Source organism: Dipodomys spectabilis, unplaced genomic scaffold (assembly GCF_019054845.1).
Source record: "Dipodomys spectabilis isolate Male_0828 unplaced genomic scaffold, ASM1905484v1 ptg000480l, whole genome shotgun sequence".
In the NCBI taxonomy this organism is placed as follows: Eukaryota; Metazoa; Chordata; class Mammalia; order Rodentia; family Heteromyidae; genus Dipodomys; species Dipodomys spectabilis.
Genome location: NW_024871157.1, coordinates 3,271,872 through 3,332,819, shown reverse-complemented (window position 1 = coordinate 3,332,819; position 60,948 = coordinate 3,271,872). Strand labels below are relative to the sequence as shown.

Sequence of the window (60,948 nt, the reverse complement as noted above, 5' to 3'; positions counted from 1 at the left end):
ACCGAGGCCACGCCCTCTCAATAGAGACCACGCCCACTCTCGACGGAGGCCACGCCCGACCGACAAATGGCCACGCCCTCCCACCGCAAGCCACGCCCCCGGTCCTGGCCACGCCCTCCCCGCTGCCGGGCTGGGCCGCTCTCCCGGGTCTCCGCCACCGTGCGCTCCGGCGCGCGTGGCTGGGGTGCCGGCAGAGGGCGCGCGAGGGGCTCGGAGGGCGGGCGGGGACCCTGCGGGAGGCGGGATCGGGGACGGCACTGAGCCTCCCCCTCCCGCCCCCTGCCCGCCCAGTCGGTCCTCCCGGAGCTCCCGCGCCGCGGCGAGGGCTGGTGGTGCCCCCGCGCGCTCCGCCCGTCCGCCCGCCCGCGCGCGCGCCCGCCGGCCTGGGGCGCAGCTCCTACCTGTGGAGCCCGGCGGGCGCCCCCCTTTCCTCCCAGGGGCTCGATTGCCTCTCCTCCATCCGGACCCCCGGATCCGGCCCCTCGCGCCCCGCACAGGGGTCGCCGGGACCCCGGGGCGGGGCGCCAGGCTCGCAGCTGGTGGCATGTAGGCGCCCTCGGGTCCGGCCTCGGAACCCAGGCGCCCTCCTGCGCGCAAAGTTTGGGGCCGAGCGCCATGGCCAGGAGCAGCTCCTTGAGTATCCGCGTGGTGGAGGGCCGGGCGCTGCCCGCCAAGGACGTGTGAGTGCCGGGGCGCGGGCGCGGGCGGGGGGCGGCGTCGGGCAGGCCGGGCCGGCCCCGTGCCAGGGAGGGCCGCCCGCCCCGGCGCCCGGGCCGCGGGCGTCTTTGTTCCGGGATGTGCCCCAGGGGCTCTGGCCGAGCTGGGGAGGGGGCTGCAGGCAGGTGCTGGGGGTGGATATCGGGGAACCCCCCCTCCCAGGAGTCCATCCAGATGGTCCCGGTGCAAACAACGTTCAGTGTCACCAGGTGGCCTCCTGGGGTCCTTTTGACGCAGGGATCTGAGACCCCCCCCTCCCCAGGTCTGGTGGCCGCCAGACCCGGGGTGACATTTCCCTAGGTGTCCAGCTGCCTGAAGAGGCCGTCACCCTCCCCTCCTCCCCCAGGGCCCGTCCCTGCCACACGCGACAGACCCGGCTGGGGTGGCTTGGGTGCCTCTGTTCCTGGCTCCCCCCCAGCTGAATCAGCAATTGCTGACTCAGCAGAAAAGGGGAGTTTCCCCCCCCCTTCCCCCCCCCCACTGGCCTGGAGCCCAGAGAGAGGCTCTGAGGATGTCAGCACCTGAGGCAGGTGTGGAATCCTTGGGAGGATGCTGGCTGCCTGACCTTGAACTCAAACTCTTTCCGAACCTTGGTTTCCCCTCTGGGCACTGGGGGCTGGGGGCGGAGCCACCATCCTGATCCTAGGGACCTTTGGGGGCTCACCTGTGCTAAGGTGAGCTGGGAGGCGGAGTCTTGGTCCTGATTGAGGGTGAGCTTTAGCTCTGCTGGGAGGGGGAGTGCTCTCTCCGTTTCTGTCTCTCTCTGTCTCTGTCCATCTGTCTCTGTCTCTGTCTGTCTCTCTCTCTTTCTGGCCTTTGATGTCAGGAACCTTCTTACCACAGTACCCTGCCACTGTGGCTTTAGGGAGTTTAGCACCCCCTTTCTCAGCAGTCACCCCAAACAAATATACCTGAAAGAACAACAGAGGAACTAGACCAGTTCCCAGGCCACCCTTTCTAAGAATGAGATTAAGGACCTCCATCATCTCCACAATCCAGGGCTGAGGGCTGTCTGTCTGTCTGAGCCCTGTCTTCCATCGGTCCTGGTGGGTGGCAGCTGGGGTCCTGGGCCAGGACCTGCCTTTCAACCCCCACACCTCCTGCAAAGGGATTTGAGTCACGTCTCATTCTAGCACCTCTGGGTCACACTCACCCCCTGCCTTTCCCCAGCCCAGGAAAGAGCCGCACCCCAGAGCAAGGGTGGTGCGAGGGGTCCCCGACTGGGTGACCATCCACCCTGCCTCAGTTTCCCTAGCTGGTGGCTCCCTTCTTCCAGACCATGCTGAGGTATCAGAGCGGGGGTGGGGGCCTCTGGGAGGGGCTGCATTCTCTGCCCACCCCTCAGGCGGAGGGCCCAGACTCCAAAGCCAGGTTCACAGCAATGGCCAACCTCACCCAGAGGAGGCCACAGCGGATTTCAGAGTCCCGCCTGTGATTGGCCGTAGCTGCTGGCAGACATCCCAGGCTCCGCCCTCCATGCCTGGGAAACTGAGGACCCGAGAGACAGTTCCCTAGGATTTGAACGCCAACAGCTTCTCAGGACAAAACCAGACAGGGATCACCGAGGGGCCTCTTTCCCATGTTGCCCTGGGGCAGGGGCCGTGGGAGAGGCCAGGCAGGGGAGAGACCCATCCCTCCCGGCTCGCCACGCCACCTTGGCCTTACCTGATGGGATCCCGATAAGGGCTCGTGCGTCAGAGCCCGGAGCAGCTCGTGCTGAGCTCAGCTCCCATGAGAGGACCAGGGGCGGGGGGGGGGGGGGGGGCGGGGGGGGAGAGTAGGGGGGGGATGGGGGAGGGGCGGCAGCCCCCAGGAGGGCTGACCGCCCGCCCTGGGCCCCGGGGATGGAATCAGCACATGCTCCAAACATCTGTCCACTCAGAACTCACCCCCCCAGGCCAACTCCACGCCAAGTGGGAGATGGAGGAGAAAGAGGGGCGCAGACTGTTCCCCAAGAAGCTCACAGCTTGGTGGTTGAGGGAGGCAGATGGGAAATGCAGAAACATGGGGAGTGAGATGATTTTGGGGGCTCAGGGTTGTGTGTGTGTGTGAAGATTGTGTCTTGCCATGTTGCCCAGGCTGGCTTCGAACTCCTGTTTCGCGTGATCCTCCTGCCTCAGCTTCCCTGAGGGCTGGAAGCATGGGTGGAGTGCAAGGCTTGCAGGGTGAACTCGGGGCCTGAGTGCTGTCCCTGAGCTTCTTTTGCTCAAGGCTAGCTCTCTATCACTTGAGCCACAGCGCCACTTCCAGCTTTTTCTGTGTATGTGGTTCTGAGGAATGGAATCCAGGGCTTCATGCATGCTAGGCAAGCGCTCCACCACTGAGCTACCCTCCCAGCCCAAGGACTGGTATGTTGAAAGGGAGATGGGCCTGGCTTGGTTGCCCAAGAGGAAATAGCAGGCCTATTATCGCTTCAGTTTTGAAGTTTGGTTTGTCTGTAGGTCCATCCTTCTGAGGTTGGGGGATCCCCACTCCCGGGGGAGGGCAGCAGTGACCCCCAGGCACCATGGCAGGTGGGGGTTCCTGGGCTGTCCAGGGACCAGTCTATCATGCCCCCCCATTTTATCCCTCCAGCCCCTGCCAAAATAATGTCTGGGCCCATTTACAGGGCAGCGAAGTCGAGGCCAGGAGTTGGGAAGGGAGGTGCCAGCGGCCACCTTGGGGGCAGGGGCACGGCCAGGCACTGAAGACCACTGGACCTAACCACGCCTCGGGGCTCCCACCCTTCCCGGTCCTGTGTCCCTGTGTCCCTTTCTCCAGGGGTGGAGGGGGCGGCGGGAGGAAGGCCAGGTATCCATGCAGTGGCTCCCACCCGCGTTGTGGGGGGGTGACATCTTCGTTGCTGGACTGACCATATGACCCCGGCTAAGTCCCCTCTCCCCCTGGAGCCCAACCTCCTCTGCCTGATGGATGAGGCAGATTGACCGACGCCTCTCCCCAGGGCTGCGCTGTCGAGCCCCTCCCTCACCCCCTTGTCTTCGCAGGTCCGGAAGCAGTGACCCCTACTGCCTGGTCAAAGTGGACGATGAGGTGGTGGCCAGGTACGGAGTGGGGGGAGGGGCTCTTCCTAGACCTGCTGAATCCAGGAAGGGCAAATTCGCGTGCAGTGGCGCACACCTGTAGTCCCAGCATTTGGGAGGCCGAGGCAGGAGGATTGTGAGTTGGAGGCCAAACCGGGCTACCTATGAAGACCTCTGCCAACCATAACCAAAGATCTGGGGCGTGAGCCTCTCCCCGAGGAGGCCCGCCGTACCCCGCCGTGCCCCGTGTCCCACCATCCTCCCATGTTCTTCTCTGGTGACTCAGCCGCCACCAGCCTGTGCCTCTCTCCGCCACTGGCCTCTCCGGGGCTGGCATCTCACGCTTGGCTGGACTGGCTGGTTCCGGGCCTGCCGGGTGCTGCTGGTGCCGGGGAGTGTGTGTGAGGATGAGTGAGTGTGTGTGTGTGTGTGTGTGAGTGTGCACATGCACATGGGCCCTCTGCACTCCCACGTGAGCGCTCCAGCCTGCCTGCGCGGGTGTGAGTCCGGGCTGGGCGGTGTGGATGGACCTGTGGCGGGGGCGGGGCAGGCGGGAGGGAGGTGGGTGGGCAGCGGCGGGAGCCCCGGTTCCTATGGAGACAGCAGGACTCAGGATGCTCCTGGCGCCAGTTCTGGTCCAGATGGGCAGGGAGCTGGGAGCGGGGAGACCCCATGGGGAGAGGGGTAGGCCGGGGGCCCTGGGCTGACCTCCACTGTTCCCTCCCACCCTCGAGAGTGGGCTGTTCTCGGCCCCTTCTGCAGAGTGCTTTTCTGGAGGATCTCAGGCTGTCGCCCCCCATACACACACTGAGCTCCGAGGAGCTGCTGGATCAGGAGCTGGGAGAAGAGGGGACCTCAGGCGTGGGAAAAGGCTGAGCGCGGGGAAGGGAGTAAGAGGAATCGTCCAGGGTCTGTCTGAAGGTGGTGCCCCTGGGCTGGGTCAGAAGCACAGCGTGTGTGTGTGTGTGTGTGTGTGTGTGTGTGTGTGAGCACGTGGTCCCTGGCCATCCTGCGGTCTCTCTTGCTTTCCATGAATCTCAGAGTGCTCAGGTGTTCAGTGCTCCCTTGCCTCCGATGTCTTCTCGGTTCTTTGAACTAAAAAAGACCGACTCCTGCCTCAGGGCCTTTGCACATGCTGTCCCAGCCATCTGGAACACTTGTCCTCTTTGCCGCTCCCTTTTGCCCCCCTCTCCAGCAGTAAGTATTCCTCGGGCCTCACTTCAGCATCCCTGAGCTAACCTGGTCAATGGCCTCTCCCAAAGGCCTTGGAAGGATGGAGACAGTGACTGGAGCTGCGTGCACACCAGCAAGCCCGTGTGGGTGTGGGTGTGGCTCGGTACATGTCAGCATAGGTGCTGCGTGCTGTGTGTCTGGGTGACACACACAGGTACGTGGTTCTAGAAGTCTCTGAGGACACCCTGTGTGTCTGTGTGTGGGGGGTGCGCTGTGTCTCGGGCCTCCCTGGAGTATATGGTGTGCCTCTGTGTGTGTGGACTACACACACATGCTCATTCTCTATGACTCTGGCTCCTCGGATGTGCACCGTGTGTGGACATGTGCGTTAGACCTCTGCGTGTGTGCACAGGGCTCTGTAGGTGTGTGCACATGTGTGACCTCTGCGTGTGTGCACGGGGTCCGTGTGTGTGTGAGGCCTCTGCGTGTGTGCACAGGGTCTGTGTGTGTGAGGTCTCTGCGTGTGTGCACGGGGTCTGTGTGTGTGAGACCTCTGCGTGTGTGCACGGGGTCCGTGTGTGTGTGAGGTCTCTGCGTGTGTGCACGGGGTCCGTGTGTGTGTGAGGCCTCTGTGTGTGTGCACGGGGTCTGTGGGTGTGTGAGGCCTCTGCGTGTGTGCACGGGGTCTGTGTGTGTGTGAGGCCTCTGCGTGTGTGCACGGGGTCTGTGGGTGTGTGAGGCCTCTGCGTGTGTGCACGGAGTCTGTGTGTGTGAGACCTCTGCGTGTGTGCACGGGGTCCGTGTGTGTGTGAGGCCTCTGCGTGTGTGCACAGGGTCTGTGTGTGTGAGGCCTCTGTGTGTGTGCACGGGGTCCGTGTGTGTGTGACCTCTGCGTGTGTGCACAGGGTCTGTGTGTGTGAGGCCTCTGCGTGTGTGCACAGGGTCTGTGTGTGTGAGGTCTCTGCGTGTGTGCACGGGGTCCGTGTGTGTGTGACCTCTGCGTGTGTGCACAGGGTCTGTGTGTGTGAGGCCTCTGTGTGTGTGCACAGGACTGTGTGTGTGTGTGAGGCCTCTGCGTGTGTGCACGGGGTCCGTGTGTGTGTGAGGCCTCTGCGTGTGTGCACAGTGTCTGTGTGTGTGTGAGGTCTCTGCATGTGTGCACGGGGTCTGTGTGTGAGGTCTCTGCATGTGTGCACGGGGTCTGTGTGTGTGAGGCCTCTGTGTGTGTGCACGGGACTGTGTGTGTGTGAGAGGCCTCTGCGTGTGTGCACGGGGTCTGTGGGTGTGTGCATGGGGTCTGTGGGTGTGTGAGACCTCTGTGTGTGTGCACGGGGTCCGTGGGTGTGTGTGTGAGGCCTCTGCGTGTGTGCACGGGACTGGGTGTGTGAGGCCTCTGCGTGTGTGCACGGGGTCTGTGTGTGTGAGGCCTCTGAGTATGCACGGGGTCTGTGTGTGTGTGAGACCTCTGCGTGTGTGCACGGGGTCTGTGTGTGTGTGAGGCCTCTGCGTGTGTGCACAGGGCTTGTGTGTGTGAGGCCTCTGCGTGTGTGCACGGGGTCCGTGTGTGTGTGAGACCTCTGCATGTGTGCACGGGGTCCGTGTGTGTGAGAGGCCTCTGCGTGTGTGCACGGGGTCTGTGGGTATGTGCACGGGGCCTGTGTATGTGAGGCCTCTGCGTGTGTGCACGGGGTCTGTGTGTGTGTGAGGCCTCTGCGTGTGTGCACGGGGTCTGTGGGTGTGTGAGGTCTCTGCGTGTGTGCACGGGGTCTGTGGGTGTGAGGCCTCTGCGTGTGTGCACGGGGTCCGTGTGTGTGAGGTCTCTGTGTGTGTGCACGGAGTCTGTGGGTGTGTGAGGCCTCTGCGTGTGTGCACGGGGTCTGTGTGTGTGAGGCCTCTGCGTGTGTGCACGGGGTCTGTGGGTGTGTGAGGCCTCTGCGTGTGTGCACGGAGTCTGTGGGTGTGTGAGGCCTCTGCGTGTGTGCACGGAGTCTGTGGGTGTGTGAGGCCTCTGCGTGTGTGCACGGGGTCTGTGTGTGTGAGGCCTCTGCGTGTGTGCACGGGGTCTGTGGGTGTGTGAGGCCTCTGCGTGTGTGCACGGGGTCTGTGGGTGTGAGGCCTCTGCGTGTGTGCACGGGGTCTGTGCACACGTGGTGACCCCGTCAGTATTGTGAGGTGCCTGTCCTGGAGGGCATCCGTGGGGCTCCGGACTGTCTGGGCCGTCGGCGGGGACGGTCCCCGGCGGCGGTGGCTGTCTGTGGGGACCCGGCCCAGCCCACTCCCCTCTTGCAGGACTGCGACCGTGTGGCGGAGCCTGAGCCCCTTCTGGGGGGAGGAGTACACGGTGCACCTGCCGCAGGACTTCCACCATCTGGCCTTCTACGTGCTGGACCAGGACACCGTGGGGTGAGTGGGGCGGAGCTGTGGGCGGGGCATGCAGGGGGCGGGGCTTTGCTGGACAATGGGCGTGGCGTATGGTGGGTGGGGCTGTGGTGAGCACAGAGGGGCGGGATGTGGGTGGGGATAGGGGGCAAGGCAGTTGGGGGCGGGGCATGTGGTGGGCGGGGCTGTGGGCGGGGTGACTGGGAAGGGGTGTGGTATGCAGTGGGCGGGGTTTTGGCACACGCAGAGGGGCGGGGCGTGTGGGCCGGGCATCCGGTAGTGCGGGGCGGGCCTGGGGTGGGCAGGGTGCGCAGGAGCGGGGCTGGGGGAGGCGTGCTGCCCACAGCTGGGCGCAGCCCGGCCGGACGCCTGCCTGGCGGCACTCGCGGGTGGCGGGTCCCAGGCTCACACCCCCCCCCCTTGCAGGCACGATGACATCATCGGCAAGATCTCCCTGAGCAAGGAGGCCATCACCGCCGACCCCCGAGGTGGGCCGGGCCCCTCTGCGGACGGTGGTTTCTTTTGTCCGGTGCAGGCCCGGGGCCTGCGCTCGGCCTGGCGCTGCCCTTGGCACGGCCGGCGCTCTGCCGCTGGAGCTCGGCTCTCCCGCTGGCTTCTTGCGGGTCAGTTGGAGACGCCTGCCCAGGCTGGCTGCCGGCTGTGGTCCTCGGGTCTCAGCCTCCCGAGACGCCACATCGTAGCGGGAGCCCGGCACCTCGCCGAGGATGCTGCTGTTTCCTGTCCTGGGGACCGAGCCCGGGGAGGAGCGCCGTGCGCGGGCTGAGCGCATGCTCTGCCGTGCCTGCTGCTCATTTGCTTTAAGTTGTTGTTATTGCTGGCGCTTCTTGGGATGGCGTCTCTTCTGTCCTTAAATATTTGACTCTGGAAACAAGTGGTAACGTATGGAAAATACCTAATGTCTTTGCGGGTCTCGAGGGCGGACGCTGCTTGTGCTGTTGCTCATGGTGGCCTGTTTCCTTGTGTGTGTGGTGACCGCCGAGTGGGCCTGTAGATCCAGATACCTCGGTGGCCCAGCCAGAAATACAAGATCCTATCCCTAAAATGACTCAAACAACAAAGGGGGTAAGGGTGTGGCTCCGCTGCAGAGCACCGGCCTAGCGAGCGGAGGCCTGAGTTCAGACTCCAATACTGTCTCCCACTGAGGGAGAAAAGATAGACAATTTATAAACAAAGCTGACTCCCCATTACTATAGGAGCTGGAAGACACCAGGATCTTATCTTTGAAGCATTGGAGAGAACAGAGACAGACAGAATGCCCGAGATTCTGCAGAGCAGGGCTGAGGGATAGGGACTGTATTTCAAGGTGACAAGGGACACACAGCACACGGCTCAGAGCATTGGTCCGACCCCCATTGGCGGGGGCTGTACCCCCCTGGGCAGAGCCTCCCTGGCCCACCATGGTCTTGTGTTTTCCCATCAACATGATGCTGATTACAGGCCCTATGTCAGACAGAGGACGCATGCCAGGAAAAAGTCCCCACTGGGGAATTTTTAGGCCCGTGTCTAAGAAGCATCATTGTGTGTGTCCCGCAGGCATCGACAGCTGGATCAACCTGAGCCACGTGGACCCCGATGCAGAGGTGCAGGGTGAGGTCTGCCTGGCGGTGCAGGTCCTGGATGACGCAGGTGGCCGCTGTCTTCGGTGTCACATCCGGCAGGCCAGGTACAGTCAGTCACCACCAAGGTGGGGTGGCCGTGGTCTGAACGTGGGCCAGGCCCCCTGTGTTTCCAGCTCCGGGAGCCTTGGGACCTCTTCTGTCCTAGGGGACTTCAGCGCTTGCAGCCCCAGCTCACTATTTGCATGCTTTCTGGGCTAGGGAGGGGGGGGCAAATGACAAGTAAGATCTTGTTAGTCCCTTCCTTCCCTCCCTGTGATCGCCAACCACGGGCCAACCACTGGGGGTGGATGATTGGACAGGCCAGTTGGGAATGTAAGAATCAAGTTGTAACGGACAGAGATCCTCAGTTTATCCTGGTTTAAGCAGAACTGTCCATTGGTTGGTTCATAGAACGGAGAGATGGCTTCAGGCATGGCTGGATCCAGGGGTTCGATCAGGAATGTGAGAAACTGGCTCTATCTTTGGCTGTGCTGGCTTTGTTCTGGGCTGGTATCCCTCCTGGTGGGGGCAAGACAGCCCCTAGCCCCCATCTGGCAGCTTCCAGCTTTGTGGCCAACAACTGGCCATTCCAAGCAATGTCCTCGGGCGGGTTCTTACTGGTTCTGTCTGGGACATATGCCTATTTCTGAACCAATCACATGGACCTACTCTTTAGACCTGATTGGTCATTACTGGTCTGGGAGAAGGGATTGGCTTATCAAAGTCACATGGGCCAAGAGGGCAGGAAGGTGGGTCTTTTCTCCTGAAGAAAATCTCTAGGAAGAGAGATGTAGGGCCAGCAAGGCCCCAGCCCACCAGCAGCCATGTTCCTCTCCCCTTGTCTTGGAGATCCCCTCCCTCTCCTCAGCCTTGCGTCCATCTGCCCCTTCCTCCCGGTCTCTGTCATCCGTCATCCTTTTTGTCTTTCCTCTGCTCCAGTCCTCACTTCTGGGCCTCTGGGCCTCCAGGTAGGAGAGAATAGATTTCTAGCTTTGCTGTGTGACCATAAAGCCCTTCTTTACCCTCTCTGAGCCTTGCTTACCATCTATAGATTTCAGTCCTCCCTCATTCCTCCAGCCTTGGTACCCTGATGGAGAAGGACTGGATCAAGGAGGCCAGGGACCGGGTGGCAGATTCAGTGTGTGGCCCCGGGCTCCTCTGCCCATGGACCCCTCCCCACCAAGAGGCAAAGCAGGATCCTCGCCAGCAGGACAGGGGCTGACTGCTGTCGCTTAGCAACGATGTTGGCTCCTAGGAAACCAAAGTCTCTGGATGCCTGGGGAAGCAGGAAGCAGGCAGTCCCTCATGGTGTGTGGAGGGGGTTCCTGGGTTTGCGGGAGCCTGGTGAAGCAGGCTGGAGACAGTGCTGGGGAGGGTTTTTGTGTTGCCATAGAAACAAGGGTGTGGTCTGTCTCCTGCAGGCTCTTGGTTCCTGGGCAGGGTGTGGGTGCGAAGATTTGTGGAATGAATAACCGCGCTGAGCGCTCCCACCTGCCAGGGGCTCCGCCAAGCCCTGGGCACAATGAAGTCATCTTCTGTGACCCTTGACTCCGTGAAGCCCCTGTGATTTTCCCCATGAGGAAACTAAAGCTCAGAGAGGTCCAGTGATTTCCCCCCAGTGTGGCCCAGCCAAGCTGGCAGAGCCAGGGATGTGATCCTTTGTCCCAGTCTGCCATCCGGGGTCTCCAGGGAAATGGAGACTCTCTGTCCCCTCCCTGCTACCCCTTGTCCTGCTGGACTTCCTGATGCAGACTTGACCTTTCCGTTGAGGGGAAACACATGAGTGTTTGGATGGATGGACGTAGGGACGGGGCCAGCTGGGTCTCCCTTGAGGCCCGTTTTCTGGGGGTCTGGGTACTCAAGCGTCCTGTGTCTCTCCCCTCTCCCCTCCCCAGGGACCTGGCCCCCCGGGACATCTCCGGCACATCGGACCCGTTTGCTCGTGTGTTCTGGGGCAGCCAGAGCTCAGAGACGTCGGTGAGCATGGAGGGGGGAGCAGGCCAGTGCGGGCCCCGGTGGTGGGTGGGCCCCGTCCCCCCTCAGTTCCCCCCTCTGTCTCCCCTCTGCCCGCCCCCCACCTGTCACTCAAACACACTGTTTCTCACGCCAGATCATCAAGAAGACGCGGTTCCCGCACTGGGACGAGGTGCTGGAGCTGCGGGCCGCGCCGGGGGCGGTCGCCCCACTGCGCGTGGAACTCTGGGACTGGGACATGGTGGGCAAGAATGACTTCCTGGGCATGGTGAGCCCCGCCCTCTGGTGCCCTCCACGGTGCCGGTGCCTCTGGGACAGATGGGCAAAAAGGCCTCCTGGGCTGGGAAGGGCGGGTGTGCGGGCCCTGGTGCCCGGGCTGCCCCCAGGGCGGTGTCATTGTCCCCTGGGGGACGGAGTGCGCTGTCCAGCAGAGCTGTGCTGACTCGGCCTTCCTGGTGGCTCTGCCCAGCTGAGCTGCTGTTCGCCCTGGCTAGGGAAGGGGAAACGGAGGCTCAGGAGGGCAAATTGGCTTTCTCAGTGTGCCATGACTTAGACTTGGTTTAGGTCTTTGCAGCCCCCCTCCCAGAGCATGGGGGTCTCCGTCTCCCCACCTGTAAGGAGGGCGTGGCTGGGGTCCTACAGGGAGGCAGGGCTGGGACAGATGGAAGGACGGCTGGAGGTCGGCCCTGGGAAACAAACGGCAAATGGTGGAAGACATCTGCTCCCCTGTGTCGGGCCCCAGGGGGAGAGGGCGTGAGGCGTGAGGTGCGGGGTGCACCCCTCTGTCCCAAGAGGCAGGAGGATTGAGAGTTCCAGGCCTTCTTGGGGTTCAACCGTGTCTGAGAAAGCCAAATGGAAGGGAGGAAACGTCTGTGTGCACACGTGTGTGTGTGTGTCCCCGCAGGTGGAGTTCTCCCCCCAGACCCTGCTGCAGAGGCCCCCCAACGGCTGGTTCCACCTCCTCCCCTTCCCCACGGCAGCAGAGGATGCCGGGTACGGGGCCCCAAGGCCACGGGGGCCTGCGCTGGACCCGTGGGCACCCTCTCCAGCCCCCACGGTGTACTGTGGACCCCGAGCCCACCCCACCACCCACCTGCGGAGCACGCACACCACTCACATCTGCCACTGTCCATCTGTATGCGTGCACGCGTGTGCGCACACCCGCACACCAGTCCTGTCTCCACGCACCTTCCCTGCTCATACCTGCCACACCTGGCTGTATGGTTCGCACCTACAGGCTCACACCTGGATGTGCTGTTCGTACCCACTCACACCTGACTACCACTCACACTCACACCTATTACTCACACCCACTCACACCTGGCTGAACCATTCACACCTGCATGTGTCCCACTCACACCTACTTACCCCCACATACCATTCACACCCACTCACACCGGCTCACACCTGCCTGCCACTCATACGTGTGCACACTGCCTATTCCATGCACATGTGCAGAACTGGGCACATATGTCCCTATTTCTGCAGTCAGTGTCCCTTCACCTGCCCCCCGCCCCCCTCCCCAGGGCCCACACCCCTGGCCTCAGGTCCACACACCAGCCCCCCCCCCCCGCCCCGCTGTCTCTCCAGGGGCAGCCTGGGCGCCCTGCGGGTGAAGGTGCGCCTGACCGAGGACCGCGTGCTGCCCTCTGAGTATTACCGGCCTCTGGCCGAGCTGCTCGAGGGGTCGGTGTGGGGGCCTGTGGAGGTGGGTGTGCAGACCGGCCAGGGTCAGTGTGGGGGTGTGCAGGTGGGGTGTAGGGGGTGGGGGTGGGGGTGGGGAGGGTATGCAGGGGGTGGGGGTGGGGGTGTGAAGGTGGGTGTGCAGGTGGGGTGGGGGTGGGGGGTGGGGTGGGGGTGTGGAGGGTGGGTGAGCAGGTGGGGTGGGGGTGGAGGGGTGGAGGTAGGTGAGCAGGTGCATGGGAGCCCTCAGCCCTGCAGCTCCCGGGTGGCGTGGTGCCGGGGCAGCAGGTCACCTCTCCAGCGTGGGGTCACCTCTCTGGTGTGGGGTCACCTCTCCGGGCCGGGTCCCCACAGGAGGACATGGCCAGCCCGCTGGCGCTGCTGGAGGAGCTGAGCTCTGGGGACTGCGGCCGCGACCTGGCCACGCGGCTGGTGAAGCTCTTCCTGGGCCGCGGCCTGGCCGGCAACTTCCTGGACTACGTCACCCGCCGGGAGCTGGCCCGCACCGGTGAGCGGCTGGCAGCCCGCATGGGCGGCCGCGGGTGGGGAGGACGCCGGGCTGAGGAGGGGCTCCCCGCGGAGTGGCTCCCCAGGCCCGGTGCCCCAGTGGCTGAGCGCGGTCTCCGGGCCCCTTCAGCTCCCTCTGAGCTGTGTCTGCGGGTGGGGTGCTTGGCTCTGTCCTGCCGGTGGAGTTGGGGTCTCTCTGATCCCCGAGGCTGGAAGAACCCCCCACCCCAGGTGACCAGGCTGAGCTGGGTGCGGCGCCTCTCGCACCCCAACAAATACACTCCCTGTCCTCCCAGCCGACCCCAACGTCCTCTTCCGTTCCAACTCCCTGGCCTCCAAATCCATGGAGCAGTTCATGAAGGTGAGAGGAGGGCGGGCGCCGCCCCCCATGCCTGCCCCCCCAGCCTGGCCGGGGCCGTACCCCAGCCTCCCCTGTGCCCCTGCCCTCAGCCCCCCCCCATGACCCCACCCTCAGCTCGTGGGCATGCACTACCTGCACGAGGTGCTGCGCCCCATCATCAGCCGGGTCTTCGAGGAGAAGAAGTACATGGAGCTGGACCCCTGCAAGATGGACCTGAGCCGAGCCAGGTGAGCTGAGCCACCCAGGGGCCTCCTGGGGCCCGAGCCGGGCAGCACGGCACCCTGCAGGGACAGCCAGGCTTCTGAGAACCAGGGAGGCTCCGGGCCAGATACAAAGGACAGCAGAAAACCAAGGAAGGGAGGCAGATTGTCGACAAGCAGAAGAGAAGCTTCTTGACTATGATCAGTGCTGCGGAGTGGCCCAAGATGGGAGGGGGGGACCGGTGACAGGCAGGGCACCTTTGTGCAAAGACTGGAAGGTGGCAAGGGACAGAGCCTTGTTGAGATTTGGTGACAGAGAAACGGCAAGTGCAAAGGCCCTGAGGTTGGACCACGCGTGTCTCACGCATGCTCTGGAGGCAGGGAAGCAGGGCCTGTGGTGAGGACGGACAGGGAGGGCGGGCCACTCTGAAGAGATGACATTTAAGCTGACAGGTGTGGGCGTGGCCAAAGGCCGTGACATGGGTGTGCCCGGTGGCGTGGAGGGAGTGTGGCCTGAAGGGAGCCGGCAGGGGGGTCCCGGGGTGGCCGAGTGGGCCGGAGACCAGGCTGCGCTGCTCTGCGCAGGAGGATCTCCTTCAAGGGCGTGCCGTCGGAGGAGCAGGTGCGCGAGACCAGCCTGGGGCTGCTGACCGGCTACCTGGGGCCCATCGTGGACGCCATTGTGGGCTCGGTGGGGCGCTGCCCGCTGGCCCTGCGCCTGGCTTTCAAGCAGCTGCGGCGGCGCGTGGAGGAGCGCTTCCCGGGGGCGGGGCACGAGGTAGGCGTGGAGGGCGGAGCCTGGGGCGGGGCACGAGGTAGGCGTGGAGGGCGGGGCCCAGGGCAGGCAGGAGGTAGGTGTGGCGGGCGGGGCCCAGGGCAGGCAGGAGGTAGGTGTGGAGGGTGGAGCCTTGGGCGGGGCGGGGCACAGGTTGGCATGGGGGCGGGACCTGGGGCGGGGCATGAGATTGGCTGGAGGGCGGAGCCTGGGGCAGGCGGGGCATGGGTAGGTGTGGAGGGCGGGACCCGGGGGCGGGCCCGAGGTAGGCGTGGAGGGTGGAGCCCGGAGCAGGGCGGGGCACAGGTTGGTATGGAGGGCGGGGCCTGGGGCGGGGGCCTGGGAGGGGCTGGGGGCGTGGCGGGGGCGGGGCCCGGTAGGCGGGCCACACCCCCCAGGCTGGTGCAGGAGGAGGCCGCTGTCCAGGGTCCTGTTGGGCGTCAGGGTAGAGACGGCCCCTCCCTCGGTGCCTGGGAGGCCCCGGCTTCCTTCAGCCAGCTCTGCCCGCTCCCATGGGCTGCTGAGGTGCTAAGTGGGGTGGGGCAGGGGCTTGGGGGGGTGGAAGGAAAGGGGGTGCCGGTCCCCCCGCCCAGGAAGCCCGTTAGAGCCCCTGGAGGCCCGCTTTCCTAGCCCACCAGGGTGGGACTCGGGGCCCCCCGGGGCACCCCGTATTTGCTCCGACGTGTCCCCCATCCCCAAGAAGGGAGGTGCCATGGAGGCTGAGGCGGGCGGGGAGCGGGGCTGCGGGCCGTGGAGGTCAGGGGGAGGCGCTCTTCCCGCTGCGGGCCTGGCCCGGGGGGGCCCGGGCGAGGCCGAGCCCCCCCCCCAGCTCTGTACGCCCCCGGACAGGCACTGCCTCTGTGTGAACATCACCCCGGAACAGACACAGAGCCCACTGTCGGGTCAATGCAAAGGGCAGGTGGGGGGGCGGGCGCTGGGGGGAGGGGGGCCGGAAGTGCCCCCACCCCCACCGCGGAGGAGCGCAGCGCACACGGCCCGGCAGCCTCCACACCTGCCAACCCGGGCCTCAGTTTCTGCCTCCCAAAAAATGGGCGTCATGGAAGTTTCCCTGAGGTTCTTTTGAGGGTTCCACGCGATTGGAGATTGAATGTGTCACTCAAGGCTCCAGCGCGCTCCTGGAAGCAGTGCTTTGCTGCTGAATGGTTCTTTTGCCTGTAGCTGGGCAGCCTTGGTCCTCAGCGGCCCCCTCTGTAAAATGGGGGTGTTATCCCTCCCAGAGTGAGTACTGAGCAGGGGATGGGTGCAGAAAACCTGGCCCGTTCTCAGACCACAGGGTTGGGTTTGAGTCCTGCTTCCCGGACTCTGCTGTGTGAACAAATGTCTTGGCCTCTCTGAGCCTCGGCTTCCTTGTGTGGCACATTTCCGTGACCATGGTGCCTCTCTCCCAGGTCAAATCTGATTCTGTAGTCTTGATAGTTACCTCATTTTCCAGCTGGAGAAACTGAGACACAGGGAAGGAAGACCCTCCGGGGAGGATAGAATGGCCTCCTGACCCGTCTCCCACCCAGCCTTTCCCCTCCCTGCCCCGTGTGCCCAGCACCCTCCTCTTTGTGGCCTCTCACCTGCTGCTGCTTTTGCAGGACGTAAAGTACCTGGCCATAAGTGGCTTTCTCTTCCTGCGGTTCTTTGCCCCCGCCATCCTCACCCCGAAGTTGTTTGACCTCCGGGATCAGCACGCGGACCCTCAGACTAGCCGCTCCCTGCTGCTGCTTGCTAAGGTACTGGGGGGCCAGATGGGGATGGGCAGTCATCTACATCTTAGTATGAATTAGTCCATGCCTAGCAATATGAGGTCCTGGTGGGCCCTGGTGTGCATGACAGATCCGGGCAGTCCTGGGGTGGCAATGGGGGGATGCAGAGGAGAACAGAAGACAGGAACTGGGGTGCGGATCTCAGAAGGGGAGGAGAGGAACAGGCTGTGCCCAAGCCGTGGGCCAGTCTGGGTCTCCTCCCTAGGGACCCTGGGAGCCAGCCCGGTTCTGGGTGGGCAGAGGGTCCTGGTCTGCGCTGTGACCTTCCCCCCCCCCCCAGGCTGTGCAGAGCATTGGAAACCTGGGCCAGCAGCTGGGCCAGGGCAAGGAGCTGTGGATGGCCCCGCTCCACCCCTTCCTGTTGCAGAGCGTCGCGCGCGTGCGGGACTTCCTGGACCAGCTGGTGGACGTGGACGAGGGTGAGGGTGAGGTCCTGTGGCCAGGGGCCTGGCAGGATTCCCAGCTCCTCAGTGCTGAGAACGAGGTTGGGGGGGGTTGTCAGTTGGTACATCAACAAACATTTTCTGGGATCAGTGCTAGGTCTCAGATATGGATGGAGCCTGGGGCCAACCCCAGTGGATGCCGGCTGTGGACCGGTGTCTGTTGAGTGCCCAATGCATGGTACAAACAGGAAGCACCAGCAGGAAGTGGGGATCAGAAGAGAGGAGTTTGAGGGGGGGAACAGCACATGCAAAGGCCCTGCAGTCAGAGAAGACTGACTGAGGTAGGAACAAAGGAGAGGCGAAGCCAGGCAGGTAGGGTGAGGTGGGGCAGGATGTGGGTTTGACTTGAGAGCAGGAAGGACGTCCCCTCCCTCATCTCCCCACCTGACTCTCCCCTTCCCCAGAGACCGGAAGCCCCACCCGGGCGCTGGTCCCGCCCTCGGAGACGGTTCGGGAAGGCTACCTGCTCAAGCGGAGAGAGGAGCAAGGCGGCCTGACCCCGCGCTTCGCCTTCAAGAAGCGCTACTTCTGGCTCAGCGGGGACAGTCTGGCCTACGCCAAGAGTCCTGAGGGGCAGGTGGGGCTCGAGCACCAGCAGCTGGGTTCCCCAGGGGGGAAACTGAGGCCCTGGGTGAGGGGGAGCCATAGAGTCTAATCTCCCAGCCAGGTGCTGGTGGCTCACACCTGTAATCCTAGCTACTCAGGCTGAGATCTGAGAATGGAGGTTCAAAGCCAGCCAGGGCAGGGAAGTCCATGAGACTCCATTCCCCAATAAATACTCAGAAAAAGCCAGAAGTGGTGCTGTGGCTCGGAGTGGTAGAGTGCCAGCCTTGAGCACAAAGAGACTCAGGGACAGTGCCCAGGACCTGAGTTCAAGCCCCACAACTGATGAAAGAAAGGACGAGAGAGCGAGAGGAAAGAGAGAAGGGGGAAGAAAGAGAGGAAGGAAAGAAAGAAGGAAGGAAGGAAGGAAGGAAGGAAGGAAGGAAGGAAGGAAGGAAGGAAGGAAGAAAGAAAGGAAGGAAGGAAGCTCCCAGCACAGTGCACATGTTTAGGGGTGGCTTTTCTCCCGAAGGACGAAGAAGAGGAGGAGGAGGAAGAGGAGGAAAGGAGAAGGAGGAGGAGAGGAGGAGGAGGAAGAAGGGGAGGGGCAGGAAGGGGGAGGAGAGGAGGGGATGAAGGGGAAGCGGGAGGGAGGGAGGGAGGGGCGCGGCCGCGGGGTGACTGGGCCCGTCCCAGGCGCGGGTCTCCCTGGCGGTGCGGCGCATCCGGGCGGTGGAGCGCGTGGACGAGGGCGCCTTCCAGCTGCCGCACGTGATGCAGGTGGTGACGGGGGACGAGGCGGGGGCCCAGCGCACCACCTACCTGCAGTGCAAGGTGAGGCGGGCCGGCGGGGCGGCGCGGCGGGGCGGCGCGGGCCGCGCACCGGTCCTGACCGCCGCCTCGCCTGCAGAACGTGAACGACCTCAACCAGTGGCTGTCGGCCCTGCGCAAAGCCAGCGCCGCCAACCCCGAGCGGCTGGCCGCCTGCCACCCCGGGGCCTTCCGCGGCGGCCGCTGGACCTGCTGCCTGCGGGCCGAGCGCGCGGGGTGAGCGGCTGGCCGGGCGGGTGAGGGCCCCGGCGCGCGCCCCACGCACCCCTGGCCCGCGCCCCCGGCCCCCTGCTCCCGGCCCGTGCCCCACACACCCCCGGCCCCGGGCCCTGCCCCCGGCGCGCGCCCCACGCACCCCCGGCCCCGGGCCCTGCCCCCGGCGCGCGCCCCACGCACCCCCGGCCCCGGCCCGCGCCCCCGGCCCCCTGCTCCCGGCCCGTGCCCCACACACCCCCGGCCCCGGGCCCTGCCCCCGGCGCGCGCCCCACGCACCCCCGGCCCCCGGCCCCGGGCCCTGCCCCCGGCGCGCGCCCCACGCACCCCCGGCCCCCGGCCCTGCCCCCGGCGCGCGCCCCACGCACCCCCAGCCCCGGGCCCTGCCCCTGGCGCGCCCCCCACGCACCCCCAGCCCCCGGCCCTGCCCCCGGCGCGCCCCCCACGCACCCCCGGCCCCGGGCCCTGCCCCCGGCGCGCGCCCCACGCACCCCCGGCCCCCGGCCCTGCCCCCGGCGCGCGCCCCACGCACCCCCAGCCCCGGCCCTGCCCCCGGCGCGCCCCCCACGCACCCCCAGCCCCGGCCCGCGCCCCCAGCGCTCGTCCCCGCCCCGCGGGAGGCCCGGGCCACGGGACCCCGGCCCCAAGCCAGCCCGGGCAGGGACGTCCCGAGGCTCGTGGCTTCAGCGATCCCCTAGAAAGGCAGGACGGACTGGCGCTGCGGCTCAAGCGGTAGAGCGCCCGCCTTGAGCTGAAGAGCTCGGGGACGGCGCCCAGGCCCGGGGTTCGAGCCCGCGACCGACCACAACAAAACACACGAGGGAGGCAGTGCCTGCTTCACCATCGCAGCCCCAGCTCTCGAGGGGCTGCGGCTCTGGGGAGCCCCGATCGCCTGGGACGCCCGGGGTGGAGGGCTTCCGGAGGAGCGCTAGCAGCTCCCGGGGGCGCGGTGGGCCAGGCCCGCGGCGGGGCGGGGGATGGGGGTCTGAGGGCGGGGCGTGGCGGGGCGGGGGTCAGGCCAGGGCGAGGGGGCGGGCCGGGACTCTGAGGCCCGGGCGGGGCTGGGGGCGGGGTCTGAGGCCCGGGCGGGGCTGGGGGCGGGGTCTGAGGGTGGGGCGGGGCTGGGGGCGGGGTCTGAGGCAGGGGCGAGCTGGAGGGCGGGGTCTGAGGTAGGGGCGAGCTGGAGGGCGGGGTCTGAGGCAGGGGCGGGGCTGGGCGAGGTCGGAGGCAGGGGCGGGGCTGGGGGGCGGGGTCTGAAGGCGGAGGGACGTGTCTGAAGGCGGGGCGGCGGGGATGGGCCTGAGGCAGGGGCGGGGCGGGGGCGGGGTCTGAAGGCTGGGCGGGGTCTGAAGGCGGGGATAGGTCTGAGGGCGGGGCGGGGCGGGGCGTTCTGAGGCGGGGGGCGGAGGCGCGGGCCGGGCCGGGGTGCCTGGGGCGCGGGGCGCCTTCCAGTCAGCGTCTCCTGACGAGCCCCGCACGTCCCCTCAGCCGCCGGCTGCAGCCGCACGCACTCCGCGGTCACCCTGGGGGACTGGAGCGACCCGCTGGACCCCGACGCCGAGACCCAGGCCGTGTACAGGCAGCTGCTCCTGGGCCGGGACCAGCTCAGGTGGGTGACGCGCCTGCGCGCACGCGCACGCGCACGCGGGTCCGCCTCGGGTCCCGGAGGGGCGGCGCCAGCCCTCCGATCCGCATCGCGCCCCTGAGCGCCCCGCGCCCCGGTGCAGCCCTGTCCCTTCCGGGGCCCAGGACAGAGGCCGTCCCGACCCACCGTCCACTGGGGTCTGCAGCACCTGCCTGGACCCGGTGGGCACTGGTGCTCACACCTGTAATCTTAGCCACCCTGGAGGCTGAGATCTGAGAATCAAGGCTCTAAGCCAACCCAGGCAGACAAAACTGAGAGATTTTTGTTGTTGCTTTTGGTAGGTCATGAGGCTTGAACTCAGGGCTTGGGAGCTGTCCCTGAGCGCTTTTGCTCAAGACTAGGCTAGCACTCTACCACGTTAAACCAGTGCCACTTCCAAAAGGAGAAGACTCTTACTTCCAAAAGCAAAAAGCTGGAAGTGGAGCTGTGGCTCACGTGGTAGAGCGCTAGCCTTGAGCCAAAAAGCTCAGGGATACCACCCAGGCCCTGAGTTCAAACCGCAGGACCAGCACAAAAACATGGTACAGGCCTCTTAGTATGACCCTAAGGGTTATGGGAGCAAATCGAGGGACAGAGTTAGTTTTCAATACAGAGTAATAGGGATGATAAAGCTGTGTGACCTCAGGCAGGCTACTCTAACTCTGTGTCTCAGTGATAGTGTCTGAGAACAGTTGCTGACAGCACTCGGCTCATGCCAGTTGCTGAGACAGAGGAGTGGATGTCTGGGCAGGATGTAGGAAGAAGATGGTGGGACTCTGATTTCAGGTGAGGAGCAGCCAAGAATCTCCAGGCAGCTTTGGGAGGTGGGGTTGGAGACCAGACTTGTCTGTTCCCTCTTCTTGACAACCAGGATGAAATTCCTGGAGGATCTGAACCCAGATCTAGTTCCAGAGGCCGACACCGGGAAGGATCCGGGCACCACTGACAGTAAGGGACAGGGGCCCTGTCCTCCTCGCCCCCCAGCCCTGCTTCACCCCACCATGCATGCAGCCTCCAGTGCCCACCTGCCCACCTGCCCACCTCCTGATTCCAGGCTCATTTTGGGGTTCTCAGGGCAAGTCTGCAGCTTTAGGAAAGCAATTGGGCCTGGAGGGCTGGCGGCTTTGGGGGGCCAGCTGAGTCCCCCCTGTGGCCCTTGTCCTCCCCCAGGGCCCCCCCCTGAGGTCCTGGCCCGGCAGAGAGCAGCCGCCGCCCACCTGCTGCAGGTGCTGGAGGATCTGGACCGAGCCCATGAGGAGTTCCTGCTGCGGCTCTGAGGAAGGCCGAAGCCGCCCTGGCACAGGGAGTGGGAGCGTGTGCGGGGCTCTGGGTTCTGGGGCTGTCCTCCGTGCCCCAGTCCTGCCCAGGGCAGGGGCCGGATCTCCGATACCACAAGGCTTTGCTTTCTGGGTTGGATAAGGAACCTGACTGGTCGACCTGGAGTCTTTCCGTCACTGGACTCACCTCTTCTTTACTCAAGAAGCCAGCCTGGTCCTGAGCTGCTGGATACAGCTGTTCCTGAAATCCTAATGCCTAGATAGTCTTATTGTCCCAGACAGGCACTCAGTGGGCCCGGTTCTTCCTGTTCTCACATCTGTGACCCCCGTGCTTCACCAACCATCCAGTCCTACGTCCCTGGCTAGACCCCAACCCCCAAGCCTTTGGAATTGGGTGCCTTGAAGCAGAACTGCAGTTGGGTACCAAGTGTGCCAAACTCAGATCCATGGAGCTTGGGAAACGTTGGGCCTGGCTCCGCCCCCACTCCCCTCACCCCACCCTCTGTGCCTCAGTTTACCTTGTATAAAATGAGAAGGGAGTGAGCTTGGCCGTGTGGCTTTCAAACTGGTTTCTGGGTAGCTGGCCCTGAAGTCAAAGCTCTACCTTCCACCCACCTCTCTTAGGCTGTTTTCTAGAAGGTTCCTGGGTCCCACTTGACCATGGCAGCAGGGTTCTGGAGGAGCCGCCATTCTCCCACTTCCCAGCGTGTGTGGAGGAGCACAGGGCTGGGCGTGTTACTGTAAGAGGCCTGAGGGCCAGATGGGAGAGCATCCGACCTGTTGGGCAGCATCGGACCTGCCCGGCGGCAGGGCCTCATTTCTGCCTTTGTGACAGAGGGAAGCTGGTGGTGCTATTCCTTGCATGACCAGCAGGGGTCGCCTGGTGCCGCCGGAGCTGCCTGCGGGCCACCCGGCAGCCTCCGGAACATTTCCTGGCCTCCGATCCCAGCTCACCCCTAGCTGCTCCTCAGGCTCTCACCCCCAGGCTCCCAGCCTGAGGTCCCCTCATCCCTGCCTCAGGGAGCAACGTGGGTGCGCTGTGCCCTGGCCCTGTGCAAGGAGGTCTCTTCGGAGGGTGTCAGGCTCTGCCCCTTTCCTTCTTCCCTCTCCTTCCATGGCATCACCAGCTGCCCAAGTCCCTGGCCCTCAGCTTGCCAATCCCTTCCCAGCCATCGTTCCTGAAGGACTCCCTCCCCCATGCCCCCCACCAGCATCACAGGCACCCAGCCCCCTTCTTGGCAGGTAAAGACTGGGCGATGAGAAAGACCATTTATTTCTCCGCCCACAGTGGGACTGGTAGGTTTTCAAAAGAGCCATCAGCTGGCTTCCCTTTAAATCTTGGCTGACTTCCACCTGGGCAGCCAATCAACAGAGGCGGAGCTGGTGAGTTGCCTAGGCAACAGGCCTCTGGTTGGCTGGAGACGGTCAGCCGCCCACTCCCCGCCCCCCAGGAGAGGGGAGTTAACTCTCTGCTGTCAGCTCTCCTGTTCCCTAGTACAGGCCTGGAGGAGGCCTCTTCCTCTTGGTCCTGAAGCCTTCACAGAGTCGGGAGTGGTTTGGTGGACAAGATGGGGTGGGATGAAGAAAAGTGCCTTTATCTGGGATAGATGTAAGGCCGGCAGATCAGACGAGGGGGGGGGGGGAACGGGGTGGGGGCAGGGTCCCAGAAGGACAAAGACCGACACACGCACAAAACAAGAACCTCTCTGCTGGCTCCAGTCCACCTATGTAAAGCTAATCTGGGGGTTTTGCCCCACAGGCCCACAGTGTCCAGTTGCTGGGGAGCAGAGATGACACAGGAGGCGAGGGGTGACAGGGCTTCCTCCGTCCCTCAGGGGTCCATAGACCTGTCAGTGCCCACCTGAGTCGGGAGAGCAAATCAGTGTGGGCAGCTGCCCCAGGAACACAGGTGGGACCACATGGGGTGTCATGGGGGGGGTTCTTTTCTCTTCTCCCCTGGTGTAGGGGGGAAGGTAGAGGCACGTGGGTGTGCGTGCATGTGTTCAACAGGACACGTGTTTGTGAATGAGGGGTGGATGCTGGATGCTGTCTTTTTGGTAGGGATGTTTCTGTGGTTTCCAGCCCTCTCTCTCTCTCTCTCTTTCTCTCTGGCCCTCTCTGGAAGCTTCAGGTCGGAGCCAGCTGGCCTGGTGTGTGGCCATCACCCCGACTGCCATCAGCCAGGTCCCCTGAACAATTCCGGCTTTCGAAGGCTCCTCCCAGTGCGGGACCTGGGTGGCCGGGGCACACCTGCTGGAGATGCAGGGGCGAAGCGGGAGGGAAGGTGAGCAGCCCGGGCCTCAGGCCTTGGCCGAAGCCTCGGATACGCCCTGGGCGGTGAGCTCGGCCAGCACGTTGTCCAGGTAGCTGGCATCCGGGTAGCCGTGGCCCGTGAGGTTGGACCCGAACTCGGTCTTGTGGTGGATCTCGTTCCACACCACGGTGTCTGACTCTCCGGTGGTGCTGGACGTGCCGATGGTGAAGATGAGCCTGCGCTCCCAGGCTGTGATCAGCAGTCTCAGCACCTGTGGGGGGCCGGGGCGGGCACCGGTCACCCGGGGCTCCAACTGCCACCCTGCCTCCTGAGACTCCATGTCTGCTAAGCCCTGTCGGCCTGGTGGCCCTAGCTTGTATTTGCATTGGACCCTGGGCTGCATTCAACAGCCACTCAGTGAACTCCTCCCTACCCCAAAGTTTCTATGAAAATCTTAATTTCTGGCTTCTCTTGAAAACACACAAAAAGTAACTGGGTGCTGGTGGCACACAGATGTCGTGCTAGGTACTCGGGAGGCTGAGACCTGAAGATGGTGATTCAAAGCCAGCCCAGGCAAGAAGCTTCCTGAGACTTATCTCCATCCAAGTAACCAGCAAAAAGTCAGAAGTAGAGCTGTGGCTCAAGTGATATAGCGCTAGGTAAGGGACAGAGTCCAGGCTCTGAGTTCAAGCCCCAGGACTGGCACACACATACAGGAAAAAGTAAAGTCAGACAACCTCCGGCATGGTAGTGGATGAAGGAAGGGCTTGGACTGCTTGGGTTCAAATCCCAGCTCTACCATTTCATGTCTGTTTGATTGCAGGCAAACGACCTTCCCTCCCTGAAACTTCGCATCTCTTTCTCTAAAATGGGGTGAAGATCTGACCTCAACAGGCTTCTGAGATGGGGGTGTGTATGAAGGAGGTGGGCAGAGCTGTTCAGGTGCTAGTTTGGGGGCCAGCAGGGACTGGGGGTGGGGTGGGGGGCAGACCCACCTTCCGGCCCTTCTCATTGTTAGGCAGATAGCAGTGTCGTGGGAAGCCTCTGGCGGTGAACTTCTTTCCCGGGTTGGGGTGCTCAGGTCCCTGCAGGAGGCATGGTAGCTTAGACCACAGACACATGGCTGGGGGGTGGGGGTGGGGGAGGGCCTCAGGCAGGGCCTGGGGGCTGCGGGGCGGGCCTCACTTGGATGCCCGTGGGGATGTCGTAGACGATGCGGATTGTCTGCGTGTCCGCGAAGCCAGGCAGCGAGTGCGGGATGAGGTGGAACTCCATCTTCCCGGGGGGCTGGGTCCCCGTCTTCTCCCCATAGATGGCCTTGCAGGTGGGGCATTGCAGGCTGCCATCCTGGGGCGGGGAGGCCGGAGGTGAGCCCCACTGGGGTGCAGGGGGGGTTCCCACCCCCCATGGGGGCCTGGCCCACCTTATTTCCATTGGAGTACATGGCCACGAGGCACAGCAGGTGGTACATGTGGCCGCAGCGGCCCAGGCGGCCCACGAGCTCCGGCCGCACCCCCTTGTGCCGCAGCACGCCCTCGTAGCCCGATGCCGTGACCAGCCGCTCCATGCAGATGGTGCAGTCCTGGAGGGGCCCCAAGGGAAACTGAGGGCTGGGGAGGTGGGAGCCTCCGAGCAGCACGTACATGTATCACACACACACACACACTCACACACCACAAGCCCTGCCTGTAACACCCATCTGGCAAATGGAGAGAACACAGCCTTCATCCGTTAAATTCAGATCCATCAGCCAGGCCCCTGTCCGGTTGGATTAAAGGATTAACCACCCCAAAATGGAAACTTCAAAACATTTTGTGGAGATGTGTGTGTGTGTGTTGGGGGGTGACCGGAAACTGTCAGCCATCTGAAGTGGACATGAGATTCAGGGAGGCCAGCGCCCGTGTCTGTCAGGGCCCCTGGGAGGCAGGGAAGGCTGGAAGGCCAGGCCCGGGGGAGCTGCCCAGGGTGGAGTGCAGGCCGGGTTCTCTCCAGGCTGCCCAGGCCCATCCTCCCCGGCTGCTCACCTCATCCGGTGGGTTTTTCACCTTCTGCATGTATCTTCTGACCACGTCCTCGGGGTTCTTACCTGCAGGGACACGGGCAGTGGGGGTTGGAGGGCATCCACCCAGCGTCCACCCTGGAGGGCTTGGCTGTGGATGGGCCAGGGTGGGGTTGGCAGAGCCCAGGCCGGGGTGGCAGGAGGGTGGGTGGGCAGGCTCAGAGACAAGGGGGCAGGGGCAGGAGGGGCCGGCCTGAGAATGCGGGGGGAGGGCCCGGGGGCTTACTTTTCTTGAGGTGCTTCTTTTTGGTCTTGCGGCACACGCCGGGCACGCCGGGCACGGGCTTCACGTCGCTCTTGCTCACGGGTGGCGGGTGCAGGACGGGTTTGGGGGCACGGGTCAGGCACACGGGCAGCCCCGCGGCGCACAGCAGGATCCCGGTCATGCCTGGGGCAGGATGGACAGCAAGGCCACGCCCACCGCAGCGGTCAGGGGCGGGGCGACACTGCAGGCCACGCCCCCATGGCGATCCTGAGCCGGCGCTGTCAAGCCACGCCCACCACACGGATACTCTCCCGCCATTGGTGGATTGAAGGGATCGGGTCCTGGGGCCGCACCCTCTGTGAGCCTTTGGCAAGGATAGTGGGCGGGGCTCCCCAGACTCCACCCACCTGGCTATGGGTGGGTGGGGTACACCCTCCCCACAGGCCCCGCCCTTGCTTCCCGCCCTGGCTGGCCTCACCTGCTAGGGCCGGGTGCACAGGTCCAGTACCATTCAGGTTCTTCACGGGAAGCGCGGGGACCCTGCCGGGATAAGATGAGGCCACAGCTGGACTTGAACTCCGTCAGGGAACCCTAGTTTTCCTTCTGTCTCTGGCTTCTTCGCACCTGTCTGCCATGCAGGAAACCCACCCAGCTACGGGCCTGGGACAGAGGGCAGGGCCAGCACCGCCTCCTCCCCAGGGCCAGGGGCTGGGCCTCCAGCTCTCCCTTTATTGGTCACAGAGCAATTATTAGTGACTTCACGTCTCTCAAAGTTAATGAAGAATAAAGAATGAATCTGGAGCCCCTGTCTGTCGCCCTCTCAGGGATTCAACGTCACTGAACACAAGAGAGCCTCCAATAAGCCCTGCATGAGGACACACGGTTAGCAACACAACAATGTCAGTTTCCAAAGGCTTCTTTGAGGGGGGTGGGGGGACAGTCTCATTATGTCAGCCAGGCTGTCCTGGAACTCATGATCCTCCTGCAGGGTTGGATTATAAGTGTGTGCTATCATGCTAGGCTTCCAAAGTCATGTGGTCCTAGGCAGCCTATCTAGAAATGGAGGGCACATATACCACCATCCCCTCGTTCCTACCCTGGCAGGCATCACAACCCATCACAGCTCTCCAGGCAGACTCAATCAATCAGGAAAGCTTGATACCTCTGTTCTACAGCTGCCCAAAGTCTGATCCAATTGAGGCCACTGTTCTTACTGAGACTGGGCAGGGAACTCCAAGAAGAGCCCATTTCAGATCATTTCTGGAATCCTGTAAAACCCAGAGTTCTGCCTTACAAAAGTCAGTTTGGCACCCAGGATGGAGGTTATAGCAGTCTGCCCATGGGCTGTCTTTCACTTATCTACTAGTGAACTGCTGATGTGGGGTGGCCCTGAACTGGGCCCTGGCCTCCCACAGTCTGCAGGCTGTCCTCGAGAACTTCGGGTAGCCAAGTTCCCATGAGGCCGAGCGTGGGAGCCATGGGGGGCCCCTTTTTGATGTGGGACACACAGCTTCCTCTGCTCAGTGAGAACTCTTTCTATCGCCTGGGGGCCTCCATCCTGGCCAGCCCTGCCTTCCCAGGCCCAGTCTGAGGAATCCTTTGAGTTCCTCCTGTATAGAGCAGAAGCCAGGTCTGGCTTCCTTAGGGCAGCCACGCAGTTTGGGGTCCCCCCTCTTCCTGGCTCCAGCACCCACATTCTGGGGGACCTTGGTTCTTCTTGTGCTGACAGTGTCCCTTGAGAAACAGTTGGAGAGGGGTGATTGGAATTTGGGGTTCAGATTGCTCCAGGGGCCTTCGTTCTCAGCTTTTGTACTCTCCTGGTCCCCCAGCCGGCTCTCTCTGCCTGAGGGGGGGTAGGGGGGGAGGCCAGCGGTTCCCACGCCTGCCAGCCAGCAGCAGCCACGTGGTACAGACCAGACTGTGAGGTTTGGCCTCCCAGGGAGCAGGGCAGGAAGCGGTTCAGGTGGGGGCAGGGGGGGGGGGGTGACCTCGGGTGAGGCAAGGTTACAGCTCTGGGGCCAGGAAAAGGGGGGGAGGAGGGGGGGGGAGCTGGGGCCTGCCGGGAACCTGCAGGGGGTGAACAGTTTTGGATTGATTTGGACCTTTGAGTCCTTTCAATGTGCTACTTAGGAGGGGGGGGGGAAGTGCCTTATTCTCAAACATAAAATCTCTGCGCAGGCTCTCAGGCTGGCAGAACGTCCACATGTGCCTCTGGCACCCATGAGGTTGGCAATGTTGTGCCAGGCTGATCATGATTGGCAGGCCAGATTTTCAGATGCAGGTGCTTTGACATCTGGCCTTATGCCAACCCCTTTCCAAGACCAGGAGGGGTGACGGGTTGAGCAAGGACACACAAGAGGGAATGCCAAGCTGGGCCTGACCTGGGCCTGGGCGGGCCCCTCCCCTCTCCCGGGGCTCGCAGTCTCCTCGCAGGGAGGGCCTGGCCTGTGGCGAATGGGTGTAGTCAGGCTGAAACGCATGGGGCTGAGCAAGTGTCTTAGCCTTCTGAACCCGTCTCCCAGCGTGAGGAATGCCACCCGGGGTGGGAGCGAGCGAGCGAGCAAGGCCCTGTATGCCAGGGCTTCTCCCTGGCAAACCCAAGCAGGCCCGCACTGTGCTTCCCTCCCCCATGGGGTGGAAAGTCTGAGTGAAGCTCCGCTGTCCGCCCAGCTGCCCAGCTGTGTTCGGCAGGGCTGGACGGTGACCTGTGGGGGGGCGGGGCAGATCTTCCCCACCCTGTGGGCCCCTCGGGCCCACGCTGCCAGCTGGCTCTCTGCCCACTCCCCCCCCCCCTCCCCAGGGGCCGGTGGAAAAAGCCGCGGTTAAAGCTCTGCCTCGGCTGGCTGTGGGCCTCCAGGCCGGTTACTCCTCCTCTCTGTCCTCCCTCCCGTGCCCCCTCCAGGGTGGGACGAGGAGAGCCTGTCAGTCATCTCAAGTCAGCTGGTGGCTGAGCTTTGTCAGATGGGGAAACTGAGTCCAGGGAAGCAAAGACACTTGCCCAAGTCTGCCTGACGGGAGATTGAAGCAAAAAGAGAGGGATGGGCTGAGAGGAAAGACGGGAGAGACCAGTCAGGTGGGGTTGAGGAGAGAGACAGACAGACAGAGGGACAGAGGCAGGAAGACAAAGAGGCCCACCTGCAGGCAGTTGTGGAGGGAGAGCCCCACAGGCCTGGTTAGGGGCGGACTTGGGGGTTCCTGCACTGGGGTCTCGCTCCAGGACCCCAGGAGGGGCTGGATGTGAGGCTGGCTCTCTAAAGGGAGCATGGAGTGAAAAGCAATCGGGCCAGGGCGGCCAGATCCAGCAGGACAACCTCCGTGCGAGGAAGAACGGGAGCAGGGCAGCGGCAGCGGGGTGAAGTGAGGACACACGGGGCAGGGCCCAGGGCGCGCACCAGAACTGCAGCCCTGAGGCAGGGTCTCTGCCCCTCGCTGTGAAGTGGGGCCACTGCGGGATGGGGGGGTGCTCAGAAGGCCACAGACAGACAGACACAGGGACAGAGCTGGGGAGGAGAGGCCCAGCCAGCAGGCTGGGGGGGAGGGAGGCCAGGCTGTGTGGCTCAGCAGGGACCACCCCCTCCCCCCTGCCTCCAATCCCAGGCTGCCACGGGGCTTTCGTTGCCTTGGCAACTGTAAGCATCAGCACTGGAGGATGGGGTTGGCCACCCCACTCTCCTCTCCCACCCCCCACCTTGGGGCCTCTCCCCCCCATTCCCCCTCCCCCCAGAGCTAGGGGTATTTTTAGCTGGGGCTTCTTGGCTTGGATTTGGGAGTTGAGGGGCTCGCTCGGCTGGCTGGGGAGGGTGGGTTGAGGGGCTGTGGGGGGGAGGGGCTGGGCTTGCATCCCTGCAGAGGGTGGAGGGCCTCACATGGCCTCACATGGCCCCTCCACCCCCATCTCCCACCTTCCTGCTGGGTGCAGGAAGGGCTAGAATAGCAGGGGGTGGGCAAGGGAAATGGGGGCGCAGGCTAGTGAGAAGAGGATGTTCAATGATGAGGCCACCCTCTCCTTCTCCCCACAGCTCAGACACACTCCATCTCAGCCCCCACTGTTTCTACAAGTGAGCCTCTACTCCTGTGTGGTCTCTGGAACCTTCCGAGCTCATCCAGACCCCCTGCCTAGTGCTCTGCCCGGCAGGGTGGAGGCCGCGTCCTCCTAGCTCCCTGGCAGACGCACTGGCAGTTCCCTCTACCCGCAACGGCCTTTCTGTGCACCTCCTCTCACCGCACCCCGCGCCCCCACCGCCAGCCTGCCCCTCCCTGCACAGGTAGACTCTGTCATGGCTGTGTGACTACCTTCCTGTCTGTCTCTCCATCTGTCTGTCTGTGGGTCTGCTCACACACAACCACAGCACACACCTGGAGACTCAGCACGGCGCAGAAAAGCAGAGGAATTCCCAGCCCGCCCTGGAAGCCTGCCCTCAAACTCCCTCAGCAGAAAAAGCTGTTTCCCCTGTGCATGCCTCGCACATTGCACCCCGGGATTTCTAAACTCCGTATGACCTGGGGTACCTTCCTCAGTGAAATCCTGTTGAAAAGAGTGAAAGCCCTGCAGAAAAGAGCCACCCCCCCAAGAGAGCTGTGGGTAAGGCAGGAGACAGGACATGTATGACCTCCCTTCCCCAAAGCCCCATCCCAAGGCACCCCATGTGTCCCACCTGGAACCCAGTTTGAGAACCATCCTAATAAGGCAGAGGGGAGGGGCCACGATCACAGGACCAAGCAGATGCCAGACGCAACCCACAGGCCTCCAGGTCCACACTGGGCAGCCCAGCTCTGGGATCCTGCAGGGTGGGTGCTGCCGGAGGGTTCCCCACCTCCAGCCTCGCGGGCACGATGGGTCCCCAGAGCTGTTTGGGGGAGCCATGGACTGCAGGGGTCATGTAGGAAGGAAGCATGAGGAATCTGGGACTCTTGGTGGTACCTGGGGACCCTGTCACCTGGGAGTGCCCTCCCAGGCTTTGTCTCCTTGTCTTTAACTGGGGGTGATATGGGTTTTTGTTGTTCTGGGGTGTGTGTGTGTGTATACTAGTCCAGAGACTTGAACTTGGGGCCTGGGCACTGTCTCTCAGCTTTTTCGCTCAAGGCCAGTGTTCTACCCCTTTGGGCCACAACACCACTTCTGCTTTTCTGGTTGCTCCTTGGAGATAAAGAGTCTTTCCTGGGCTGGGAGGATGGCTCAGTGGTAGAGTGCTTGCCTAGCATGCCTGAGGCCCTGGGTTCGATTCCTCAGCACCACATAAGCAAAAAGAAAAAAGCCGGAAGTGGCGCTGTGGCTCAAGTGGTAGAGCGCTAGCCCTGAGCTGAAGAGCTGAGGGACAGCGCCCTGCCCAGAGTTCAGGCCCCACGACCGGACCCAAAAAAAAAAAAAAAAAAGAGTGTTTCCTGCCTGGGCTGACTTCGAACTGGGATCCTCAGATCTCAGCCTCCTGAGAACCTAGGATTGCAAGCCTGAGCCACGCACCATCACCCGGCTTGTTTTGGGGTGTGTGTGTGTGTGTGTGTGCTACTCCCGGGACTTGAACTCGGGGCCTGGGCGCTGTCCCTGAGCTTTTTCGCTCAAGGCTGGCTCTCCACCACTTGAGCCACAGCTCCACTTCGGGAAGATTCTGGACTTTTCCTGCCCGGACTGGCCTGGCACGGCGACCCTCCGGGGCAGCAGGGACAGGGACGCGGGCGCGCGGCCGGCCGTGTGTGTGCGCCCGCGGGCGGGCCCCGTCTTACCCGGGCGGGATGGAGGCGCGCGAGCCGGCGGCGGCGCGCTGGGGCCCGGGCCGGTTGAGGTTGTTCTGTCCCGGGGCGGGCGCGGCGTCGGGGGCGCGCGCGGGGCCGGCGGTGGCGGCGGGCGCGGGCTCGGCTGCGGCGGCGTTGGCGGCGGCGGGCGCGGCCCAGAGCGCGGCGCCCGCGAAGGTGGCGCTGGGGCGCAGGGCGCGCGCGGCGGCGGCGGCGGGCGGCGGCGGCGCGCGGCGGCGCTGCGAGGCCAGCACGGCGTTGGAGGCGGCGCGCGTGCAGTCCACCAGCAGGCACTGCGCGCACGAGCACGGCCGGCCGGGGCCCGCGCCCACCGGCCAGGACTGCGAGCGCGGCACGGCGCCCACCGTCAGCGGGTAGGCCAGGTCCAGCCGGCGGCGCAGGCGGCGGCGGCGGCGCGTCTGCCGGTTCATCTGCGACATGCTGCCGAAGATGATGAGGTAGCAGAAGCCCAGCGAGGACAGGTCGAGCCACGGGTGCCGCTTCTCGTAGGCGTTCTGGATGGTGATGCACACGTCCATGTCGTAGGCCGTCCACGCGCCGCCGTCCGCCTCCCACTCCCACACGATGCCCTTGCCCGGCGCCGACGACGGCTCGAAGAAGTTGCGGCGCACGGGGCGCATGGTGCCTGCGGGGGACGGGGGACGGGGGACGGGGGACGGGGGGCGGGGGGGACGGGGGGACGGGGGGACGGGGGGGACGGGGGGACGGGGGGACGGGGGGACGGGGGGGGGACGGGGGGACGGGGGGACGGGGGGGGGCGGGGGGGACGGGGGGACGGGGGGACGGGGGGGACGGGGGGACGGGAGACGGGGGGACGGGGGGGACGGGGGGGGCGGGGGGACGGGGGGACGGGGGACGGGGGGGACGGGGGGGACGGGGGGACGGGGGGACGGGGGACGGGGGGGACGGGGGGACGGGGGGACGGGGGGGGGACGGGGGGACGGGGGGACGGGGGGGGACGGGGGGACGGGGGGACGGGGGGACGGGGGGGACGGGGGGACGGGGGGACGGGGGACGGGGGGACGGGGGGGACGGGGGGGGGCGGGGGGACGGGGGGACGGGGGGGACGGGGGGACGGGGGGACGGGGGACGGGGGGACGGGGGGGGCGGGGGGACGGGGGACGGGGGGGGACGGGGGGACGGGGGACGGGGGACGGGGGACGGGGGGACGGGGGGACGGGGGACGGGGGGAAGGGGGGAGACGGGGGACGGGGGACGGGGGGACGGGGGACGGGGGGGACGGGGGGGACGGGGGACGGGGTGGACAGGAGGACAGGGGGGACGGGGGGACGGGGGACGGGGGGACGGGGGGGGACGGGGGACGGGGGGGACGGGGGGACGGGGGACGGGGGGGACGGGGGACGGGGTGGACAGGAGGACGGGGGGACGGGGGACGGGGGGACGGGGGGACGGGGGACGGGGGGGACGGGGTGGACAGGAGGACAGGGGGGACGGGGGACGGGGGGACGGGGGACGGGGGGGGACGGGGGACGGGGGGGACGGGGGACGGGGGGACAGGGGACAGGGGACGGGGGGGACGGGGGACGGGGTGGACAGGAGGACAGGGGGGACGGGGGACGGGGGGACGGGGGACGGGGGGGGACGGGGGACGGGGGGGGACGGGGGACGGGGGGACGGGGGACGGGGGGGACGGGGGACGGGGTGGACAGGAGGACAGGGGGGACGGGGGATGGGGGGACGGGGGGACGGGGGGAACAGTGGGGACGGGGGGACGGGAGGACAGGGGACGGGAGGACAGGGGGGACGGGGGGACAAGGGGGACAGATCAGCGCACACAGGCCACAGGCCAGCCCTCCTTCTCCCCCCTGCCAGCTCAGGCCGGTCCTGGGGCCCCAGGCCGGGCTCAGTGGGGACAGGATGTTGTGGATCGGGGTTCAGGCCGTGGCCCTCACAAAGGGGCCTGGGGAGGAAATGTGCCCACCAGGGCCCCAGGCCGCCGCCCTGCCTCACCTCTCTCCCCCCCCCCATTCTTCCCAGGTACAGTTCATTCATTCATTCATTCATTCATTCACTCGGTGATGAATTCGAACCCTGCACTGGCCCAGCCCCGGATAGTATGACCCTTTGGCTCGTGCCTTCCTGCGCTTGCCCATCCTCGGCTCACCCACCGGGCCATGCAATTGTTCACACCTTCCCCACTCATTCAGCTCGGTCCTGAGCCCAGCACCAGCCCAGCACTAGCTCATGCCTTCCCGCGCTCATCCGCCATCTTTGTGTTCATTCATTCATTCCTTCTCTCACCCACCCTGCCCTCATCCATCCCCCTTCCCGCCCTGCTCCTCCCTCATCCCGGAGGTTTTCTGTCCGACCCCTTGTCCTGCTTCTGCCCCCCTCCCTGCTAAGTGTAACGGCCGCTGGGTGGCCATTCTGTTTTATTTCCAGCTATAAAACCAGCACCTGAGGCGGTGTCGGGTGAATAAAGTCCATTAGTTCATGTACCCGTAGCTTTGGGGTTTGGCCTCTTCTTTTTGAGACAGGGTTCTGTCTGTTTGTGTACTATCGCCCACTCTGGTCTCAAACCTGAGACCTTGGGGGCTGGGAAGGTGGCTCAGTGGTAGAGCGCTTGCCTTGCATGCTTGAGGCCCTGGGTTCGATTCCTCAGCACCACATAAGCAAAAAGAAAAAAAGCCAGAAGTGGTGCTGTGGCTCAAGTGGTAGAGTGTTAGCCTTGAGCTGAAGAGCTGAGGGACAGCGCCCAGGCCCAGAGTTCAGGCCCCACGACCAGACCAAAGCAAGCAAACAAACAAAACCCGAGACCTTCCTGCCTCTGCCTCCTGAGTGCTGGAATTACAGGTGTGCACTACCACACCCAGCCATGGTTTAGGCCTTTATCCCTTCAAACACGGTCCCGTCCTTATTTATTCATATCTTTCTTCCTTTGGTAAACACCAGCCCCCTGTGGTATTTGCAGGGCTCCATGCAGAGTGCTCCTTCCAGACCCACACCCTGCAGTGGCTCCTGGTCCCCTGACTGGGTGGGTACACACACCCCACTTTGAATGCTGGGGCACTCCCCACCTTGGCTACACATTTGCCAAAGCTCAGCTTCCCCTGAGCCAGTCCCCATGGGAAGCCTTGCGCTAACCCCCACTAACAGTCCGGGATGCAGGACTTATCAGAGCCTTTGGCTTGCTCTAGAATCCTGGGGCTGGCGTGGGAAAATTCCTTCACTGATTCATTTGGCAGGTCTGCCAGAAAGCTGCCCACAGGGCCTCCCAGCTGCACGCCAGGCCCCCCGAGCCTGCCTATGCCACAGTGGCTCTGTGTTGAAAATGGGTTGGGGCTAATCCAAAAGGCTTGTCCCCAAACAGTTACTGGGCCACAGGAATGAGAGTGAGTTTCTGCAGAGCACAGGGTCCAGGTGGAAACCCCCTACCTCATTTCAAGACCTGGTACCTCCCACTTTCCAGTCCATGACTGGTCAGGTGACCCCATGTCTTTCCGCTTCGATTTCTCATCTGGAAAACGGGTAGGTGCAGACCTTCCTCTTGGGTGAGCATCCCTGGGGGGGGGGGGGTCCCCCAGCGCCTGACCCAGGGATCTGCAGTGAGGGGGGCAGTCCTGGTGAAGCCCACCCCTCCTCCTTGCTCTGACCCAACCCACCAACTACTCAGCCAGCAGGGGAAACCGAGGCCTGGAGCTGAAGCTATTGATTGGAGAGGGGCAGGGTGTGGGCCCGAGGCTGAGCCCTGGGTCTGCCATACTCCAGCCAATCAGAGGAAGACTAACCCGGCCCTGGGCGGGGCCTGACGTACAGTCTCATTTATCATTTCTACTGAGCGCCTGTGTACTGATTTCTCCCTCGTCCAGAGCAGGCCTGGGAGGGGCCAGTGAGGGAGGAAAGCCCAGATCCTGAACCCGCTGTGCCTGGGTGCTGAGCTCCCCGCTCAGGGCCTCGGTTTCCCCAAGTGCAGGAGGAACTGAGCTGAGGGCAAAGGGTGGTGGGGCCAGGAAGGTGGAGAGAGGCCTGGGTCCGGAGCCGGGTGGGGGGACTGGGAGGGGAGGGTGGGGAGGGCTGGGCCGTGCAGGACCAGCCTGGTGATCCAGAGAAAAGCAGCTCGGAGTTCTCTCGGGCCTGGGAGAAATCCTTGCTCGGCACGCGGCCCCTGTTTGCTCTGGAAAATGTGGATAACAATTCTCACCTCAGAGAGGCGAGGGCAGAGGAACGCTGCAAAGCACTCGGCAGACAAGTCACGATCCGTGATGCTAACTACCGCAGCTCTGTCCCATGTCACCCACAGTCATTGTCCCCAGCCTCAATGGTGAACTCCTACGCATCCAACAAAGCCCTCTGTGTCTGCCCATCGCCTCCAGCCAGGGCTTTTAAAAGTTACTGGTCTCGATATCCTACGCAGGTTTAATATTTAATTTTAGTGGTACTGGGGTTTGAACTCAGAGCCCTGTGCTTGCCAGGCAGGCATTTTACCACTTCAGCCACATCCTCAGCCCTTTATGTTCTTTTTTGTTCAAACTGGGTTTCCCTCTGTGCAGGGCTGGCCTGGGCCTCCTGTGGGGATGTTGGCGACACCATGTCCAGATTTTTGTTGGTGGAGATGAGAGTCTCTCGTGACCATTTTGTGCTGGTTGGTCTCAGACTTCATTCCTCCCCATCCCAGCCTTCTACTGGCACAGCTTTTATTCCCCCAGTGCAGGTGTATCTAGACACTGGCATTAAATGATTTGCCTTTGTTCCTAACCGCCCTCACGGGGTGGGGCTTTCGGGAGATCAAGGATCAGGTCAGACTCACTGTGGCTTTCCCCCAGCAGGAAGGCCGAAGCCCATCTGATATCTGCAGCTGTGGCCTACTTGGCTGTCTGCAGCGGGAGACGGGAGAGCTAGGTCCTGGACGTGGGGTGGGGAGATAGGGGCCGCAGGGGGGAGGTTCCAGAGGTCAGCTCTGCTGCAAAGGATGCTGGGAGCTAGCCAGCCCCCGCCAGCCCCTCTAGGGCTCTATTTACCAGGCATCGATTTCCCAGTCTGTTTACAGGTACTTATTAAAGGCTGCGTCTCTGGAGTCCTTTTGAAACCGGATTGGAACCTGGAGAGCTAGAGTAATTAGGGCAGCCGCTCTCCTCTGAGCCCTGTACCCTGCTTTGCCCGCTGCGTCCTGCGCCTGTCCATCGTCCATCTCTCTGACCCAGGCTGGCTGTGGACCAGGCCCCGGGGGGGTGGGCAGCCGGTTCCCTGGTGATCTGCCTAGACCACGGCCCTGGATTGAAGCGCTGGTCGCTCCCCTCCTCCACAGACAGCGGCTGGGGCCTAGATTTGCTGATGGAACCAGAGAGCCAGAGGCTCCTGATCCTGTGAAAGGCCGGCCTGGCTCGGGGCTCTGCCAGGGGCCCCCAGGCCACCACACCCCTCTGGGCCTGGCATTGGACTGCTGCGTCTCCATGGCAGTCGGGGACCCCGGACAAGCCTCCACTTGCGGCCTGGTCTTTGTGTGTTGGCTTTTTGTTTTCACCCCTTCCCACTGGCCCCGCAAGAATGTTTGCTTGAAACACTCCCATCTCTGTCCAGCCGCGGAGCTGAGGGTAAAGGGGCTTCGGTCCGGGTGGGCTGGGCTGGCTGGGGAGGAGGCTGGGGGGTGGGGGAGACACAGACACCAAGACCAAAGTGGGAGCCAGTGGGGGGCGGCCAAGGGGGTCAGAGAGACAAGTCGGAGAGACAAACGCAAAGCGGAAACCTGGAGATGGGGCGGTGACAGTGAGGCAGAGAGGAACAGAGACTAAGGCCCCGAATCAGGGGGGAGAGACGGGGGGGGGGGGGCAGAAATGGCACCCAGCCACCTTCCTGAGCCCCTTCTGCGTGCGGCCCCTGCGCTCAACTCAGCATGTTGGCTCCTTCCCTCTGCTGCCTGAATTGCACCCACTTTACAGGTGGGGAAGTGGAGGCAGGGGCAGAGGGGAAATCTTAGCCAAGAGCAGAGAGCTGAGGATGAAGCTCCATTGTAGATGAAGGATGGTCCAGGCCTGGCCTTGGATACGTCCAGCCACGGGGACCTCAGGACCCCAGTTTGCTTCCAGGATAGCCACGTGAGTGACTGCTTTGGAAGCTGGGCACGGATCTGATCCCCGCCCCCCCCCTCCCCCGCCTGGCAGTGGGATGCTGGGAGGACTCCACCTTCTTCAGCTCACCCCACAGACAGAGGTCGGGGTCCAGAGCCACCTGCTTGACCCTCCCAGAGCTGGGACAGCCTCAGAGCCCAGCAGGGGTTCCTCCCTTTGGGGGTGGCTTCCTGGAGGGAAATGACCTCAGCTTGGGGCCCCCCCCAGGGCCTGGGCGGAAGGAGGGCCGTGGGAGGCTGTCACGGGACGTCCTGTTGGGGCTGTGCTGGGGCCTGGGCAGTGGGTGGAGCAGCACCAGTGCCAGGGTGCAGTGGGGAGGCCCTCTGCACCCCAAGTCCTGCGGGAGCCCCCTCCCCGGCCTGGGGATAGGCCACATGCCCTGGCTCGGGGGTCGGCACTTGCGCTGCAACGCCAATCTCAGCGCCCTCTCTTTTCTGTCTCTTCTTTTCGTGCCCATCCTGGGGCTTGAACTCAGGGCCCGAGCACCTGCGGTCCCTGAGCTGCTTTTGCTCAAGGCTGGCACACTCCTGCTTCAGCCACAGTGCCACTCCCAGCGTTTTTTTTTGCTTAATTGGACTTTCCTGCCCGGGTTGGCGTTGAACCAGGCTCCTCAGCTCTCCGCTTCCTGAGTGGCTGGGATGACCGGAGGGAGCCACCGGAGCCCAGCCCATAGCCCCACATTTACAGATTGGGAGGCGGAGGCCCAGGCCTGTTGGGGAGCCCAGCCGAGGTTGCAGCCCGCTGGTCGGCCCCGCCCCCAGCCCCAGGCCCCCTGCCGGCTCTGCCTTCACAAGCCCACGTGTCTGAGAAGAAAACTGAGACGCGGAGGTTCGACCACAACAGGGGTATGGCCGAAGCTCGGCTCCTGGACTGGCCTCTCATGACCTTCTCCCTTTACTTTGGGGCTGATCGCCTGCAGGACTGGCTGCCCCTCCCCACCCCAGAATGCCAGTGACACCCAGGACTAACTCGGGGCTGCTTGGCCAATGGGGAAACTGAGGCCCTGTGAGAACGTGTGGAAGCCGGTGCAGGGCACTGGCCAAGCGGGGCCACCTGTGGATCTCGGCTGCGTCAATCAATACAGCACAGCTCGGGTTTCCCCCGAGCTCCTCAGGGACTCCTTAGGTTAAACCCCAGCCCATTAGTGGTTTTAGCTCTGTTGGAGTTGCCCCAGCTCCCAGTGGGCTGCTGGCTGCCAGGCTGGCTGGGGGGAGAGGGGGTGTGGGGGAGGAGGTGGGGGAGGCCCTAAGTTCTGCCTGGGGAAGGCTGAGGGGCTGTGGCACTTGTCCTCATGATTCTAGATTCTTACATGCACCGAGTCAGAAGACCTGGCACAAAGTCACGCAGCTTTACACAGCCAGGCTCGTTCCCAGGGTTTCTACCCTCTGCCTCCACGGGCAGCCCCAGGGCCCTTGCACAAACTCAGCCATGATCCTGCGCATCTCAGCTCCACAGACACCAAGAGAACCTGCCTTAGATTCCTGAGCTCAGCTTCGAAGGCTGGACACAGCCTGGAAATCCCGAGCCTCCCGAGTTCCAACGTGCCTCTGAGCCCCTCTGCCTGCAGCGTCTTTCCAGCTGGGAGTGTGTCTCTGGAAGCATGGCTTAGGTGGTAGAGCGCTTCCCAGCAAGGGCAAGACCCTGAGTTCAAACCCGGAACAACCCGAATGAAGCAGCAGCGAGCACACTTGAAAATCGGGGTGAGCCCGGGCAAGTGGAGATGTCCCAGATCTTCAGTATCCAAGGCTGTGGCCGAGACCAGCCCCCTGGCCGACGGGGCTGAGTCCCCGCCCTCCCCACACACGTTCACGCAGTGATTGGGTGCCCGCTGTGATCCAGGCGCTCGGGAACGCGGCCGTGAGAAAACCCTGTCCCACCCACACTTCGCGGAGGGCGGCCTGTACCTGAATCTGCAGCCTCTGTGTACACGGGGACACAGAGTCCCAGGGGGACGGACAGATACGTGGCTAAGATGGACTCACCGTGGAGAGACGGCTCTGAACTGGGGCCCTGTCACTACCCCAGAGCCTGAGGTCTCACACCTGCACACAACAAACCCTCCATTCCCGGGGCCGAGGAAGCCGGAAGGTGGAGGCCCAAGGCCCGAGGCCCGGTGCTGCCCAGCGTGCTTGCTCTTTCCCAGGGAGGGAGAGCGACAAAGGTTCGCAGTGGCTGCCCCACTGTCACCGGGAGAAAAGGCCCGGCAGCTGGCAGGGTCATCCTTTGTTCTGCATGTCAGTGCTGGGCTCAGGGCCTGCGCCAGCCAGGCACTGCCCTGGCACTGGCCATCCGGGCAGTGGAGGCTGCCTGCACCATGGGTGGAGCCAGAGAGGCAGAGACCCGGGTCCCGGGTGCAGCCCCCGCCCGGCCTGGCCTGGCGGCTCATTGGGACTCCACAGTCAGGAACTTCCCTGCGTCCTGGGCCCCCTACCTCACCCCCCCCAGGGGAGGAGGAGGGGAGGGGAGGAGTCTGGGTACCGATCCACACTGCTAAAGCTCCGGGCGCACAGTAGGTGCTCATTAAACTCCCACAGAATGAACAAATGCGCACCTCTGATCCCTTGAGAGGCTGTTGTCCAGGCGGCATTACAGGAGGGGAAACTGAGGCTTGGAAAAGGGGTGTGGCTTGTACAAAGCCTCAGCCCCCCCCCCTCCCTGGGCTCACCAGCCCAATCTAGAGGTGGTGATTCTAGGTCTGGGGCTGTGTCCAGGCCAAGGGCCCTGGCCGGGTGGGGTCAATAGGAGGGGAGGGGGAAACAGCCATGCATGTCCACCGCCTCAGGCCGTGGAGAGGAGAGAGGCTGGGGCAGAATCGGGGGCCCCTGTACCCCAGGGAATGGCTGGGGACCCCTGGCCTTCTACCTGAGCGGCTATGCATGGGGATCATACCAATCACAGCTCTGCCATCTCAAGTGCCCCTCCCTCTTCGCCCCCTCCCCTCAGCCCCACATCCCCCCACATCACCCCTCTGTCCACAGCCCCTCTCAGAGCCATCCCAGCTTCCAGCACCTTCCTCCTCCTTAGGTTAGACTGCACAGGCCTCGAGGGGGGTGGGCAGAGCAGGAGAGACCTGGATCTGAACCCCACAGGCGGGGCTCGGGGCGCTGTCCATGGTACTCAGAGCTGGCGGACCCGGCCTGCACCGCAGCCCACCTGCTCCCAGCTGGGGCAGGGGTCCGTGCCCTGAGCCGGGGGTGACAGCGATGGGGATTAGCGGGCCCTGCCCCCCTGCGCCCCCCTTCCAGCCCTCCCCTCCCCCCACTCCATCACCGGCCCCCTGAGGCTGTAATTAATGAGGCTGCGCCTGCCCTGTAGCTCTGGGTCCCTCAGGACCAGGCCACTAAAGGGCACCAGCTGGCAGCCCCGCCTTCCAGGTCTGTGGGTCCCAGGGGACCCCTGTCCCTCTGTCCCCAGGGCCTGAGCTCTCCGCTGACACCTGCAGCCAGCCCTCCTCCCACAGGAAGACCTCCTGCTAGTCCCCGACCCCTCCACTGAAGAATTCAGATGTTTTCTCCACATGAGCCGACCCCCACAAAGATTGTTCTTGTGTTTTTCCCGTGTGAGGATCTCATGTAGCCCTCTTGGCCACCTGCTCAGGTAGGAACCGTATTTAGTTTTCATTTTACTGAGGCCCAGAGAGGTTAAGTGGTGTGCGCAGGGTCACCTAGACAGCAAGGGGCTGGGTTGTGTTGTTGGCTTTGTGCGCCCGAGTCAGGCCCAGGATTGGACAGCCACCAATGGCGACATAGAAATGATGGTGGACTGGTGTCTGAATAGCAGGAAGCCAGCCAGGTCAGTCTACTGCCGGGCGTGGTGCCTCACACCTGCAATCCTACCGACTCCGCAGGTTGAGATGGGGAGGATTTTGAATCAAAGCCAATCCAGGCAGAAAAGTCCTGGAGACTCTATCTCCAAAATAACCAGCTAAACGCTAGGCTGGAGGCGTGGCTCGAGTGGTAGAGCACCAGCTAAGTAAGTCTGAGGCCCTCAGTTCAGACCTTAGTACTACCCCGCCCCCCACACAAGAAAAATAGGTCCACAGAGGAGGAAAGAGAAATACAGGCTCGTGACGGGGACCCACAGCTGGTCCCCAAGATGTCCCTTCCTGACCTTGAAGTCAGGCCCAGCCCGGGGTCTCCCCAGGGCCCTGTAACCCGGGATCCAGGGCCTGGGGACCTCTGGGGTAATGGTGAAGGTCCCTGCCTTGGATCCCATCCGACAACGGCCCCAGCAGAGCTCTCCAGAGACGCAGGAGGAAAGATCTCAGCCCCAGCAGGAACATCGCCTTGTTTCCTATCCTTGAGATCTGTTTTTGGAAGCCTGGTTTCAGTGGAGGACAGCTAGCTAGGCTGTGTGACCTTGGGTGAGTCACGCACTCTCTCTGGGCCTCTGTCCATCCCTCCACCTGTGTCTGTTCTGGAAGTACTTTCCTTGGTGTGGGCTGTGTATCCTCCCTGCTGGTTCCCCCTTGATCCTCTCCTCAGACACCCCCTCCCCCCAGGGGTGGGGAACGGGGCTGCACAGGCCCTGAGTTACCTTGGGGAGGGGGTGGATGGCAACTAGGGCAGGCTGAGCCCAGCCATTACCTGTGCCCTAAGCCAGCCACCCACGCCCAGGGCAGGATCATGAGACACGAGAACAGGGGGCCGGGAACCGCGACTACACCGGACACCCCCCCTCCCCCCACCCCAAACCAAACACTTGTTTCTGTGCAGCTCAGGAACCCCGCACTGCTCCGGCAGTTAGAAACCGTCCAGAAAAAGCAGCTGTGAAAACGTGAGCTCCCAGCCTCGGGCCCGCCTGCCCCCCCCCCCTGCTCCCGCCCCCTTGAGGTCAAGGCATGGTCCCCAACCCTCGTGGGTCTCACGGGACCTGAGGGAGAAGACCCGCCCCCTGCCCCCTTCAGAAAAGCCAGCCAGCTCCCAGATCTGGGCACCCACAAAACCAGGCCACGCCGCTGCCTCCCCCCGCCCTGCCCCCCCCAGGCTGAGGAAACTTAGCTAATTTTATCATTAGCAAATGGAGACCAAAACTTTGTGCATTTCAGCACAGATTCGACACGTCTGGGTAGCACAACTGCGTGCAGAACACATTTCCAAGGTGTTGGACCTCTCTCTCTCTCTCTCTCTCCTCTCTTTCCCTCCTGTTCCCCACCCCCCCCCCAACAGAGAGGATCTGATTTGAACTCAGGGCAGACGCTGTGCTTTTGGCCCCACCCTGCCCCCAGCCCTGCTCCAGGAGCTGAGATTACACGTGTGATGGTCTGTGCCTGGGCCGGCTTGGCATGTTTGTCTCTTGCATCCACCACGGGCACAGATGCCAGGCAAACAGCTGGTGCTTGCAGTCCAGCACCCCCACAGCCGGGCGACGCCCGGGCCCATTTCACTGACCTGGAAACTGAGGCCCAGGGCTGCTGGGAGCCAGGCGCCTTCAGACTGCTCCCCCTGGCCCCAGCGGGAGGGAGACCTCCTCTCCCCTCCCCTGCTTGGCTCCTGGAGTGTCCTCCAGCTGCCCTCCCCTCGGGACCCGGGTCCCAGCCAGCCCCACGGGTCTTTTACCCGCCCCCCATCCCCCATCGCCAGGGGTCCTGGCGGATTCCCAGGGTCTGCGGGCAGATCAGTGTTTTCCCTACTTCTGGCTAACAGGCTTGGCGTGGGCCTTGGCTTGGAGTTCTGGAAGGCAGGGGGAAGTGATGAGTCTGAACCTCTGGGGGACCCCCTGAGGGCCGAGCGTAGAAGGGGTGCTACTGAGAGGGACAGGGATCCAAGGTTCCTCGGGCGGGGCTGGCTCCACTTTGCAGCTTCCCGACCCAAGTGAAGGCCGCACAACTTCCGCTAGCACCAGCTCTGACCACAGAGCACCGGTCACCCAGCCAGGCCCCGGCCCCTGCCCCCCACCATCCAAGACCCAAGGCAGCACAAGGCAGGGCCGGCCGCCGCTTCCCATTCCCTGCGAGGCTCTTGGCCTCCCTGTGAGACAGCGGGCACGAGACTGGACAATGTGACCTCTCTCCTCCCAGGATCACGCTCAGAGCCCTATCCCACGGCTAGCCGGGTTTGCTAGCCCGCTCCGCACACCCGCTCCTTGCTCCAATTTCGTCTTGCCCCACCTTCCCTGTTCACTGCAAGCCAAACACAATGCACTTGAATGGAAGCTGTTCCTTCCGACCCCAGGACCTTTGCACTAGCTGTTTCCTTCTGCCCCACACACTGGCCTCTCAAACATCACTTCTTCATGCCAGCCTCCCCCCAAGCTTCTCCTGTTTGTCCTATGCTTGCCGACCTGCAATGGACGATCCGCATGATTCCCTGTTCACTTTCTCACGGTAGGCCTCCTACTAAGGTCTGCCCAGCATAGCACCGTCTGACACACAGGCGGCCAATGATGACAGGATGGAATAAGCAAATGATCACCGCGACTCGACCTCAGCCAGCGCCGGGGGCCGTGGGGACACAGGTATGAAATGGAGCCATGTATTCTTGGAGCCGCTGTATTCTTGGACCGCGCTGAGCTCCGCTCCGGGCCTGGAGGCCTGCAGGAATGGCGGGTCTCCCGTCCACGGCCGCCACGCATGGCTAGCCTGCGGCTGTGGGGCCTGTGGGGCGATGTCACTACAACAGAGCAGGGCCTACGCAGCCACGTGTGGCCAGAGGGGGGGGGCAGCCCTGAGCCCACGGTCGGGGCCACAGAACGGCCGGCTCAGGCCGCAGCGCAGCCCGGACGCACGGGGGGAGCTGGGACAAAGACACCAGAAGCTTCCCGCTGGGGGACAGGCCCCAGGACAGGGGCCATGGGTCCCCATCGCCAGCCACCTGTCACTTCATTACCAATACCATGCCATCACTGCTCCACACACCCCGCCCCGCCACCGAATCAGCCGCCAACGCCACCGGCTCCAACATCACCAGGGCCGCCATGCATGCCCCCCTCAACCGACGCCTCCACCTCTGACTCCCACAGCCCTCTGTGGCTCTCCGGATGCCCCACTCCGCCGGCCGGCCACCAATGCCACATCCCCCCCGCCCCACAACCAGTCCCCGCCACCGCCAGGCCACAGAACCCAACTGCCTGGCTTCCAACCCCAGCTCTGCATTTTAAATCTCTCAGGGTCCCCGGGGGAGGGACCCCGTGTCTCGGCCTGCCACCCTGACCTACAGCTGCCAACACAGTAGCCACTCCCACTGCCCGGGGTCTGGGGAAGGGGAGAGAGAAAAAAGACCCACAGAGCTGGGCCTGGGGGCTCACGCCGGCCATCCTGGCGAGGTATGAGGATGCCAATCCAAAGCCAACCCTGGAGCAGGGGGAAGGAAAGTCGTGGAGTCTCATCTCCCCGTGACCAGCAAGAAGCTGGACGTGGAGCTCTGGCTCAAGTGGTAGAGCACCAGCCTTGTGTGGGGGGGGGGGGGGGCACAGGGGCGGCGCCTGGTCCTGAGTCCAGTCACACGCACTCACACTCACACACACACCATCTTTGGTGACTGCTCAGCTGTCTCTTTCGCCTGTGGGTGTGCCCCTGGTACAGGTGAGCAGGGTGAGGGGGTGCGGCCTCCAGGCCTGGCCCGGGGGGCGGGGGGTCCCGGGGGGAGGGGGGGCGCTCACCCGTGTCCTGCCGGAACTGGTGCATGGACTGCAGGTCGATGATGTAGGGCACGAGCTGCGCGTCCACCTGGCCCAGCACCACGGAGCCGCGCGCGTCCTCCTTGAGCGCGCTCTCGATGTGGTGGCTCACGGTGGCCGTGTAGGGCCGCCAGCGGCCGTGCTCGTTCAGCCACTCCCACACGACCACCCGGGCCACGTTCTGCGGGGGGAAGCCCAGCCCTCCGCCGGCCACGGCGCCCGGCGCGGCCCGAGCCATGGCGGCGGCGGCGGGGGCGCGGCGCGCGCGCGGGGGGCCCCGGGCGGGCGCGCGGCGCGGGGCGCAGGCCGGGGGCCTCAGGCTCGGGGCGGCCCCCCGAGCTGGGTCAGCGGCCGCCCCCGCCCGGCGCTCCCCCCACAACCCCCGCCCAGGGCCCGGCTCCGTCCCGGGGCCCCGCGGCCCGGCCCGGCCTCCCCGCGGCGCCCCGGATCCCGCGCACCCCCGCGTCCCCTCTCCACGACGGGCTGGGCGGCCTGGGCGATGGCGGGGCGCCCGGGAAAGGGGCGGGGGCCGGGGGCGCGGCCCGCGCGTCCGGCGCGACCTGCGGGAGGGGGAGAGGCCTTCAGGGGGCGCGCGGGCCCTGCGCGGCGGGCGGGGGTCGGGCCGGGGCGCGGGTTCCCGAGTCTCGCGGCCCGCAGCCCCCCCCAGCCCCGGCTCGCCGCCCCCCGCCGCGATCCCGGCCCGCGCCCGCCGGGCCCGCGCGGCCCCCGCGCCCCTCGGGGGTCGCCGCCCGGCCCGGCCGCCCCCACCCCGCCCTCGGCCCCGCGGGGCGCCGCCGGGGACCCCGCGCCGCGCTCACCGCCTGGCTCGGGCGCGGCCCTTCCCGGCTCGGTCTCCGCCCCGCAGCTCCGGGTCCCCGCGGAGATCGGGGGTCGGGGGGACCCGGGAGAGAAGAAGCGGGGGAGCCCTCTGCCTCCCAAGGCCCCGGAGGCGCGACTCAGCGGCCGGCGGACCGACAGACCGACCGACGACGGACGGACGCGGGAGCCGCGGGCGGCGACGCGGCGCCGGGATCCCGGCGGGGGCGGGGCGGGGGCGGAGGAAGGGGCGGAGACCGCGCCGGGCGCCCCGAGCCCCCGCCGGGCCCGCCCGCCGCCCCGCGCCGGGCTCCGGGGCGCCGGGCACCCGGGGGCCGGGGGTCGGGGCCCGGCCCGGACCCCACCCATCGCCGCGCGGCCCGGGCGTGTCCGCACCGAGGGAGCTCAGCACACGCTGCGGGGCGTCCGGAGCCGGCTGGGGGCTGGGCCGGCCCGCGATCCCTGCGGGGGGGGGGGCGGGCGAAGCCGCGGGGGAGGGGGAGGGGGAGGGAGGGAGAGAGAGGGGGAGGGGGAGGAAGGGGGAGGGGGGAGGGAGGGGGAGGGAGGGGGAGGGAGGGAGGGGGGAGGGGGTGGCCTCGCGGAACCCCGGCAGTGCCCTGCCCTGCCCCGGGCTCTGCCCCCCCCCCCCCCGCAGCCACGCGGGCCCCCTCACCCCCACGCGGGCCCCCTCACCCCCACGCGGGCCCCCTCACCCCCCCACGCGGGCCCCCCCCCCGCAGCCACGCGGGCCCCCTCACCCCCCACGCGGGCCCCCTCACCCCCCACGCGGGCCCCCTCACCCCCACGCGGGCCCCCTCACCCCCACGCGGGCCCCCTCACCCCCCACGCGGGCCCCCTCACCCCCCACGCGGGCCCCCTCAACCCCGGCCCCTCGGGTGGGGGGTCGGAGAGGCCCCGCCTCCAGGGAGGGGCGGCCGCAGCTGCCTGAGATCAACAGGTGCCCCCTCGCCAGAGTCAGCGGCGGCGGGCGGAGGGGAGTGGGGGGCAGCGGGCCCCCTTCTCCACCAGCTGTGTGCAGCTGAGGAGAGGTGTGTGTACACCTCTCACACACACTCACACACACCACACACACTCACACACACACCACACACACCACACACACACCACACACACACACACCACACACTCACACCACACACACACCACACACACTCACACACCACACACACACACACACACCACACACACACACACACACACCACACACACACACACACACACCACACAGTCACACACACCCCTCACACACTCACACACACACCACACACCCGCGGCCTGCGCGTGTTTAGATTGGGGAAGATGAAAGGTGCGCTGTCCATCTGGACACACACCGGGGTCACACTCGCAGGGCCTGTCCAGCTCGGCCCACACGCCCCTGGACACCCCAGGAGCTGGGGTGACCTGGCTCCAGGCGCCTCTCCAGCACCCCCCCCCCCCCATGTCCTCCTCAGTCCTCCAGGCCAGCTAGATGGGCTGTCCCAGCTCGGGCTGCAGACTGGAGGGAGAGGCCGGGCCGGGCCGGGCTGGGGCAGGGCCGGGCCAGCCTGGGGACTCACACAGGGGCGCCCAGCGGTGCGACTGTAGCCAGGCTCCCCAATGCTTTCTGGGGGACACAGAGGTGCCACCCCTCTTACCAATGACCAGAAATACACAGAGGAACCCAGGGCTCTGGACTTCCTGCCTCAGGCTGTCACAGCCCGACCACGGTCACCTCTACCAGGAAGCCTTCCGTGATCTGTCCCCCATGTCCGTGTTCCTTGATCTGCCTTATCCACGTGGTGCCAGCCACTCCGACGGGCCAGACACAGGGTCCAAGGAGGGGTCAGAGGTGGATCAGAGGTTGGGCCCCGGGGCGATTTTTGGGACCCCACTAGCACAGGCAAGGGGCAGGAAGGAGAGGAAGTCCACCTGATGTGGCCATGTGGCCGGAAAGACTCCTGGCTGTGGCTCTGGGTGACGTTCACTCCCCGCCAGACTCCCTGGGGAGTATTAAAACTGTCCCGTGCACAGGCTGTGCCCCCAGAAACGGATGTCGTAGGCCTGGTCTGGATTTCTTTCTTCTTTTTTCTTTTCTTCCCTCGATTTGAGGAATTGAAACCGAGAGCGCTGAGTGGGCGGCGGCACTCAGCCCTCAGGGCCTGTGTGGGGGCCATGCACTGGTTCATTCAGTCTGAACCCGTTTATGGAAGCTGGGTATGGGGTGGTTGCACACACCTGTAATCCCAGCTCTCCCGAGGGGGAGGAAGAACTCCTGAGTTCCAACTCAACCTGGGCTGCTTCAGCCATTATCCCCATTTGACAGCTGAGAAACCGAGGCCAGGGAGGCCCAGGCCTGGAAGCCCAGCTCTGGCTGACCTGGACGGGATGGGGCAGCCCTGTCTCTTCCTGCTGGGGGTCCCACACCTTCCTGGGCCTTGCTCGCCTCCTCTGTCACGGGCTACTTTGCCCTTCATCAACCTGCAGCCTAGAGGCACTGGACCTCCTGCCTCAGCTGGGGCCATAGGGGAAGGAATCCAGAGAAAGAAGGGGCTGAGGGCTGGAGGAAGCATGGGGTGGGGTGGCAAGGAGGAGGGAGGAGGCCGTGTGGCCCCAGGACCCTGAGCCTTTCTCCTCTAGAAATCACAGCTTGGGGCTGGGGTGGGAAATGAAATGGGTGCGGGTGCAGAGCGCCCCCTGGTGACCCATTCTGGTAACTTGTTATTCTGGAGCATTTTATGGGTCATTTATTATTATTGTTGTTATTATTATTATATTTTTTTGTCTGTCGTGGGGCTTTAAACTCTGGGCCTGGGCACTGTCCCTAAGCTCTTCAGCTCAAGGCCAGCGCTCTACCACTTGAGCCACAGTACAACTTCCGGTTTTCTGGTCGTTCATTGGAGAAAAGAGTCTCAGGGACTTTCCTGCCTGGGCTGGCTTTGAACCGTGATCCTCAGATCTCAGTCTCCTGAGTAGCTAGGATAACAGGCGTGAGTCACTGGCACCTGGCTTCAATTTCCTTTCTCTTATGGTAAAAATGCATCATATAAGAGTCACCGACTTGATTCTCTGAGTTTACAGCTCAGCAGTGTTGAGCAGATGCCCATGGGCTCCCTTCCTGGACCCTGGCCATGCAGCTGACACCCGCTGGCCCTCTGCTGTCCAGGGACAAGTTGAGTTTTGTAGGCAGGATACACAGGAGATCCCCCAGCATTTGTGTATGGGAGGGGGGATGGAGGGAGAGCCGGGGTGAGTGGGCTGGAATCAGAGGCCAAGACCCGGGGAGAGGCCCAGGACTCACCTGAATGGGACCTTCCCGGGCTCTGTGTGTTTGTCGCTTGTTTGAGTCTCTATACTGCGTCCCGGCACAGTTGCTCAGATGGCAAACCAGGCAACAGAGGCCCTTGTCCAAGGTCACTCAGGCCACGCTAGTGAGTGACCATGGACTTGCAGGCTTACACAAGGCTTGTTGATTGCCTTGCCGTCCTGGAGGTCAGACAGAAGTCCTGGAATCAAGATGTGGGCTGGGCTGGCTCCTCCCCGGGGCTCTGAGTGCAAATCCACCCCTCTGTGGTCCCCCTGCTGGCCCTCTTTGGCTCCTGCTCCCGCCACCATCTTCCAGGGCCAGGGCTGCCCAGGGCCTCTCTGTCCCCACTGCCCGTCCCCTGTCCTGCCGCCCTCCTGGGGACCTGCAACGATGGCATTGAGACACCAGGCCATCTGGTGACCTCGCTTCGTAGACACCACGTTCAGTCTCACCTGCTCTACCCTGAGAGGCCACGTGAGCCTCGCTGTGGGATTTGGATGTGGATGGGAGAATGGCTCAGCCACCACCACCTCCTCCTCCTCCTCCTCCTCCTCCTCCCCCCCCTCCTCCTCCCTCCTCCTCCCAGTCCTCCTCCTCTTCCCAGTCCTCCTCCCAGTCCTCCTCCTCCTCCTCCTCCTCCTCTTCCTCCCAGTCCTCCTCCTCCTCCTCTTCCCAGTCCTCCTCCTCCTCCTCCCAGTCCTCCTCCTCCTCCCTCTCTTCTCTTCTCCTACCCCCACCCCCACCCTGCTGAGGGTGGAACCCAGGACTTGGTGTGTGTTAGTACCACTGAGTCACGTCCTCAACTCTTCAGATGATCCATTTTCTCTGAATTTGTTAGCACAGTTCCCCCCTCTTTCTCTTCCCCTCCTTTCCCCCACTCTGTTTTGCCAGTCCTGGGGCTTGAACTCTGGGCCTGGGCACTGTCCCTCAGCTCTTCAGCTCAAGGCTGGTGCTCTACCACTTGAGCCACAGCACCACTTCTAATTTTCTGGTGTTTTATTGGAGATAAGAGTCTCACAGACTTTCCTGCCTGGGCTGACTTTGAACTGCGATCCTCAGATCTCAGCCTTCTGAGTAGATTTTGTGTCCAGGGCCTTGTGCATGCTGAGCATGCAGTCTGCCCCAAGCCGCGTCCACAGCTCCATCCCTCTCTCCTGTTGGAGTGGCATCAACTGAGAATTTGATTCCTTTCTTCCTTCTCTCTCTCTCTCTCTCTCTCTCTCTCTCTCTCTCTCTCTCTCTCTTTCTTTTCTACTTCGTTATGAGACAAGGTCTCCTTGTGTAGCCCAGACTGGCCTCAAACTGAAGATCCTCCTTCATGTGGGGACTACAGGTGTGTGCCACCACACTGGCTGAGCTGTGGGTTTGAGAGGCAACATTCTCATATCCGTTCTGCAGCCCTGCTCAGCCTGTCTGCTAAGGGCTTCATCCACGGGTAATGCCGGACTGCCGCAGAATGAGTACGCTTCCCATCATCTTGTTATTCTTTCAGTAGTTATAAAATACAATTCTTCTGTTAAAAAGTAATTTTTCAGGCTGGACGTGGTGGGTCACATCTTTAATTTTTAGCTGATTAAAGAGGCAGAACTGGGGAGGATCCTTGTTTAAGGCCAGCTGGACAAAAAGTGAGACCTCCCCCTTAGTAACAACAATAAACCAAGCATGGTGGTGTACACTGTAATCCCAGCTATGCAGGGGGCATGGTAGGAGGATCACAGTTCAAGGCTGATCCTGGCCAAAAGATGAAACTACCACAAAAAAAGCAGGGGGGGGGGGGACAGTGGCTCAAGTGAAAGAGTGCCACCTTGAAAGTACCAAGTTCTGAGTTCAAGGTCTAGTACTGCTGCTGTTAATAATAATAACAATAATAATAACAATAATAATAATAGTGAGGAAAAGAAGAACAGGAAGTAGTAATAGTAGAAGAAGAGAAAGAGGAGGAGGACTAAGAAGAGGAGGAGGAAGATGATTGGTGTCTCATACCTATAATCCTAGCTTCTCACGATCACAGTTCAAAGCCACATCAGGAAAGAAAGTCCGTGAGACTCTTATCTCCAATTAACCACCAGAAAACTGCAAGTAGCCCTGTGGCTAAAAGCTGTAGACTGTTGGCCTTGAGCAAAAGAGCAGAGGGATAGCACCCAGGCCTGGAGTTCAAGCCCCACGACTGACAAAAATAAACACGCAAACAAATAAAGAAAAATTTCATGGGCTGGGAATGTGTCTCTGTGGTAGAGCGCTTGCCTCACATGCATGAAGCCCTGGGTTCGATTCCTCAGCACCACATACACAGAAAAACCCAGAAGTGGCTGTGGCTCAAGGGGTAGAGCGCTAGCCTTGAGCTGAAGAGCTGAGGGGCCGCGCCCAGGCCCTGGCCAGCTGTCATGCTCAGCCTACACTTGGGACGCAGAGGGGAGCACCCCGTGCCTGCACATCCGCCCCGTCCCATCTCTGTGCCAGGTCGGGGCCCAGCAGTGGAGGGCAGTGCCCCTCCCGCTGGCTTATGGGGGCAGAGGGGGCGGGAGAAGGAGACAGGCAGCCAGTGATCTAGAAGGTTCTCAGCACAAACTCAGGGGGTGGGGAGAGAGGCTCTTGGGGCGTGTTCGGTGGGGGCAGCCAGCCCGGAGCTGATGGCTGGCTGGATAATGGTGGCCTCTCAGGGCACAGGGTAAATGACAGCTCCGCAGCTTCAGTGTCTGCACTGGCTGCAGACACACAGACGGAGAACTCTCTCTTTTTTCTGGTGCCAGTCTTAGGGCTTGAACTCAGGGCCTTGTTGTTGCTTTTGTGCTCAAGGCTGGTGCTCTACAACTTGAGCCACAACTCCATATTTGACTTAAAATTTTTTTTTTGGTGGTGGCTAACTGGAGAGAAAAGTCTCCCGCACTGCCTTGCCTGGAAGCCACTATGGGGCGGGGGGGATGTTTATCTCAAGCAGGGGCTTCACCTGGGGCCAGGTTTGCTCCCAGAGGACTGGAGACAACGCTGTGAGGTATTCATTACCTCTGGTGGCTGTACACGTGGAGCAAGGGGCCCAGCACAGAAAAGCCCTGCAACAGCGCCACCTGGTGCCAAGTGCCGGGAGGAGCAAGGCCGGGGCGTTCCCCGCGGCCCCGCTCCCCCCCCCCCCCGCGGCCCCGCTCCCCCCCCCCGCCCTGCTCCCCGCCGCGGCCCCGCCCCGCCGCAGAGGCCCCGCCCCACAAGCCCCTCCCCTCCACAGAGGCCCCGCCCCGCAGAGGCCCCGCCCCACAAGCCCCGCCCCTCCACAGAGGCCCCGCCCCCGCAGAGGCCCCGCCCCTCCACAGAGGCCCCGCCCCGCAGAGGCCCCGCCCCACAAGCCCCGCCCCTCCACAGAGGCCCCGCCCCGCCGCAGAGGCCCCGCCGCAGAGGCCCCGCCCCGCAAGCCCCGCCCCGCAAGCCCCGCCCCCGCAGCGGCCCCGCCCCTCCGCAGAGGCCCCGCCCCGCCACGGCCCTGTACCAGCACATCCCAGCTGGACGCTGGCGACTCCTTGTTGAGGACAGCGAGCTCAGCCAGACGCCGGCCGCTTCCCGCGGTGTCCACGGGGCGTGGCTCCGGCTCACATTATTAGTCAGGTCTGTGGGGTCTGGGATCACCGGCCTAAGAATTCATTAGACCAAACTCGGTGGAGCCGGGCCCCGTGGCTCGCGCCGGTCATCCCGGCTACTCAGGAGGCGGAGGTCTGAGGGTCCCGGTTCAAAGCCAGCCTGGGTAGAAAGTCTGTGAGGCTCTTCTCTCCATGAGCCAGCCAAGGAGGTGGCGCCGTGCTCCCCCCGCGGCCCTGCTCCCCATCCCCCCGCGGCCCTGCTCCCCCCGCGGCCCTGCTCCCCCCCCCCCCGCGGCCCTGCTCCCCCCCCCCGCGGCCCTGCTCCCCCCCCCCGCGGCCCTGCTCCCCCCCCCCCGCGGCCCTGCTCCCCCCCCCCGCGGCCCTGCTCCCCACCCCCCCGCGGCCCTGCTCCCCCCCCCCGCGGCCCTGCTCCCCCCCGCGGCCCTGCTCCCCCCCCCGCGGCCCTGCTCCCCCCCCCCGCGGCCCTGCTCCCCACCCCCCCGCGGCCCTGCTCCCCCCGCGGCCCTGCTCCCCCCCCGCGGCCCTGCTCCCCCCCCCCGCGGCCCTGCTCCCCACCCCCCCCGCGGCCCTGCTCCCCCCCCCCCCCCGCGGCCCTGCTCCCCACCCCCCCGCGGCCCTGCTCCCCCCGCGGGCCTGCTCCCCCCGCGGCCCTGCTCCCCACCCCCCCGCGGCCCTGCTTCCCGGTGTAGGTGGCCAGCAGCTCCAGCCCGAAGCCACCGACCCCTCCGGGCCATCGCCCCTCTTCTTCTGGCGCTGGGGGTGGGAGGAGGGCAGAGCGCTGGCTGCTTTAGAGACTCAGTTTCCTTTACCTCTGGCGTCTGAAAGCAGGAAACAGACGCCTGTGTCCTCCGGAATGCGTAGCGCTCAAGAGGCCGCCAACACCACGTGTGGGTGAGAACAGGGGGAGTCCTCGAACCTCTGCAAGCAGGAGACGCACACCTTGCTCACAGAACTTGGTTTTGTAAAAACTATTTGGTTTATTTACTAAAGTTAAATATTACACACACACGCATGCTTACACACACACATGCACACACACACACACACACACACTTGTATTTAAATGCACAAACTCCATAAAGGAGGGGCTTGGCAGCCACCTAATTCATAGTGGCCTTCCTCTGAAAATGGCTGTCAGAGGGGTCATCCCGTGTCTATTCACACAAGAGAACACTGTACAGCCATGAAAAGGGACAAAGACCAGTGTGACAGGTTATGATGTTGGTGGTTCACATGCTGAATCCAATGATGAAAGGGAAGAGAAAGTCAGGTTTGGGGGTCACTCACCGATGAGGTGCAGCCCCTGGGATGGGGACAGGGTTCCTGAGAGCCCCGCAGGCCGCTGAATTTGGCAGACGGTAGATGAGCTACAGGAAGTGTGACTGGAGAATCACCCCATCTGCAAATTACCTGTTCGTACCAGTACTTGAGCAAGAGGATCAAATCCTTCAATTTTCTGGGGAACTTGTTAAAAAATGTCTGCTGGAGTCTGGTGAAGCAGCTGGAGAACTGGGAAGCGGGGCGTGGCTTCCATGTCCTCCATGGATCTCTTGAGATCTCGGTAGGTCCAGGAGCTAGGCTGTTCTTTCACATCTGATACAAAACAGAAACAGGACCTTGGGTGTCTCTGCCAGCTGGCCGGCCTCAGAGCGCAGCTGAGGGCCTGTGGGGGATTGTTAGGTAGCCGGGGAGGTGATGGGCAGGCTGGCTGTGGCCGCACAGCTGACCCTGGCCGTGGAAAAGAGGACGCAGTGCTGACCCATGGTGAGTGAACCCAGTCTAGGAATGCAAAGGGCAAGGACAAATTCCGAGGTGAGAAAAAGAATGCTTCACTTAGTTTCTGCTTTTGGTTTTTGTTTTGAGCCAGAGTCTCCATATACAGCCCTGTATATGGATTGAATGCTCAATCCTCCAGTCTGGGCTTCCTGAGCCCTGGGATTACAGGTGTGTGCTACTGTACCACGCCTGGCATGGGGTGGTTACAATTGCCATATGTCTGCAGAAGAGGAAGCTTCTAGATCACATACAATAAATTCCAAAATGGAGCCCACACAGTGACCTTGAAGGGCAAGAGCCTGGAGGAAGCAGTTGACACCTTTTCTTCCCCACCCAACAAATACGGCTGATTCCGCAGGTCCAGTCCTGGGCACTTGGGATGTTGGGAAGTTGCCATGAAGAACCTTCTCCTCGCCCCTGTAATGATAATCATCTAGCTATTGCCTATTGAGTGCTTACTGGATACCAGGTACAGTTAGGGACTTTCTGAGCAACCAAACAGATGTGTTTCATAAAATTCGTATGCTGTTGGCAGGGGGCTTGAGCTACAAGATAGGGGAAGAGACTCCAGAAGTCAGGGAAACTGGTCCCTTTCCTGCTTTGGGCCCAAGGCTGGCTGAAGAAAGCCGGCCTGATGGGTGGGAAAAATAAGTGGGATTGGATAGAAGTTCTTTCTCTCCTCTTTCTGTGTATAAATTCTAATCTGGAATGTGCAGCGCTACCTCCCTCTGGTTGGGACATCTTAGAACTGTACATCTCCAGGTGCCATCCTTGCAAACCAGATCTGACCAGCAGAGGGCGCCCTGGCCACTCTCCAGCCACAGGCCTCAGCCCGTGTCTGAGCCATAGCCTGGAACCCATTTCTAGTTTGGTCTCACCGCTGGTGAACATGGAACCAAGAGAAGACCCCGGGGCTGCCCACCTCCCAGACTGGTTCGTGCTCCTCTGAGCCAGGTGGATGCTGTCCCCACCCCTGGTCAGGTCATGGATATTGCTCTTCTGGTGAACCAGAAAACCCTCGAATAAGGGACTGTGGCTGTCACCCTGGTGGGAGGGTGGGAACACCCGGGCTTTGACTCCGGTTCTGTCGGTAGCTGGCCTCGGGAGCCCTGGAGGCAGGTGTCTCCGCCTGTCCCCGACGTGTTTAAGGAAGAGATGAGCACCAATTTTGGCATTTGTGTGGCATGGGTTATATGTGTGCCTGAGCTTGAGGCTCAGTTGTAACTATGTTTAGTCTTGTCTACCCACCATCCATCAATCCTCCATCCATCCCTCACCCATCCACCATCTATCACCCATCCACCATCACCACCCATCCACCATCATCACCCATCTACCATCCATCACCCATCCAACATCACCCATCAACCATCATCACCCATCCACCATCATCACCCATCTACCATCACCACCCATCCACCATCATCACCCATCAACATTCATCACCCATCCACCATCCATCACCCATCCAACATCACCCATCCACCATCATCACCCATCTACCATCACCACCCATCCACCATCCATCACCCATCCACCATCACCACCCATCCACCATCCATCACCCATCCACCATCACCACCCATCAACCATCATCACCCATCAACATCACCACCCATCCACCATCATCACCCATCAACCATCATCACCCATCAACATTCATCACCCATCCACCATCCATCACCCATCCAACATCACCCATCCACCATCACCACCCATCCACCATCCATCACCCATCCAACATCACCCATCTACCATCACCACCCATCCACCATCACCACCCATCCACCATCACCACCCATCCACCATCACCACCCATCCACCATCATCACCCATCCACCATCACCACCCATCCACCATCATCACCCATCCACCATCATCACCCATCCACCATCCATCACCCATCCACCATCACCACCCATCCACCATCACCACCCATCCACCATCATCACCCATCCACCATCCCTCACCCTTCCACCATTCCTCACTAGCCACCATCCATTGCCTGTCCACCATCACCACCCATCCACCATCATCACTCATCCACCATCGTCACCCATCCACCATCCATCACCCATCAGCCATCATCACCCATTAGCCATCATCACCCATCAACATTCATCACCCATCAACATTCATCACCCATGCACCATCCCTCACCCATTCACCATCCCTCACCTATCCACCATCCATCACCCATCCAGCATCGTCACCCATCCACCATTGCCACCCATCAGCCATCCATCACCCATCAGCCATCATCACCCATCAACATTCATCACCCATCAACATTCATCACCCATCCACCATCATCACCCATCCACCATCCCTCACCTATCCACCATCCATCGCCCATCCACCATTATCACCAATGCATCATCCATCACCCATCAACCATCTTCACCCATGCACATTCCTCACCCTTCCACCATCACCACCCATTCACCGTCCATCTTTAGCCATCCACCACCATCTCCCATCCATCATCACCACCTACCCACCATCACCACATGCCCATCACCCATCACCCATCCACTATCCCATCACCCATCCACCCTCATCACCCATCCACCATCCCTCACCCATCTACCATCATCACCCATCCACCATTCATCCATCCATTCATCTATCCACATCCATCCATCCATAATTGATCTATCCATCCATCATCCATCTACCACTGATCTACCATCCATCCATCACCCACCCATTATGCATTACCCATCATCATCCATCTATCCATAATTTATCCATCCATCCAACATCCATTCATCACCCATCCATAATCCATCACCCATCCTGCATCCACCATCCGTCCACTGTCTATGCACATACCCATAAAAACTGCTTTAGATTCATCTATAACATTTCTCCCAAGACAGAAGTAAGCCCAGGAGAGGGCACCCTTCTCTCCCTCCATGTTGGAAAGTGCCAGCACACTCTCTTCCTCCCTCAGCCGAGGGGACCCAGCAGCTGTCCCCCTCTCACACGGACGAGGACATGAGCTGTTGTGCTCCTCAGAACTTCGCACTGGTTGGTCAGCGCCCCCTGAAGCTGGTGCTCCTTCAGCGGTTGTGCAATGACCTTGAGGACTTCCTGTTGACCTTTCTTCTGATCCCGGAAGTGTTCCCGGTGGTAGATGAAGAGGACAAGGGTGTCCTCAGACTGGCCTCTCAGGCTGGTTTCCCAGCCATAGGGCCCACCCTGCAGGCAGTAGCAGGTGGGAGGTTCTAGACTTTGGGGATTTCTGAACTTAAACACAAGCCAGAAGTGTCACCATCATCTTACGTGGGAGTGGCCAGCAGCCACGTGTGCAGTGAACACTTAAGGTGATTCTCATAGCAGTCTTTTTCATACTGGCCGCAAACTGAAGCAACTGACATAGCCATCCGCAGTAAGACAGCAGATGTGGGCCAGTCATTTGGAGTACATGCATGTGATAAGTGTGTCAGTCCGAGAAACCACACAGCCAAGTGCACCCAGTGCATGATACCATTTATATAGGTTTATATATGATATATTTGATACCATTTATATAGGTTTATATATGATACCATTTATATATGTATATTATATGTGTATATATATATATATATAGCTTTATATTTATATGGGTTTGCCAGGACATGGCCGTTTTAGGGTTTGTGGAAGTCTCACATTCTAGGAAATGTGGGCAAAACTGGGCTGATTGCCCACCTTTAGATAAAGTTAAAGGTGGCAAAAAGGACTCTTAGAAGTCAGGAGAGGCGCGGCCTGGCATTGGGGGGGTGCTGCAGGGAAGTGGGGGTGGGTGGCAGCTCTGGTTTGGATGTGGCTTGCCCTCTAAGGGTCAGAGGTTGGGGCTGGGCCCTTAGAATGGTGGTGGTGCTGCTGGATGGGGCCTGGGGGAGGTCTGTGGTGATGGGCGGGGCCTGGGGGAGGTCCGTGGTGATGGGCGGGGCCTGGGGGAGGTCCGTGGTGATTGGTGGGGTCTGTGGTGATGGGAGGGGCCTGGAGGAGGTCTGTGGTGATGGGCGGGGTCTGTGGTGATGGGCGGGGCCTGGGGGAGGTCCGTGGTGATGGGCGGGGCCTGGGGGAGGTCCGTGGTGATGGCGGGCCTGGGGGAGGTCTGTGGTGATGGGCGTGGCCCAGGGGAGGTCTGTGGTGATGGGCGGGGCCTGGGGGAGGTCCGTGGTGGTGAGTGGGGTCTGGGGTGATGGGCGGGGCCTGGGGGAGGTCCGTGGTGATGGGCGGGGCCTGGGGTGATGGGCGGGGCCTGGGGGAGGTCCGTGGTGATGGGCGGAGCCTGGGGGAGGTCCGTGGTGATGGGCGGGGCCTGGGGGAGGTCCGTGGTGATTGGTGGGGTCTGTGGTGATGGGAGGGGCCTGGAGGAGGTCTGTGGTGATGGGCGGGGTCTGTGGTGATGGGCGGGGCCTGGGGGAGGTCCGTGGTGATTGGTGGGGTCTGTGGTGATGGGCGGGGCCTAGGGGAGGTCCGTGGTGATGGGCGGGGTCTGTGCTGATGGGCGGGGCCTGGGGGAGGTCCGTGGTGATTGGTGGGGTCTGTGGTGATGGGCGGGGCCTAGGGGAGGTCCGTGGTGATGGGCAGGGCCTGGGGGAGGTCCGTGGTGATGGGCGGGGTCCGTGGTGATGGGCGGGGCCTGGGGGAGGTCCGTGGTGATGGGCAGGGCCTGGGGGAGGTCCGTGGTGATGGGCGGGGTCCGTGGTGATGGGCGGGGCCTGGGGAAGGTCCGTGGTGATGGGCAGGGCCTGGGGGAGGTCCGTGGTGATGGGCGGGGCCTGGGGGAGGTCCGTGGTGATGGGCGGGGCCTGGGGGAGGTCCGTGGTGATGGGCGGGGTCTGTGCTGATGGGCGGGGCCTGGGGGAGGTCCGTGGTGATTGGTGGGGTCTGTGGTGATGGGCGGGGCCTGGGGGAGGTCCGTGGTGGTGGGCGGGGCCTGGGGGAGGTCCGTGGTGATGGGCGGGGCCTGGGGGAGGTCCGTGGTGATGGGCGGGGTCTGTGGTGATGGGCGGGGCCTGGGGGAGGCCCTGGTTTCGGGACCCGCCTGGTCTGCCCGGTTTCTGGGCGTCCTCGCCCCTGGCTCTGGCTGGGGTGTCCCACCCGAACCTGTGTCCGAGCCCTTTGGACTTGGGGCTCCCCACACCAGACCCCAGCCAGCCTTTCCTCGTTACCAAGCGGGCTGCTCGGGAGTTTGTCTCAGCCGTGAAAAGCGGGGCGTGGGGGCGAGGCTCAGGGCCCCCCGTCCTAGGTCCTGGCAGCCCGGGCACCCTCCTGCCCAGGCCCAGGGCTCCGGCCCGCGGCCATCCGGGCCTGGGGTCTGGACAAAGCGTCCTGTGGCGTCCACGCCGCCCGCGGGGGGCGCGGGCCACGGAGCTCAAGTCGGGGACGGCGCCCGGCCGGGGTTCGAGGCCCAGGACTGGCCAAAAAACGAAATGAATGAAATCAGAAAAGCGCGGCGCGCCTGGGCCCGCGGAGGGCGCGGTGAGCTGCATGGGGCCGCTCGTTCCGCAGGCCGAGCCCGAGCGGCCCCCGAGCCCGCAGCTGGCGCGGATGGACCCCGGCGCATGTCCCCCACTGCCCAAGTCTAGCTGAGGTGAGCATCCCCCCCACCCCCGGTCCCCGCTCCAGCCCGCCTCAGCGCTGCCCTGCACCGGGACCTCCACCGCCTCCAGCAGGATGTCAGGGATCCTGGCCAGGCCCTGGCGGACCGGCTGCAGGCCGTGCTCCTGGGGCCTCAGGTGGTTCTGGATGAACCCCTCCAGCTGCCCCCGGGGCCAGCTCTCACACCTGGGACCCCCAGCTCCCCATGGCTCCTGCGGGCAGCAACTGTAGCACAGCAGAGCTGGGACTACACGCGGTCACTCAGGGCCCGGCCCTGCCCTCCGTGGTATGCCCAGCAGGGCCAGCCTGGGAAACTGCAACTGGGGCTGCAGCCTCCAGGGGCAGCTCTCCTGACCTCTCGTGCCTCTGTTTCCCCGTGTGTGAATGAGGAGCGGTTTAGAGGAACAGGGCCGTCCCTCCCATTCCCAAGGCCCAAGCAGCTCAGCCCCAGGGAGGGTGGCGAAGAGAGACTGGAGAGGGATGGGGCTTGGGCACGCAGCAGCCACCCGCGCCCCCTCCTCCCTATGATGAGCCCAGGCCCCACAGGACTCGGGGTGAACTCTCCCCTCACGCTGGCCCCCGACTCCACAGGGCGCAAAGCAGGTCAGAAGGAAACAGACAGGAAACTTCTGTACCCCAAGTTGAGAAATGAAAGTCACAGAAGGCTGGAGGCTGGCCAGCTCTGCTTAGACGACCTAGAAGCCAGTGATTATAAAGCAGCAATCCTCTAGGAGTGGCTGGCGGTGGCGTGGAAGGACCTGCCAGGGTGGGGATGGTTAAT

The 60,948-nt window shown here is 63.4% G+C and overlaps 2 protein-coding genes across 4 annotated transcripts; one reads left to right on the top strand and one right to left on the bottom strand.

The window, feature by feature from the left end:
* The first annotated feature begins 334 nt into the window (after positions 1-334).
* Positions 335-21,655, top strand: Rasal1 (RAS protein activator like 1). 3 transcript variants are annotated; one of them, XM_042669094.1, is made up of 21 exons: positions 335-680; positions 3,702-3,758; positions 7,200-7,313; positions 7,716-7,777; positions 8,844-8,973; positions 10,804-10,885; positions 11,019-11,150; positions 11,787-11,875; positions 12,473-12,590; positions 12,920-13,073; positions 13,369-13,433; positions 13,548-13,660; positions 14,219-14,411; positions 16,010-16,147; positions 16,461-16,605; positions 17,028-17,200; positions 17,863-18,000; positions 18,077-18,207; positions 19,694-19,819; positions 20,706-20,782; positions 21,005-21,655. In XM_042669094.1, the coding sequence occupies exons 1-21, from the start codon at positions 616-618 to the stop codon at positions 21,109-21,111; spliced, it is 2,409 nt and encodes an 802-aa protein (XP_042525028.1). In that variant the 5' UTR covers positions 335-615; the 3' UTR covers positions 21,112-21,655. The 3 variants fall into 3 exon arrangements, with proteins under 3 accessions (XP_042525028.1, XP_042525029.1, XP_042525030.1); XM_042669095.1 differs by lacking the exons at positions 18,077-18,207; positions 20,706-20,782 and having other exon boundaries at positions 19,699-19,819; XM_042669096.1 differs by lacking the exons at positions 18,077-18,207; positions 21,005-21,655 and having other exon boundaries at positions 19,699-19,819; positions 20,706-20,783.
* A 711-nt stretch (positions 21,656-22,366) lies between these two features.
* On the bottom strand, positions 22,367-45,318 carry Dtx1 (deltex E3 ubiquitin ligase 1). Its single transcript, XM_042669093.1, has 9 exons — positions 45,066-45,318; positions 31,351-32,005; positions 26,108-26,169; positions 25,651-25,812; positions 25,390-25,451; positions 24,789-24,947; positions 24,551-24,712; positions 24,361-24,450; positions 22,367-23,636 (listed from the first exon to the last, which is right to left on the bottom strand). Exons 1-9 carry the CDS (start codon positions 45,088-45,090, stop codon positions 23,412-23,414), a joined length of 1,602 nt encoding a protein of 533 aa, XP_042525027.1. The 5' UTR covers positions 45,091-45,318; the 3' UTR covers positions 22,367-23,411.
* Between the last annotated feature and the right edge of the window lie 15,630 nt (positions 45,319-60,948).

Coding starts and splice junctions, on each gene's coding strand:
- Rasal1 (XM_042669094.1), top strand. CDS start 616: ATGGCCAGGAGCAGCTCCTTGAGTATCCGCGTGGTGGAGGGCCGGGCG. Junction 3,759..7,199: donor GACGATGAGGTGGTGGCCAG/GTACGGAGTGGG, acceptor CCCCTCTTGCAG/GACTGCGACCGTGTGGCGGA. Junction 11,876..12,472: donor ACGGCAGCAGAGGATGCCGG/GTACGGGGCCCC, acceptor CTGTCTCTCCAG/GGGCAGCCTGGGCGCCCTGC.
- Dtx1 (XM_042669093.1), bottom strand. CDS start 45,090: ATGCACCAGTTCCGGCAGGACACGG. Junction 25,813..26,107: donor TGTGCACCCGGCCCTAGCAG/GTGAGGCCAGCC, acceptor ATCCTGCCCCAG/GCATGACCGGGATCCTGCTG. Junction 24,451..24,550: donor ACATCCCCACGGGCATCCAA/GTGAGGCCCGCC, acceptor TGCCTCCTGCAG/GGACCTGAGCACCCCAACCC.